Source organism: Taudactylus pleione, unplaced genomic scaffold (assembly GCF_031769625.1).
Source record: "Taudactylus pleione unplaced genomic scaffold, aTauple2 ptg000290l, whole genome shotgun sequence".
NCBI lineage: Eukaryota > Metazoa > Chordata > Amphibia > Anura > Myobatrachidae > Taudactylus > Taudactylus pleione.
The window spans coordinates 3,838,681-3,910,769 of record NW_028284692.1 but is presented as its reverse complement, the minus strand read 5'-3'; the positions used below and the strand labels follow the sequence as shown (position 1 = coordinate 3,910,769).

At 45.8% G+C, this 72,089-nt stretch overlaps 1 protein-coding gene across 1 annotated transcript; it reads right to left on the bottom strand.

The window, feature by feature from the left end:
* Window positions 1–53,753: 53,753 nt before the first annotated feature.
* SUMO2 (small ubiquitin like modifier 2) lies at window positions 53,754–59,375 on the bottom strand. Its single transcript, XM_088482583.1, has 4 exons — window positions 59,245–59,375; window positions 58,507–58,638; window positions 56,564–56,635; window positions 53,754–54,424 (listed from the first exon to the last, which is right to left on the bottom strand). The coding sequence occupies exons 1-4, from the start codon at window positions 59,263–59,265 to the stop codon at window positions 54,362–54,364; spliced, it is 288 nt and encodes a 95-aa protein (XP_088338709.1). The 5' UTR covers window positions 59,266–59,375; the 3' UTR covers window positions 53,754–54,361.
* Between the last annotated feature and the right edge of the window lie 12,714 nt (window positions 59,376–72,089).

Here is a 72,089-nt window from a genome sequence, read left to right as displayed (position 1 = left end):
GTCCACTCCGCCGCGCTTTTCACTGCTTGATAAATAGACCCCAATGTGTGGCATGAGTACTGTTCAGTGAGAGGCGCCACTGGCAGCATGTTTCCCCGGCGGCTGCTTCTCCCTGCAGCCGCCGGTTGTAGTTAGGAGGAGGCACCGATGGAGCCGGTTTCCCCTTCGGCGGCATGTCCCTGCAGACGCCAAGTTCAGTGAAGGGGAGGCGCCGCTGACAGCCTGTACCCCCGGCGGCTGTTTCTCTCTGCAGTCGCTTGGTGAGGGGTGCCATCGGGCTGCTGATCAGCAGTGATCGGCACCAGCCGGAGCAGGTGCAGACTGGAGGTGGCGGGAGGTCCCTGTAAAATAGGCGGCTGCTGGAAAATTAGCTTCCATCAGCCGACCCACTCTGCGTTTCTGACTGGTCACATCAGATGGGACCATGTCAGGGAAAGCCTAGCCTGGTGTGGTCGCATCTGATGCAACCACGCCAGCCAAGTGGTTAAGATGGCCTTCAGGCAGGGACGGACTGGGACTGCTCAGCAGCCCTGGCAGTCCCCCTAAAGTGTGCGCCCGCAAAAGGGGCATGGCCTCACAGCAAAGGGACATGTCCATGCCTCACGGGGTGTGTCGTAAGTCATGGGTGCGTGGGCTCGCTGGACGCCCCCGTCTTTCAGTGTCTCGGCTGAGCAGAACGCCGGGAGGCGGAGCTGCACGACCGAGATTTGCAGCTCGACCGGCCCATCTGGCCATCGGCCCTTCTGGCATTTGCCAGAAGTGCAAGATGGGCAGTCCGGCCCTGACAATGATTCGCAGTCTCCTTTTCTAATGATCCCGAATCCATATGCAACTGTGACTGCTATCATGCAGTTAGGTTCCCGGTGTGCAGTATGGGTTTTGTGGACTTTTTGTGCATGCGTAGTAGCCAGAAATCTTTCCACTGCGCAAACATCGAACACTGCCACCACCTCTGAATCAGGCCCAGAGTGACCAGACAAGATAGAGATCATAGTGATGTGCATGCCAGTATTTGTTTGGAAGCTGTTTCAAAGCACTTTGCACATACTTACCTACCCTCTCGGAACGGTCGGAGGCTCACAAAAATTAGGTGGTACTTCCAGCCGCCCGCAAGTTAAGGGCAAGTCTCCCGGACCAGCCACCATATGCGCACCCCCCCCCCATTATCCTGGGAGGTCCCCCACATTGTATAGCAGAGGGTGGGCCACTATGGTGCAATCATGCACCACACTGCCCCTGCCACAACCTCCTGCTGTGCCAACCTGGCTGTCAGTATGTCATTGCAACTGTAAAGTGATTTCGCATGGACAAGTATTTTTTGCATTGGCTTTGAAAAATCAACGATACATTCCGGTGAAAACATTTCCCACACTTCGGAAAATGATGATGTCATGTGGCAGGTATTTTTAAAATTAACTTTGCAAAAGATGACACATTGGCCCCTTTATGTGGTGACTAGGCTTTCATAACAGGGTGACAAACCTCATCTGTTTCCTATGGAAATGATCAGGCCCCCTCAAGCTAGGTACACACTAAGCGATATATATTGGACGATATATATTGCTCCGATGAGGATCTGAACGATGTATCGGCCACATCGCTCAGTGTGCACTGGTGATTGCGCGCTCCCGTGCGTCATTCATCGCATCTTCTGATCTGCTGTGCATACACAGCAGATCAGAAGATATGGCGATCGACAGCATGCTTCTGGATGCGGCGGGGGAATGATATATCATGCCATCGCATTTGCCGTCGCTGGGTGCATACATCGTCTAGTTTGTACCCAGATTTACACTATGCTAGCTACTGCAAAATGGAAGGAACCTTACAATTCTTAATTAAAGGTTATTTATTATGACATGTCCACAAAAACTGAACTCAATATTATTTTTACTATACTGCTTGTTGGCTTTTCCTGTAGTCTACCACCTACACAGTCCACTGTTCCAAGTTGGACTCATTCATGTTTATTCAGGGTAATTTTCTCACATATTTGTCTATAGTTATCTGTTGCACTATGTTTGTTTGCAGTTGCTGTTTTTCTGTTTGTGCCACCTGTTATTTTCTTTTGACTACAGAGAAACACATGGGTGCATTATGTGCCGTATCCTAAGCGTCAGCTCATGGTAATAGCTTCTCTGTGTATAAGGGCCTTTTATGTCTTAAAAAAGTAAATCTAAACATCGTCTAAAACTCTTAGGTCATAATGCCAACAAGTTAAATACAAACCACAAGAGTAAATTAGCTGCCCAGGAATACCATATTGGGAGATTTACAGTTTGCAAGGACATCAACCCAAATTTTGGCAAGAAACTTTTTCTAAATGTATTATTCCAAATGGAGTATCTACTATTTGGCACAAATACTTATAGGTAGATTACACAGTCCAGTGACATAGGTTTCATCAGAGCTGTAATTAGACATTTTACTTCCCTGGATGAGAGAGCACTCTCCACCCCTCTATTGACATTATGGTATTCAATTAGGTGCGAATGAGTGTCGAATGTGTTATTTTCGAAATTTTCGCCATTGAATACCGTTTCGCCAAATTCAATTTAACTTGCGAATATTGTGAAAATCTACAGTTCGCCTAAAATACTAATCTATCCACTTTTGAATTGTGAAAGTCGAACGTTGCTATTCAATTACAAATATGCATATATCATTCGCCAAAATAAAAGCGAATTTTGCCGTGAATTCGCAAAAAACTGTCCGCACCTCTTGGGTGTGAGAGTTTTAAATCAAATGGTTTAAAATTACATATTTTTCAGGTAAAATAAGTGTGTAACAGCAAATATGCTTTCCCAAGCATTATTTGTTTTAAATGGTGTTGATTATATATTTTTAAAATGATCTATTGGCTTGTTACAATAATGGTTCAGTCCATTACAGTTGGTTCATTCCAAAGTTAGCAATAGACCAGGTATTTTTTAATCACCCTTTCCAGCATCAGCAGCAGCAGCAGCAGGTGGAGGAGCTGGAGAGAGAATATTATTACCTGTCAAGGTACTACGCACCTGAATCTGGAGAAGAAGGAAGACACCTGACACAGATAATAGTATCCTTATAATTTGATTGATTATTATCATATAGAAATTTACTTTTTTTTAAATGGAGCGCTTTCCGGCTCAAGTGTGGGAATTCATGTTTGCAGCATGTGTTCAAGCGAGTAGGCTGCAGTTTAGGGCGCAGATGAGTATTGCAGCCACTCCTGATGAATCAGCTGTGAATGTGGGTATTTCCGCAGGTGCACCTGAAAGTACTCCATCTTCCTCGGGTGTTGCGAGAATCCCAAGGCCACGTCTATATAGACAAAGACGGTTGTTGGATGGGATTCGAGAGGATGAGGTGATAAAATGTTATCACCTCTCCTCTGCTGCCATTTACCAGCTGTATGATCTGCTGGAGAAGGATCTTGAACCGCGTGTTCCTACGAACAGAGCAGTTCCAGGCTAGGCAAAACTGCTAGCCACACTCCATTTTTTGGCATCGGGAACATTCCAACCGACTCTGGCGATAATTGCTGGCTTTTCACAAGCCACTTTTTCTCGCTGTTTGTCACAGGTCCTTCTGGCAATGCGGAAACATGTTTCTGAGTTTGTACATTTACCTCAGACCGAACATGAATGGAATGCTGTGAAGGCGGGTTTTTTTGCCGTGGGACGAATCCCCGATGTTTTGGGTGCAATAGATTGCACCCATATTGCTCTCATGGCCCCCCGCCAAATGGAAGAGATTTTTCGGAATCGAAAATCTTTCCATTCTCTAAATGTACAAATGATTTGTGATTCAAAAATGCATTTCATGCAGGTGTTTGCTGGCATGCCAGGGGCTTCTCATGATTCCTTTATTTTGCAGCAATCTAGCCTATTTGAGATGTTTCAACAACAACAGATGCCTCATGGATGGCTGATTGGTAAGTAAATAATTTATTAAACTTTTAATATTTTTTATTATTCTTTTCAAAGTTAAAAATATATATATTTTTTATTTTAGGCGATCAAGGATATGGAAGTTTTCCCTGGCTGCTAACTCCACTGGCTAATCCTGACACCCCTGCAGAACACAGGTTTCAGGCAGCTCACATTAGGACTAGGGGAGTGATAGAACGCTCCTTTGGTCTGCTTAAAAGCCGCTTTCGCTGTCTTGACAGGTCAAGGGGTGTGTTGCTGTATTCGCCAACAAAGGTTTGCAATATAATTATTGCTTGTACAATTTTACATAATATTTGTATTGCAAACCGTTTGGAGGCCGAGATTGATCCATTGATCAGTCTCGATTCTGACCTGTCTCCTGCAGTGGTTGATGATGCTGGCCTTGGGCAAAGCACTCGCCGTGATCTGATAGCATCATTTTTTCAATGTAAGTTTTTAGAACAATTAATCGATGTTAAACCCATTTCCCAGATTTGTTTTTCATGTTTTTTTTATTTTCCTTTCAATAGAACATCAACCTTGAATCACCAATAGTTGAAGTTTTGGCCTCTACTGGAACAGTTTAAGTATTCCTAAAGTTTAAACACCATTTTAGATAAGTGTTACATGTGTTACAAGTGTTGTGGTCAAGTTGGATCAGTTTTTCATTGTTATATGTTTGTTTTTTATAGTATTAGTTGTCTAGTTTTTATTTTTCAGTGTAAACATTAGTAATTGTTCCTGCATAAGCAAATCCCTTAACCTCCGGGATCTCCAATGGACAGCTGAGCAGCGGGGCGATGTGCTAGCCATCCCCAGAAAAGCATGTAAGTATCAACAAACCTCATTGCTGGTGTCATGTAAACTGTGTCTTTCCCTCCCCTCCTGAGTATAAACTTTTCCCTGGAGCAGAGCTGACTGCTTGAAAACCTGCTCATGCTAATCACCTTTCTTCTTCTCTCCCTCTTAGGGAAGTTGACCGGACCTTTTTTGGACACCCAGGATGCAGATCAGCCCCATCCTCCGGGATCTCCAATGGACAGCTGAGCAGTGGGGCGATGTGCTAGCCATCCCCAAAAAAGCATGTAAGTATCAACAAACCTCATTGCTGGTGTCATGTAAACTGTGTCTTTCCCTCCCCTCCTGAGTATAAACTTTTCCCTGGAGCAGAGCTGACTGCTTGAAAACCTGCTCATGCTAATCACCTTTCTTCTTCTCTCCCTCTTAGGGAAGTTGACCGGACCTTTTTTGGACACCCAGGATGCAGATCAGCCCCATCCTCCGGGATCTCCAATGGACAGCTGAGCAGTGGGGTGATGTGCTAGCCATCCCCAGAAAAGCATTTAAGAATATTTTAAAAAATAAATTTTTAAATGTTTTAAAATAAAACCAATGTCAGAACATTTAAAAAATTTTATTTTTTCAACAATCTGATTTAAACAGAAATCTTTTAATACCGGTAATGTTTTGTTACCAATAATTTCTTGCATATTTATATAATCATTTTTTTTTGGTTTCATTTTTTATTTTTAAACATGTAAAACTTTTTACGTTGTGTTTTCTTGCATTCAAAAAAACAACTTTCCCATCTTCTTTTTAACTGGAACATTTGAAACCTATAAGACAATGGAAAAATTTATAATTTTAAAACAATTCATTTTGCCAACCTCACAAACACTAATTTTACTCCTATTAACATTATTTCACTGTTGAAGTAGTAAATGATTAGAATTAACTTGCATAAATGTTAAGAAAATATCATATATACATGTTTGGCAAACAGCTGAACGAAAGTGGCGGAGTGGGGTCCTTAGCAATTATGCGTGAGCCAATAACAAATCCAGCCTCATAGGTCTCAGGCTGATACCCCACTAGGCTGTCATGTAAAAAAACTCCATTAGGCTGTGCCCCCTGGCTGAATTACTGTCCCTATGTAGTGGCCCCAGGCTGTCCCCTTATGCAGTGCCCCCAGGCTTTAATAGTGCTCATTAGACAGTGCCCCCAGCCCAACACTTACTTTTACTTGCTCGACACTCGTGATCCTACTGCCACTGCCTTGCTCTGACTGGATCTAACTAGGTCCAGCAAGCGTGCGTGGCAGGCTCCTGATGTCACGGTGACTTTCCTTGTGCAGTGCCTCACTGGGAACGCTTGCCTCTGCAATGATCAGAGGCTTCTTTAGCCTCTGGTCACTTCAGAGGCCAAGCTTCTACAGCGGTGGTCGGCGGGGGAAAGTGGCAGGTGGTAGGCTGTTTCTGCCGGGCGAGGCATCCGCAGAAAACAACCCGAGGAGAACACTGCCTCGCCAGGATTAGACGGTTGGGAAGGCGGCGTTTGGGATTCCCTCTGTCGGCTACCCTACTGCATCCCCATATGTTCTATGTCCCATATGTCCAATAATTAAGATAATCTGTTATTTAAATAAATATAAATGAAAACAGTAATTTGTTTTCTAAACATGGATTTTTAACTGCATAATTAACGCTAATAAATTGTTTTTTTAATATATACCTTACATCCAAATTAGGCAAAAGGCATCGTAGCAGGTATTACTTCGGATTCAACAATCGATTCATTTTCCGGGAGAAGACGTCTCCGTGTTATGGAAGTTGACTCATCCAGCCCAGGAGTTTTCAACAATGAACCTGTTTGGATTTGATTTGGAAGATTGGTTAGGATTTGACCTGGGTTGAGAATATTCGGTGGACCAACAACATGGTCAAATCTGTTGGATGGAAATAATTCAGATTGATTTTGCGAAAAATAATCCTGCCTCATGACTGGTGTTCTCAATAATGAGCTTGAAAAATCCGGAACATAACTACTAATTGGTGTGTTTCGACGGACAATCTGCTCCTCCATTAAGAATTTAATTCCAGATGACATAACTAATAAAGCAGAAGACAGAACCTCTTGTTGTTCTGAAATTTTCTCAAAGGTCTTTGACATTTTTGAAAGTTCACTATTAATTGCACTTGCTACTTGTAGGGATTCTCTATGATGCTGATCTATTTGTGTACGTGAAGTATGGATTTCTTCATAATGTACTCGACTAATGCTTTTCAAAGCGTCTTTAACCTGGATTAATGCTTCAGTTATAACTTGTAAATCACCCTCAACTCGGAGACGATGATCTTCTTGTTGATCATTCATAGACTTGGCAAAATCTGTGATTGCATCAAATGGAGTCTCAACCTGTGTTTTTTCACCCGATGCTTGTGGTCTATCTGCAGGGGTAGACCTTACCATTAGATTTCTAAAAGCTTTTGCCAGAATTTTAAAAGCAAGAATAGACCCTAGAAAAAGTAAACTATATTGAATGAAAAATTATCTACATTTTCAAAATTTGCCTAACAAACAAAAATAACTAACTACCTGGAGTAACAGAAGCTGGTGAAAATGTCAAGGATCCCACTTCAGTATCCGAATCTTTATAGAAATATAAATAAAAAATTTTATTGTAAAACACATTTATTAGCATAGTGCATTTTTCAACATTCAACCTTCACATACCAGGTGAAATATCTCCAACATCTCCAATGTCAGGAATAATTGGAGTTATAGGTCTTTGTTCATCCCTTTGCATAATCATATTTTTTGAACCTGTTGAAATTAAAAAATTTTTACATTAACAATATTTCAATGAACTCAAATTTTACCCAAAAACAAATTAGCAGAAAAAATACATACTTTCTTGTGCTCTATTATTGGCTTCGCATATCTCAGATTCAGTATTCTCCAGATCTATAATGTTTAAATTTTATTATGACAAATCTTATAATAGTATCAAATATATATTTTAAAAAAAATAAATTAATACACTTACATGGTGAAGAAATTGTAAAACGGTCAAAAAGATTTTCAGGGAAGTCAACTTCAATTTGCAATTCCTGACCTATGAAAATTGATTTGGTTCAAAATAACGTATACCTGACCTAAGCAAACCCATAAAAATTTTATACATAGGTTGTCTTTTTGAATTATTTGATTCAGTGGAGGAATTTATATTTTCTCCAGATTGTATGACTTCAGGTGTTGAAATGGGTAAAGATGAAATAGCCGTTTGGGGCAAAGATTCATTTGTTAATGTCACTACAGGATTATCGTTTAAAACCCTTTTCAATCCTTTGTCAGATGAAATTTTTCCAGCTGGAGTTCTTTCTTTTCGGGAGGCTTGAGAATTTGGTTTTTTACCTTTTTACAAATGAAAATAAAAAATATAATCTGTTTTTTGACAATACACATTTTAATTATACTGTCCAAAATACATACCTGCTATCACTCTTTTAGGACCTCCAGAAACAATCCCTGTAGATGTGGTGGCTGGTTGTGCATCATCTTGCATCTGGATCTGTGTTTTTTTACGTAATGTTTGGACAACTGGCCCACCAAAAAATAAATAAAATAACATTTACATACATATCTTTAAAAAATAAAGTGATATAAATATATATACACAAGCTTCAATACCTTCCAATGGAATGGATGATTGGTTTGTCGTATCAATACTTCCAAGTACTCCCTCAACCAGGACCGGAGAAAGATGTTTCCTTAATTTCTCTTCCCAAACATTAAAGATTAAATTTAATGGTGGCCCACCACCAGTTCCACGTTGGTGATTTGAAAGTTTGGCCATTTTTTTCTTTGCACTACGTTTGCAGTCATGAAATCGCTTTTTACAATGCTTTATCGTGCGTGGTTGCACAGCAATAGAACTAATTTGGTCTGCTATATTTTGCCATATTGCAGTTTTATGTCTTCCTGGGGTACTTTGTGCTCTTTTACCAAAGAGACTGTGGTATGATTCTAGTACCATCGTAACAAGTAAATCACTCTCTTTAAAACTGAACTGGATATTCCTAGGAAGAGACCCATCTTCTCCATCCACATAATTGCCATCATCATCTTTGTCTTCTTGTATTTTGGTTTTCTTTTGTCTGGAACCATTAAAAATAAATTTGAAATTAATACATTTGTATTTATTTAATTATATATGAATATACATGTATATATATATATATATATATATATATCTATTTCGTTCTATATATATATATATATATATATTTATCCAATGATCAACACACACATCTGATACTTTGCTGCCACATAATTGGGGTGCACACCAGCTGTGTCTCCTGGGTCCAGGGTTCAAAGCGAAGATACGTGTTTAGAAAAGATGGCACTCACCAGTAGAATTGCAGCTTATTTTATTCCATTAGACAGACAGTAGGCTAACGTACAGGCATTGACGTTTTGGTCCCCTGACGGACCTTTTTCAAGCAGTCAAGCCTTAAGTTTCAAAGTGATAACCAGAAACAGTTCCCCATGGAATGAACTGTATCTGGTTCTCACTCTGAAACTTAAGGCTTGCCTGCTTGAAAAAGGTCCATTAGGGGACCAAAATGTCAATGCCTGTACGTTAGCCTACTGTCTGTCTAATGGAATAAAATAACCTGCAATTCTACTGGTGAGTGCCATCTTTTGTATACACGTATAGATATATATATTAATATATTCCTCTTACAAAGTGCTATATTCAATGATGCCACAGGGCGACGTTTCGAGGTGTAACCCACTTTTTCAAGCTACCAGCATAGCCACAAAGACAGATCTGTCTTTGTGGCAATGCTGGTGGCTTGAAAAAGAGGGTTATATTGTACATAGCACAGTAGTGTGACTGAATTTAACTTATATGGCCGATGGGGGAAACTCCCCAAATCCTTTGTGGAGACCTAAACCATCATCCACCACTGACGGCTCCACCACCAGCCCCTTGCCAGGCCGCATGATGCCACACCAGCCTGGCAGCTGCATATGTATATATATATATGGATATACAACAAACATATATGTTATATATATGTAATATATATATTAAATAACACACACAAATGATGAGATATATATATATATATATATATATCATCTATTCCTCAACACAGCTTCTACTCTGGCTGCTTATGTGTGTGTCTGTAAACTCCATGATTGAAAATGGTTGCAAGAAAATATTAAAACATTTTCAGATTAGTCTGACACTACTTCATTTGATGACTTCTCGTTCAATTATATTGATGACAATCATGGGCATATAAATATATATCCATATAAAAAAAAAATATATATATAAATATATATATATATATATACATACATATATTCAAAGAAAAAATTTCATATTTTTAATCCACATTTCAAAAACAGAAAGCAACACTATTTTTGGAATATTAGTTTAAAAAAAAAATCCATTGACAAAATCATTCATGTACCTACGGTTTTTGTTAACATACAATGGGAATAATATATATTTACCCAGCCCCAAAGGCACCTCGACCTCGTGCTAAATTTGAACCGTAAAAAATTCCCACACAAACTTATAAATCATTCTAGACAGTTCAATATTGCGTGAGGAAACTTCCTTTCAAAATCCTTTAGCATTCTTTAAGCTGTTTATATCGTTCCCCCATATGCAGTGCCCACAATAGTAGTCTGCATATGCATTGCCCCCAGTAGTAGTCCCCAGTAGTGGTCCCCACTATGCATTGCCCCCAGTAGTAGTCCCCAGTAGTGGTCCCCACTATGCAGTGCCCACAGTAGGAGTCCCTCCTATGCATTGCCTCCTGCAGTAGTCCCCACAGTAGTGCACCCGTTTAGGTCTGGAGGCACTGCATAAGGCACTGCATAAGGGGCAAGACTTATAATGGGGCCAGTCTAGGGACACTGCATAATCGGGCCAGTGTGGGCGGACTGCATAGGGTCAAAACAAAACTACAGGAGGCAATGCAAAAAAGGGAAAACTACTGGGAGCACTGCATATGGGCATAACTATAGGGGACACTGCATAATCATGTCAGGTTTTAAAACATTTTTTAATTTTGAAGGCCTCACCTGGCTACTTCTTCATACCACACGGCTGCCAAAATTTTCTGGGGAGAACACTGGTAATGAAGCACTAGGATCAACCGTCTGACCATATGTGGCCTTTCCAACGAGGCTGTTTCTGCCTGCTGCCACGCCCTGCCCTATTTTGAAAGGGCAGAAAGCACATTTCCATAGTGTGGCACCCCACTCCTTCATCCACAATGTCATACACACCATACAGCACGAGGATCAGCCATTTGACTTTATAAACAGTGCTACATTAGAATACAATAATAGGAAAAAACATTTCCTGTGCAGCATAATACAGGACTAGGATCAGCCCTATTACACCACTGGTATATCTATCTAGCTAACTAACACACATCACACATGTGGCTCCCAGCAAAACAGACAGACAAGATAACCTAAAACAAAACAAAAATACACTTTTGGATTCCCATTGCAAAAATAAACAAACAAAATAAAGCAGGATGAACACAACCTTAAACATGCTAGACACACAAGTCATATATTGCATTACACCAGCAATTAAAATCAGTAACAATCCACTCACCTGTACCTAGAAACTGCTGTTTCTTCCTCTTCTCTTGGTCAGGAGGAGGAGGATGGTAATCCTCATCTTCATCGGATGTCGGAGAGCTGGATTGCTGCTGAGTTGCCATCTCCTACTGCAGAGACTGACGCACCTCGAATTCGCTTAAATACTGGCGAAGAGAGCGCCAAATTCTCCCTGTGGAGAGAAATTATACAATTCCCGCCCTCGCCAAACGTTGTTGATTTCGCATTCGACATAGGCGAATTTATGGGAAATTGAATTAGGCGAATTAAAAAAATAAATTTCGCATTTTTAGGAGGCGAACATGGCAAGTACAATAATTTGTCGAAGCGTACTTGCAATTCGCACCTAATTGAATACCCTTCTATATATATTTATGTAGCACCTCTCCTTGTGTAGCAACACCTATTTCCCTATAGATTGTAAGCTTGCGAGCAGGGCCCTCTTACCCTTATGTATGTATGTATGTATGTATGTCATGTATGTATGTCTTTTACAACCCAGTATGTTAATGTTGATTCAAGTTGTAAAGTGCAACGGAATTTGCTGCGCTATATAAGAAACTATTAATAAATAAATAATAATAAATATTTAAACAATATCTATGAGAGTCGGACTTCCCCTCCTCTCTCTGTGATAGGTTGGCAAATAAATGAATGGTCTTTCCACTACGCGTTGAGACAGTTTGGGTGTTGTGTTTGTTCTTGAAAGGTGAACTTCAATATGGGGGTGCATAGAAGGATATATACTCTGTGTGGGGAAAGAAAATTCCTATAATCCATGCTAATGCTCCACTGTCAACCTTACTAGGACAATGGGCCTAATTCACTTGAGTTGTACGCTATTGCTGCCGCAGCTGCGATTAAATTTAGGTGAGGATGTGTGAAAATATGCTAATGAAACAGCCGCCAGAACTTGTATTGAGATGCCCACCGGAGCCATCCCAGCTGTACCCAACTGCGTAGACATAAGCAGCATCAGACGCAGATCCAGCAAAATTCGACTCCTGGAGTGAGTCTATGGTCACTCAGAATGGCTGACGTAATTGAGATGCCGGAGCCATGTTTCGTGCATATGGGTTTGCAGATGCAGGATTTGATACGCCCCTGAAACGGTCAAGACACGCCTGCGTTTTTGTCCGACACTCCCCGTTGCCTCCCCCAAACGTTCCCTGCCTATCAATCACACTGCAGATACAGACTCGAAGTGTGTGACTTGTAACTTGACGCATGCGCTGTAACTTGACGATTTGCGAAAACATTAGCATTGCGTACAACTTCAAATTAGGCCCAATATTACAATATGGGGCATAGTATAAAGTGATTATGCTTATAAAGGGGCTTGTGGAGGCTTCTGATAGTACATAAGGGGCATGTGGAAGGGACTGATGGCACACAACAGCCATTAGTAGTGTTCTGTTGGCACATATGGGGCATTAGGGGGGGGACTGATGGTCACAAAAGGGACATATGTAGGAGGCTGATGACAAACACGAAGTATGTGGAGGAGACTGATGGCACATAACGGGCATCTGGAAGGGATTGATGGTACATAAGTGGAATGTGTAAGGGACTAATGGCACATAAGGGGCATGTGAAGGGAACTGATTGCACATACTGTAAGGGGCATCTGGAAGGGACTGTTGACACATAACAAGTTGTTGGAGGAGACTGATGGCACATAAGGGTCATGTGGGGAGGCTTGAAGGGCATGTAAGGGGCATGACATGTAGATAAGTAAATTCTGTTGGAAGCTAGAAAAAGTAATATTTTTCAGTCATATTTTATTGAAATGTCAGCGATAAGGAGGCATGCCTGTGACTAGGGTTTCTAGATTATGCCAAACGGTCAACTGGACCTGCTTTTTAATAGAATGTTTAACCATCAGTGTGAGAGTCAGTATATACAGTATATGGGAGGCGGGAGCCAGATCATAAAGAATTTCTCTGCCCTATCTTCTTAAGCAACAGACATTTCAGTCCAGTCCATTTGTAATAGGTGGGCACGTCTCAGTAACATTAGAGATGTCAGGCACCACTTGAGCCACCTTAGCCAAAAATAACTAGGTTGCAGGAGTTAAATTGTGAGTAGAAGTGGCAGTAGCAAGATGCCATAGGCCCATTCATAAGAAATGGCAAAAGGTATGCCAAGGTCTCGCGTTATATAGTTATGAACAAGCATTCAAACTCTTCATACTTTTAGTGGCAAATGCAGGATTTTGAAAGGGGGGTTTACAAATAATTGGTTACAGACCCAATAACAAAAACGTCTAACCAGAATAAGCCTGCAACATACACTTTATTGTGTACTTCCAGTGTTTTAATATTAATAACAATAAACAATATAAATAACAAGGCATCTGGGCATAAAGCTTGCTTCACCACCGCCCCTGCAAATACATGGAGCAGTCGAAGTGGAATGGTATCATTTAATTTTACATATTATTATATCAATACATATTATCCCCTGTCTGCCCATCGCGACCATCGGGGCTTGCGACGAGACCCTTGTGGTAGCAGTAGAAACAGTGTCCAAGTCCACAGTCTACAGGAAAGTGGGTATATAAATGAGGTAGAGAAGGGTCACAAGGGGCCATGAAGCAATGCAACATCTAATTCACGTTTAATGAGTATCATTTCCAGAGTAGTTTACATATTTAACAGCAACTGATTCCAAATGCAAATGTCACACCTAGAATCAACTCCAGACCATTTACCTGCTTAATTGATAATGAAATAATGAGGGAATAGCCCATACCTGTCCATGAAATAGCTTTTGAGTTGATAGTCCCATTACTTTTGGCCCCTTAAAAAGTGGGAGGCACATATAGAAACCGTTGTAATTCCTACACCGTTCACCTGATTTGGATGTAATTACCCTCAAATTAAATGTGAAAGTCTGCAGTTAAAGCACATCTTGTTTGTTTCATTTCAAAGCCATTGGGGTGGTGAATAGAGGCCAAAATATGAAAATTCTGTCAATGTCCCAATATTTATGCACCTGACTGTATATATATATATGGGAGTAGGAGCCTCCAGCAGGTGTAATAACTGTGGCTTCATTTGGGTACAGCAAGATGGCTGTCGTTTGCGGGCGGTAGCGGGGACCAGGTCCGGGGGGAAGAAGCTGGCGTTAGCTGCAGCTGGAGCCAGCGGAAAGGCACGGGGGTAGCGGGCGTCAGATGCAGCTAGAACCCGGGGACAGGGGGCTTCAGTGTTGGCAGTGCAGACGGCAGTGGTGCAGGCACTAGGACCCGGGGGAGGTAGCAGCACACAGAATGCAGGCTCGGATCTGGTAGATCCATGATACCTGCTTCTGTGTTTAATAAAAAAAAAATGGGGTGGCCCCGCCCCCCAGAAAACAACCAGTTTCGGGCTTTGGAGCCCCAGTACTGGTTGTGCTAAATACAGGGGACAAATGACATAGGGGTCCCCCATATTAAGCACAACCAGCACCAGGCTTTTCAGAACCTGTCCTGGTTGCCAAAATGAGGGGGACAAATGATGTAGGGTTCCCCCGTATTTAGCGCAACCAGCACAGGGCTCTGAGCCGGTCCTGGTTCTGGAAATGCAGGGGGAAAAAAATGCATAGGGCTCCCCCTGTATTTCCCAGAACCAGCACCGGACTCCGTCTAGCGGGGGGATGATGCCATAGCCAGGGAAGCCCTTTCACCAGGCCCCCCCAGCCGCAGCATCAACCCAGGCCGGGGATCCCTGGGAAGTTGGGGACCCCCCCAATAAAGAGGTCCCCCTCCACAGGGCACCCCAGGCCCAAGCTGATAGCCCGGGGCTATCCCCAGTAGCCCTGGGCAGTGGGTGCCAGGTTGATTATGTAAAGTGTGGTGCATATGAAAATATAAATATTAGCTTTTGCTGTGAAACTACAGTTCCCAGCAAGCCTCCCCCGCATGCTGGTACTTGGAGATTCACAAGTATCAGCATGCAGGGCATTACGGGCTTGTTGGTACTTTTAGTTCCACAGCAAAAGCAATATTAAAAAAACACAACACACTGTAGAAAAGTATAATTTTATTAAAACATACATGCACACACACATATACTCACACATGCATACACACTATCTCACATACTCACCTAGTATCCCTGAAGCCATTCTGTCCTCTTCTCCAGTAGACAATCCAATGGATTACCTGTAAAACAATTCATACTCACCTCCTCCTATGCGTGGATCAGGTCTTCTGTACACAATCCAGGGTCTTGGCAAAAAAAAAAAAACGAGATACCCGGACCCACGAACTTTAGTAGTGTTCTATATACCCGAATGACAGCTCCGCCTGGGATTTCAGTACAGAAATCCCGGTGCGGAGCACTCATTGGCTGAGAGAGGCGAGCCTTCCGCTTCTCAGCCAATGAGCGGTTCTCACCATTGAATGGTGAGAACCGAGTGTGCCCTTTTCAAAAATGGCCACCATGATCCAATCACGGCTCGCGATGTCATCGCCCCGCCCCCTCGGCTGGCTTAAACACAGCCAGCGCGAGCCCCGTCCATTCAGTCAATGACCAGGGAGCTAGAGAGACCAGCTGAAGCATGAAGACGCCGAGAAGCCCTGGATGGGCGGCGGCCGCCAAAAGAGCTTAATGGCCGCCACGCTCCAGGTAAAGACGCCGTAGAAGTCCTGGGGGAGCGGCAGCCTTGTAAAAGAGCTTAAAGGCTGCCGCCCCCTTGGTGAAGATGCAGCATAATAAAATACTTTTAAAAACGGTGTGTTTGTTTTATTTTAATATTTATTTTGCAGGACTGCTATAGGTGTCAGCAGGCCCTTAATGCCCCGCCTGCTGGTACTTGTGGTTCTCCAAGTACCAGTATGTGGGGATGCCTGCTGGGACCTGTAGTACTACTGCAAAAGACAATATTTATATTTTCTTATGCACCACACTTTACATAATCAACCTGCCACCCAGGGATAGCCCGGGGCTATCAGCCTGGGGTGCCCTGAGGAGGGGGACCCCTTTATTGGGGGGGTCCCCAACTCCCCAGGGATCCCTGGCCTGGGCTGACTAGCGGTCAGGGGTGATGGTGCAGCTGGGGGGCCCAGTGAAAGGGCTCCCTGGCTGTGGCATCACTCCCCCACTAGACGGAGTCCGCTGCTGGTTCTGGGAAATACAAGGGGACCTTATACATTTTTTCCCCCTGTATTTCCAGAACGAGGAGCAGCTCAGAGCCCTGTGCTGGTTGCGCCAAACATGGGTGACCCTTACATTATTTGTCCCCCGTATTTTGGCAATCAGGACAGGTTCTGAAAAGCCTGGTGCTTTATACGGGGGACCCCTACGTTGTTTGTCCCCTGTATTTAGCACAACCAGTACTGGGGCTCCAAAGCCCGGTGCTGGTTGTTTTCTGGGCGGCTTCGCTTTTATTTATTTTTTTACACATTCAATTTTTAACATAGATGCGTAGATCTCACTGCTGCATTCCTCCATCTGTGACTTATTGATTTGATTTTCTCAGGTGCATACGCACTACCAGTGAGCCCTCTGCACCACTGCTCCTGCCACTACCCCACACGCCTACAGCCATCTCGCACTCTGCACCTCCCAAACCAACCTCCTGTGTGCTGTCCCCTCTTCCACCTGCGTTAGTGTACCATTATGTTGCCCTTCTCCCCTGCAGGTGGCCCGGTTTGCTCATCTAAACCCTGATAGTTAATAAATTTTAAAAATCTATGAAATTCCATAGACAAAAACCTTACGGTTTCACATGTCCCACTAAGGCTGCTTAGACATGATCTGAAAATTCACAAAAGCTATTGATTTTCTGCCACTCAAACTTCAAAAAGCAATGAAATTAAGATCATTAAGGCTGACGCCTTAATGGATGTGTTCCTTGTGCAATACAGATATGGTATGCCTGTGGTTAACAGCAGATTCAGCACTCTCACAGAATGAGATTGCTGTCACTCACAAAATGGTGGAGCTGCTAATTCATAGAATTGTGTGCTCATTGGAATACACACATGCAGTCTATGCGACTGAGGTTTGAGCAGTTATGTGGCTCCCACATCCCACTCAGTGCCCATAATCTTCCCATTTGATCACCAAAACAATCTCATTGGCTTCCAACATCCTTCTCACTGCATACATTTATTTAATTTAGAATACACGTTCAGATCCCTTATTTTTAAAAGTATCATACTCTGTCTATACATGTACACGATCTTCCCCTATATGCCTCCATGCTGCTATATATTCCCCAATCCCTACTGCTGTGTGGTCTCCCAACTGTGATAGTCTGTGTTCCCTCATGCGCAACAATGTTTTTCCCCAGCCGCACCGCCCTGCATCCGTGCCTTCTCCACAGTCACGTTGCTATCTTTCTCTCATCTGTGGCACTCTTTCTTCCTCCATCTGCACTACTCTGGTCCCCCAACTGTGCAACTCTGTCTCCCCCCACCACCGGCACCACTCTGTTTTCCTCCCCATCCACACCAATCTGTCTTCCCCAATTCCTATTGCTGTTTGGTCTCCGAAGTATGGTAGTCTGTGTTCTCTCATCCGCACCAATCTGGCTTTCTCCGTCTGCACCCGTGCTACTCTGTTTCCTTCTGCACCACTGCCTTCCCCTAAGCCACACCGCTGTCTTCCTTTCCTCTGTGGCACTCTTTCTTCCTCCATCTGCACCACTTTGTCCCCCCCCAACTGTGCAACTCTGTCTCCTCCCCCTACCTGCACTACTCTGTCTTCCTACCCATCCACACTAATCTGTCTTCCCCAATCCCTACTGTTGTGTGTTCTCCTATTTGTGCTAGTCTGTATTCCCTTATCCGAACCAATCTGTCTTTGCCCATCTGCACTGGTCTGTCTTCCCATGTCCATGCCACTCTCTTCCCCAATTCATGTCGCTGTCCCCCCAAACCATGCCACTCTGTTTCGCCCCATCCGCACCACTGTTTTCCACCCATCTGCATTACTTTGGCTACCCCCCCCCCCCCCTCTGTACTGCTTAAACTTCCCTCCTCTACACGCCTTTGTGTCTCACCTATCCACGCTGCTGTCTCCTCCCCCCATCCACACCACTTTTATCCCATTTGCACAGCTCTATTTTCTGCTTTGACCTCAGTCGCATAGACTGCATGTGTGTATTCCAATGTGCACACAATTCTGTGAATTAGCAGCTCCACCATTTTGTGAGTGACAGCAATCTCATTCTGTGTATCCAAAGTCCGGCTCTCCCTTCAGTACATGTAATCACGCCGGGTGCCCGCATATATGCACAAACACAGTATAGTATACTTCACCAATGGATGCAGCACTCCTGGCTCAAGAAAGAATCAGCGCTTAGTCGGCATATAGGTCAACATTTCCGTGTCTATTTATTTTTACATGTGGCACTTTTAAGTGCCACATGTAAAAATAAATAGGCACTGAAACGTTGACCTATATGCCGGCTAAGCGCTGATTATTTCTTGAGCCAGGAGTGCTGCATTCATTGGTGAAGTGTATATATATATATATATATATATTTATATATATATACAAGGGTGAGTCAAATATTTTCCACACTCTGGCTGTTGATTATTTTAATCAGCTTCCAGAAAAGACAAATACATTATTTTTCAACATAATCTCCCTGCTTTTCAATACACTTTGTCCATCTGTCAACTAGCTTTTATATTCCCTCATTAAAAAATGTTTTAGGCTGAGCTGCGAGCCACAAATGCACCGCTGTCTTCAAACCCAAGTCTGTTGTGGATTATTGCATAGGCAGAGCCATGGCTGATTTGCAAATGATTTGCATCAAAATCCACAGTCGTTCATCTATCCAAGGGAATCAGTTCACGTGCACGCTCAATGTTCTCATCAGTTGTGGCCGTGGATAGGCGTCCAGCTCTTTCTTCATGGCTGACACCTGTGCAACCTTCTTTGAACTTCTCTATCCATTCATACACACTTCTTTGCGACAAAACACTTTCTCCATACTGTGAACAGAGGCCTTCATTCAGAGCCGGACACTCTGACAGAGCGCTCGCTCTGAATCAGGGCCGTCCGTCTGAATTTTAGAGCGGCCTCCTGGCCGCTCGTTTAGCTGTGGGTGACCACCCACAGCTATAGCGAGCGGCCAGGAAGATGGTCGCGATGGTCAAGATCATCGTGACCATCGGGCTTGCGACGAGACCCTTGTGGTAGGGTCTCGTTGCCGCAAGCCCTGGAGTGCTTTCGGCTCTATCAGAGCCGAGAGCACTCCCACTGACATCACTTGTGATGCCAGTGGGGCTTGCACCAGACGGTAGGCGTTCCCATGGGAATGCCTCCGTCTGGGCAGCCACGCCCCTGACACGCCCACCAAAGGGGGCGTGCTGTCACTCACCATCGACAGCACGCCCCCTTTGTAGCGAGACCCATAGCGACGACTTGGCCACAGCTATGGAGGCAGATTTTTTTTTTTTTTTTAAATCTGCCCTGATTCAGAGCGAGCACTCGCAAATAGTGAACGCATTTGAATTAGGACCTTAGTACAATTTTATAACCATAGAATTGTATTTTATGAAGTGAGCTGGATTAATTAGTGAGACTTCAAAATACTGCTGGAAAGATTATACAGTGCCCCACTTATATATTGTATTTTGCATCTACATATACATATATATATTTATACACTCCCCGAACTCCAGATGGCAGCCTTGTACAGCTGATTCCCATGTTTTAAATAGGTGATAATGGGCTCTATTTATTAACATTATTTTTACTAAAATAAAGTGAAAAGGGGTGTTTTCACACCCATTTCACATTATTTTAGTATCACCTAAAGTTACTAAAGGGCCTATTCATGATGTTAATTATTGGGGTCCAAACAGACCCCGATAATTGACATTCTAATTCGCCGCGGCCACCGGAGCAATTCAGCATTGCTTCGGCGCGGTGGCAGCTGATGTGAAATCAGCTGCCCCTGCGAGCGGCTTCACTGTTCACTGCTCCTACAGGTCACGTATGCGCACAAGAACCCTGACGTCTGGCGGAAGGAGCCGGACAGGGGCTGATGGATCCGAAGAGATCCCTTCTCACAACCCGGAAGAGCGAACCCGAAGCGGGGGTATTCGCCATCTGAAGATGGCGAATGCCCCCGCAGTCAAGCTCCAAAAATATAATATTTTCGGAGCTTGATGAATTCTGTCCCCTTACTAGAGTATGGGGACAGCGGGCCATTCTGCAAACAGAAGGTAAGTAGGAGATATCTGTGATATCTCCTGCCTCACCTTCTTAATGAACGGCCCGAATACTTTAATGTCACAATTGCAGGTGAAAATGCCCTAAAGGGCAATTGGAGTAGAATTCATAAGATTATCACTTATTTTTAGTAAGCAGATCGCATTTCCCATAATTGTAATGGGAAATGTGATCTGGCAAAAGTTACTAAAAATAAATTGTGAAAAAATGCCGGTGAAAGCCCTGTGATAATAACGCCACCTGGAGGGCACTTGTCACTGTATTTTATTTTAAAATACAGTGATAAAGCTGCGGAGGGGATTCGCAGGGACAGAGCATTATCGCAAGCTCTGAACCTGCAAGGGATTTTTAGTAAATCCCTGTGATATTGCCTGAATTCGCAATGCGAATTCAGTCGGTAATATCACACTACAATCTGCATTCAAAATGCGGATTGTAGTAAATAGAGCCCAGTATCTGTAAAAATAAAGGTAAAAAGTGCCTCCTAGTGTATTAAATAAATGAGACTTGTGTTAGTTAAATATTTATCAAATGCATACCTACCATATATAAAACCCAAAATAAGTTATTTGGGTAATATTCGCTTGTGATGTGTGAACAACATCTATGAAGAATCCCAAAATCCAGATCCTTCTTATGAGCTCCAATCCATATAAAGAGAAAGGGGTTGGGTATGGGTTGCCGGCATTTGGGATCCAGCAGTCAGAATCCTGACGCCGGGATTCCAGCAGATTTAACATACCGACACTTGTTGGTCAGTATGCTAACCCTCCCCCTCTCCCTACCCTAACCCTCCCTTTCTGGTGCCTAACCCTAACCTCCCACCCTAGTTCCTGAACCTTACCCCCTGCAGCCTAAACCTAACCCTCCCCCCTTAGTGCCTAACCCTAACCCTCCCCCTAGTGCCTAACCCTAACCCCGCACCCTAACACTCGCCCTAACCCCCAATACTTACCTTCGGGTGCAGACGGTCTGCATTCTGGAGCCGGGATCCCAACTGCTGTTGGGATTTCGGCGCCATTATTTAGACCATTGGCATCCCATCAGCCGGGATGCTGACTACATTCCAAGAAAAAGTAATATAGTGATACATTTAAAACATATTTATTAATCAAATAAACAACATATATTAAGCGTGCATTAAAATGGTACGCAATAGATTAATACAAACAAAGCTTATCTGAGTGTCAGGAGACACAGCCAAATAGATGGAAAGATCCCAAACAGGAGAAATGCCCCAACACGTTTTGTCCATGTGAGGTTATCTGGACTTCTTCAGGAGGGTACTTCCTGATGTAGAGATATTAGTGTACTGGGTCCCAGGATTTCTGTTGCCAGCCCTGCTTGAGTATGTTATAATTGACCTGGCCCATTGAAATGGAAAAGTATTTTGCCATCCATTTCGGGCTTCAATACTAAATGCTAGAGCATTAGTTTTGGAGCTATTAATCAAGAAACACGAGAGTGGAAATCCTTTAAAATACAAAGTAATTCCAGAGTAGCTGTATATGGGTTAGGAAAATAAAGCTCATGTGAGTCAATTGTAATACAGTACAGCCGAAGGCCTACTGTCAGAATAAACTATAATGTTGATAGTTGGCAACTCTGTCGAGTGATTTGCGCAAATGTGAAGATAGCAGTATTCAGCCCATTCACTGGCAAGAAAGATGTGAGGCTTTTATACAAAATCTGGTATTTTCTAAAAAAAGTCAGTTCCAAAACTTTGCAGTTGCAACACGCCAAGAATGTGTGACCACAAAACCCGCACAAAGGCCTTGACATCATTGCAGCATACTTGTCTACTTTTGAAAAAGCATTTCAGGGAGATTGTGAAAGTAGCACCTATGAGCGTGCGTTAAAATGGGCGTATACACCTACATCTGAGAGGCGCGTCATAAAACTGACTTACATCAAATGTAAATGAGTGCCAAAGCACTATTTGTTGACGAAAACACACTAATACTTTCCAGAAAAATAATGTAGCCATAGGAATCATTGGAGATAAAATGGAAGCTGTTGTGTGCTGTGAGGGGATACTAATGTGATAGACTGATTCTACTACAAATGACTCCTGTATGCTTGGGATCATTGAGGATTTGCCCACAAGGAATTACTGAGAGTAGGTGCTGGATTACTGTTGAGGATCAAGTGGGAACTGGCAGACTGGAGGATACCGCCTAAGTCTTACAGACAAAACCCAGCTCGGCAGACTAGATGGGCCAAGTGGTTCTTATCTGCCGTCAAATTCTATGTTTCTATGCTTCACACACTGCCACCAGATATCAGCAGGACTCATATGAAGACAGATAAGTTCATGGTTTATTTTGCCTTATACTTGTTAAAAGAGAATCAAGTGAGAACTCAAGCTGCAGCCATTTCAAGTACATGTGAATAGCTCTGATCTGGACACTACAATTGTTATTGGGTGGTCATTGTGCTGTTTGACAAGAAATGTCTAGTCAAGTCAAGTCCTGTGGAGTTAAAGTTTACCTTAAGGCTGACACAGTGTGCTGGGTCCATAAAAAGGCTATCATTTGCCACAAGAGTCTATGCTATTTAGCATGACAAGTGATTCCTCTGTGGATTGTTTGAAACATCTGCTAAGCAAAATATTGCAAGTTGCCCAACCCTACATTTGCTGAGGGAGATCTGTTTGTTTCATTGAAGGAATGCTGATTAGAGATTGTGGCATACCCTCCAACATTGCTCAGTTGAAAATCGGTACAGGGGCGTGTCCACAGATAAAGGGGGCGTGCTCATATATAAAGGGGCGTGTCCACGGAAGAGTGGAGGCAGCTAGCACTGGTTGGTACACTGCCTTGCCCTTCTGTACGTTGACGCTGGCGAGATGACGTCATTATGTCAGCGTCAGTGCAGACTGCCGAGAACCACGGAGGACGGAGCCACCTGTCACGTCAGCGTCAGTGCAGACTGCCGAGAACCACAGAGGACGGAGCCACCTGTGTCCCAGCAGCACTGCTAAAGAAATTGGGAGATTGTACTCACCTGGTACAAAATGGTACAGCCCCTGTTTGTCGGTACAGACCATTAAAAAATGGTACTGTACCGGCTTTAACGGTATAGTTGGAGGGTATGTTGTGGGTCTGATTCAGGTTGGTTCGCAAGGCGGCGTTCGCACGCACCCCGCTCGCTGCGAAAATATGCTAATGAATGCAATCGCACTATATACCAAGACGCCCATCACTGTATAAAGCCGCCCACTTCCCATGACATGTATCTGCAAGTTAGCAAAAACATCGGTAACATCGAGTAACATCGGAACCATCCACACAGTTTTGGTTGACCTGTACCCACTGCAGAAACTGCTAAACTTCCTGTCGCCATCTAGACTTCTGTAAGCGTATGCAGGGCCTTAATTATGCACGCCCCTGTAACAGCGTTTAAACGCCCAGGCACACCTGTATTTCTCTGACCACCCCCTGTCAACACCCTCAAATGGTCACTTTCTGTCAATCACTTTTTGAGGACTCTGCGTGCTCACTGCGATCGCTTCCCGTTCACAGTGGCCGGCTCGCGCACGCGCACTTTCGCCCGTATTCAATTTGAGGCGAAAAGTCCAAGGTCGGACTTCTCATCGTCATCGCAGGTTTTCCTGGGTATAAAGTATCGAGGGCGTGCCTGCGTATCCCCGTATTCAATTAGGAATCGTCGACAACGGGACCCGGCAAAAAGGTAAGTATCGAAAAGTCCTGTTACTTTGGGGAAATCAGCCTGTTACCCCCTAAAAGATGGTCTGACATGGGGGATCACTATGGGTACCCTCGAATTGGCCTGCTAAAGGTATTTTGAGGTTTTAAACAGCAGTGACAGGTGCTTTAATGAGTCTTTAAAGAAGTGGTGAAGAATAGCATTTAGCTTCATTTTTATAAATAACTAGTCCCATCAAATTTGGGGTACATAAAAATGGGTGTAAACATATTTTTAAGTCCCTAAAGTGATTTTTAAAAAAAACATAAAAAATCCACCTGCCGCAACCAAGAGCATTCTAAAAAACACCTGCAGCATACTTGGGGACCCCCCCCCCCCCTGAGTCTATTTCGATAGTTTTTTAGTTTGTTCCCCAACTTTTTTTTTCACCCCCAAAACAAAACCACTTTTATTGGGGGTGTCCTATTGAACTTTTTAAAAAAAAAATCGACAGATTACTTTTAGGGGACATTCCAAGGGGTGCAGGGTACTTTTTTTTTAAGTCTGCAACCCAAAACCCCAATTCTGCACTTTTTCACCACCTATTCAGTGGTGAAAACTTTTCCCCGGTTTTTGAAAAAGACTTTTTGCACTTGCGAAAAGTCTTTGAAATTGAATATGGGGATAAGTAATAATGGTGAAAAATGACGTCATCAGTGATAAATGATTGCCGATAACTCGTTTTCGCAGCCTAATTGAATACGGCCCTTTGTCTTATACGCATGCGCAGAATACAAACATCAGATGGCTGCGTGCGAACGCAGCCTTGCGATCCAACCTGAATCAGGCCCTGTGTTCACTATACTGAATGAAAGTCATTTTCTGTACAAATGATTAATGTGATGTTTTGCCTTCAATACTGGAATAATAAAGTCAGAGGAGGAATCAAATGCGGGACAACAATTTGTAGTACTTGGCACTGAAGCCATCAGGACTAAGGGGCATATTTAATTCAATCTGCATCTCAGATGCGGATTGGCTGTGATAAATTCGCCCAATATTGCAGTGCAATATTTGTATCAATATCGCATGCAGGGACAGAGCTTGAGATACAGCTCTGTCCCTGCGAATCCAATTCACACACTTTTCACTGTATCTTTTGCAAAAAATTAAGTGGGAAGGTATCCCCTCACATGCACCTCCGTCTCACCAACCCATCCCTCCCCCCTAGCTTATACTTACCTGCCCAGTGATCGATGCTCCAGTTAGGTCCTCTGGTCCTAACTGGGGGGCTCTGGTCAGCTGGTCTCTGGGCTCCTGCACTGTGACCCCGGGCAGCTGCTAGCCCAGAGACCATCTGCTCGAAGCACAAGAGGACCTCACCGGAGCACCGATCACCAGTCCCTGGATGCAGGTAAGTATTTAGGGTTTTTTAACTGATCACAGGGGCCGGCTCCTAGCTCTGATCTCCCTGTCAGAGCAGAGCAGGATTTGGAGAACTGGGGAAAGCCCTGTCACAGGGTTTTCCCCTATATTATTTAGGGATATGCAGGCTCGGATTAGTTCAGTTTTGCACGCCAGGTTCGGATTTTTTTCCCTCCAAAAAACGGGACTCAGAAAGAGGCAAAACATCATCTTTCATGGACAAACATCATCATTCCTGGACTTTTGTCCAGGAATGATGATGTTTGTCCATGAAAGATGACATTACAAGCATGGGAAATGTGATATGCTTACTAAAAATAAGTGAATTGAAGGGCTTGGAGTAGTTTTTCATGAAAACTGCTCCCAAATCTCTTTAATACATTTATGTGATACTAAAATAATAACACCTTTTTTCAAATTTTTTTATAGTAATAATAATATTGATAAGTAGCCCCCCAAGTGTCTTAACTCCTAGGGATAAATTTAATAAAGGTCGATTTACATTTGTTTCAAATAAATCTAAAATGCTCAACATCGACGGGCCTTCCGTACACAAAGTCTGCATTATGAATACCCCTAAATCGCTAGAGAGAAATAATTGCTTTCCAGACTTTGATTGTGGTTCCAAAGCTCAAAGTTCTTATTGCATTAATAAGTAAGTTACACGCTTTGATCTATTACAATTAGCGCAAAGACAATTAAATACAAAAGGTACAGCTTGATACATATGCATGCGCACCAGTCCCAGTATACAGTCGTCAATCCTGAGGTCTGTGGTCATTCAAGAGAATGGCTACTGACTGGGACCGGTGCGCAGGTTACAGTATATACCGTACAGATCATGGTAACAACAATGTAGACAAACATAATGCCATTGGTTCTTGCTCGTGGTCTTTGTAGTACGCTGTAGTTCATAGGACAGTTCATATGTTGTCACTAGGGGTATGTCTCCAATTCAAAAAGTAACAATAATTGGAAAAACCAATCATCAGTATAGTGATTCCTTTGTGGGGCACTCTTTTGTACATAAATGATTTGTTAATATAATTAAAAATTATCTTTTAATATATTTCCAATAAAAGAATAGGGATTTGTTGTGCTCATTTATAAAATATCTAATTGAGCTCCCTTAGCAATTAATCTCATGAACTTATAAAACTATATCTATTATAAGAATTAGCATAAAGTATGTGGTGACTATGCTTGTTTGAATTCATATGCTCATATAGCTCCTGATGGGTACATAATATATTATAATAGGAGGGTCAGGTACAGTTCGTATGACATATAAAAATTGTAAATAATAATTGTAAATAACTCATAAATTAGAACTGTATGTAATGATAATCACTCGGTCATTTGAGATGAATCTATACATTGAGTGTGATAATAGCGTGTCTGCTGAGTATCATCCCAAATTCATATACCATGTGTGGCCAAACACAAACACATATGCAAATGATCCCCGGCTTGCAACAAATTATTTAATCCTATTGCCGAGTTGGGTACTACCTCAATGTAACCAAAAATATATATATATATATACACATGAAATGCTAGCAGAGTACTCTGAAAAAAGGGGAGAGCAAAGACCACCCTGTAGGCGTAAATATCCCAGATGACCTGATACTGATTTATATCAGGATAACAATCCCAGATGACATACTTAAATATTAAAAACTACTATAGGCAGATAATATCATGTTGTGTCACATAACCCTATAGAAATCAAATAGTAAGTACGGAGTACAAGTACCTGATCCCCTCTGCTGTCCAGGGTCTTCTATGAGCGGACACCTGGATGAGAGGAATAACTCCGATAGAAAATAAAGGGAGAGGTGGGGGACACCGATCCGTATGTGGTGTTAGGCAGTGTCTGTTGCTGAAAGCATTGCAGAAATCTGAATGCGCCACCGGACCAGGTCACGACCCACACGAAGAAGAGTACCTGAGTTAAAATGAACAAAGGATTGTGCCTGACACCCTGCTGCTCCCTCCTGCAGTGGGGAGTGACTGACTGGACATGTGTTTCACCACAATGGGCTTGTTCACCATACAGCCTGTATGTCCCAATTCTCCAACAATGTCTTGAGATGCCATTGTCTTTCTTTAACTGGTTTAAGACACTACATACAGAGTATACATTCTCTAGGGATGTGCAGGCTCGGTTCTACTCGGTTCAAAACTCCAAAACTCGTGACAGCTGAAACCCAATAAGATTCGGGAAAAAAAAACGAACGGAACCGAGTAGAACCGAGCCTGCACATCCCTCTAACCAATAATTTCCTATAATCCATAACCATTGAACGCAAGATACGACACCCTCACTGATAGATTCGAATATCTGGAAATAAACAGGGTGTCAGTATAGTACCAAACATGCCATGTCTACCATGTTGTATACCTTAAATATCATATATGCACACTTTATACCATAATGATTGTCTAATAAAACCTTTTCTATATGTGCTTGCATATGTAATACTGAGATATTTACATAAATATATAAGTATGCATTGTGCATCTGAGCACAATGCAAATGTTGCGGTGCGTGTATGTATTGTGCACAACGCAATTATGCCCTGTGTGTTTGTGCATTTTATCTTACATACGCTGATGTGCGTTGTGCGTCTTCATATTAAAATAGTTACAGGGTATGTTCGTGCGTAAGCATAAGAGCGTCTATGTGTTCGCATTGTGGATACACATTAGATTGTCTATGTGTATGCATGTGTGTGCAAATGTGCGTTAGTGTTTGTGTCATGGATTAACATTATATATATATATATTAAAATATATATATATATAGCTTTATCCAGGAACTGGTATTTTTGATATTATATCCATCTGAATCTAATTACAAAAGGTCATATAAAATGAAGTTTGTCCTGCTCACAGGTGGGGCAAGCCTTGGCCATAGTCAAGAAGTCTGATAACTTTAACAAAGGCTTTCTTATGCTTATGTAAAATACAATTGTCAGTACTTCTTAACTACATCAGCATTGGACACAAGACATACAATTGCTAATGATAATCAAACTTCTGACAATTGTTTCTAACTCTACATCCAGAACACTTCCTCTGAGCATATCAGTGTCTGTGTTACACTTCAATTGCCACATACATACTGCATCTGTATGTGGAGCTTCTCAATATATATGCAAACACTCACAGTATCTTTGTGTATTTTTAATTACTTGTCACAGACATACTCCTGCTTCTCACACACTTGACTAAACCATGAATGACATATATACGAATTTGTGTGCATCGGCTTGCTTCCGACGCAGAGTAGCGTCCTATTTACTCTTTATCAGCCCATAAACAACTAGATCGTCAAATAATAATTATAAACGATCATAACCAATTATTTGACTTCGACAGCATATTTATCATCCGTACGGTGTCAACTTCAATAGATAGATATGCACATTTTGTGTTCGGAAATCTCATTAATGTTGATCAATTTTAAATCGTTCTAAATCGACCTTTAATAAATGAACCCCTTGGAGAGGGAATTAATTACACCACATATTTCTATTTCCGTAACGGGGGCTGGTAACATAGACTTATCCAGCAGCATGGGATGGAAACAAACTTGCTGGCTGCCGGGTGTAGCCATCTTGGTTCTCCCTGTGTGACTTCCTAGTCCTATCCCTGCACTCAAGCTCACATGACTCTTACAGCTTATGGGCTTCCACAAATACCTATTTACCAGTGCAATGCCTTCCTTCTGGGATAGTGCCTGGTCCCCAGGCTTGAGTCATTCTTCTCCTGTTCCTGGACTTCTTCACCTGCCAGCCTTACCTGTGCTCAGTCCCTGCAACCATCGGTTCACCTGCCAGCCTTATCTGTGCTGAGTACAGCAAGCATTGGTACATCTGCCAGCGTCACCTGTGCACAGTTTCAGCTAGCATCGGTACATCTCCCAGCCTCACCAGTGTCCTACACAGTGGGCTTCTGCACAACTGTCAGCACCCGCTGGCTTCTATCTACTGCGGTTATCTCCAAGAGTATATCTCTGGCATCTAGTGCTTATCTGGACAATAATTACTCTACCACTCAAGCTATCCACCATAGGCTATTACCGTGGCTGGTTTCTCCTGTTCTGAATGTTTATACTGGGACTGTTCCTCAGTTTCAAAGGTCTGGTTTCAGGGCTGATGTCAAGAATCAGGGTCTTAGCATCCTTTACAAGCTCAGACATTCATTTATTTCTGTATTCAAGACAATTCAGGGACGCCTCCAAAGTCTCCCAGTTTCACCCACACTCCTACTTCAGCTGGCTCCAAAACGGATCTCAAACAATCAGTTCCCATGACAAAGAGGTCGCATCAACGGCTATTTGGCAAATACGAGTCTGGGCCGAGCGGGCTCTAATAATTTTCCAGGTTTGTTTCCCCATCTAAAATATCTTTTCTTCCTGTTATTCATATTAAGTTGCACCTTTTCATGTGCAAATCATCATACAATCTTTTAGCATCCATGTATGACTGTCAGGTGTCTGTGTTATTATCAGATAACAGCAGCACATACTTGCCTACTTTTGAAAAAGCATTTCTGGGAGATTGTAAAAGCAACACCTATGAGCGTGGTGGTAAAGTGGGCGTGTACCGCTGCATCTGAGAGGCGTGTCATATAGTGGACTTATATCTAAATGTAAATGAGCCCCAAAGCATTTAGTAAGATCTACAGTATTTGTTAATAAAAATTAGGGATGTGCAGGCTCGGATAGGTTCGAGTTTGCACGCCGAGTTCGGATTTTTCCCTCCAAAAAACGGAACTCAGAAAGAGGCAAAACGTCATCATGCATGGACAAACATCATCATTCCTGGACGTTTTGCCTCTTTCTGAGTTCCGTTTTTTGGAGGGAAAAATCCGAACTCGGCGTGCAAACTCGAACCTATCCGAGCCTGCACATTCCTAATAAAAATACACTGATACTTTTCAGAAAATGCATGTAGACATAGGGATCATTGTGCCTTATAATCAAGGCATGAAAATGATACTAATGATCCAATTTGAATGTATAGATATGTTTTTTTTAAATATACTAGCTTCATAATGGGGGAAAGGTGCAATCAGGGAGATTGCTAGACTCTTCAGTGAGACAAGGAGATTACAACTATTTCAGGAAGTTGGCAAGTATGCAGCAGGATAGGCAGAGGGTATGTATTCATTATGTCGACATTCAGAATGGCGACATGGTCATTATGTCGACATTGTAAATGTTGACAGTCACAATGTTGACAGTTCAGGTTTAAGGTTAGGTTTAAAGTTAGGCTGTGGTTAGAATTAAGCTGCGATTAGGGTTAGAGTTCTAACACTAGAAAAATGCTATGCCGACATACCGACTGTCAACATGCACAATTTCGACATTCTGGTGATGACATTCTGAATGTTGACATAACATACCACACCCAGGCGGAGGACAGTTTTTCACTAAGTACTTTGAAGCGATCCTACAAGGCCTTATGTTTATGCGTGATATATGCAATAATATGTCCCCTCAAGATAGGTTAATAAATAAATATCTTGAGAGTGTTCAATATTGTCATCTACATAATTGAAGAACTGACTTTCTATATATGATTTAAAGTCAGTGAAATTCCCCAGATAAGATGGAAAACTCCAATTGAAGGAAGAACAGAAATGTGTGTGAAGATCTAAAGAAATCCATGTAGGTATGTGGTCGGCAGTGGCATAACTAGGGTATTTGGAGCCCAGGCCAAATTGAAAAATGGAGCCCCCCCACTATGTGTGTGCGCCGAAATATCGGCGTGCTCAAAAGGGGGCGTGGTCACTTAAAATGGGGCGTGTCAACATGACACACACCCCTTTCTCGTCACTCGGAACATTCCTTTTCATTCCATATGCACCTTAACGCAGTGATCTTTATACAGTCCCCCCTATGCATTGCCCCCAGTAATGCCCCTTATACAGTACCCCCAGTAGTGGTCCCCCTTATGCAGCCCCCCATTAGTTCCCCTTATACAGTGTCCCCAGTAGTGGCCCCCCTTATGCAAGCCCCCAGTAGTGCCCCTTATACAGTGCCCCCATTAGTGGTCCGGCTTATGTAGGCCCCCAGTAGTGATCCCTCCTATCCAGTGTCCCTTATACAGTGCCCCCTGTAGTGGTCCTTCCTATTTAGTGCCCCCAGTAATGATCCCCTCAGTGCAGTGCCCCTTGTGCCCCCAGTAGTAAGCCCCTTATATAGTGCCCCCAGTAGTAGTCCCCCCTATGCAGTGTCTAGTATATAGTGCCCCCAGTAGTAGTCCCCCCTATGCAGTGTCCAGTATATAGTGCCCCCAGTAGTAGTCCCCCCTATGCAGTGCCCCCAGTAATGATCCCCCGATGCAGTGCTACAGTAGTAGTCCCCCCCTAGTAGAGGTCCCCGGCCAGAAGTGGTCCGCCCCACCAATGCAGTGCCCTTAGTATTAGCCCCCCTCATTAGAGGCCCCCTTCCCGATGCAGTGCCCCCAGTAGTAGTCTCCCCCCCCCCAGTAAGTAGTCCCCTGTAGTGGACCCCCCCTGGATGCAGTGCCCCCAATAGTGCAGACAAGGACACACAAGTTAAAAAGAATAAAAAAAACCCCACTTACCTGAAACTCCGCTCCTCCCGCCGCTGTCCGCACCTCAGTCCTCCCGGGCTGGCACGCTCTGCATTATGGGAGAGACGTCATGACATCTCTCCCAGCACCCACTGCAGGCGCCAAAAGGCGGAGCTCATGAGTGAGCTCCAGCCCGGCTCTTGCAGTGGGCACAGCAGCAGCCAATGAGAGTCTGTCTGACTCTCATTGGCTGCTGAAACACACACATTGCTGCCACGCTGGTGGCAATGTGTGTAAAAATGTGTAGTGCGACCGCAGTTTTCGGGGGTTTTACCGCATTTCCCATATGTACTAAGCACAAAGTCCAGGAATGATGATGTTCGTCCATGCAAGACGACGTTTTGCCTCTTTCTGAGTTCCGTTTTTTTTGAGGGAAAAATCCGAACTCAACGTGCAAACTCGAACCTATCCGAGCCTGCACATCCCTAACCAGAATGCTTCGTCCCGGTGGCCATCTTCTGGTGGCGTTATCCAATAGAAGCCTATGGACTTCTTTTCGAGATGCTACTCCTCAGAGGGATCCGATCGGATCCCTTCCAGCTCCCCCCCCCCCCCGAGCACATAATGTGATTTAAAGGCACAGTGCTGCATTTCAGGTGAATTGGGGTCACATTGCGACATATAATCTGAATTGGGGGCATAGTGCTGCATATAATGTGATTTAGAGGTACAGTGCTGCACATAATGTGATTTAGAGGCACAGTGCTGCACATAATGTGATTTAGAGGTACAGTGCTGCACATAATGTGATTTAGAGGTACAGTGCTACATATAATGTGATTTAGAGGCACAGTGCTGCACATAATGTGATTTAGAGGCACAGTGCTGCACATAATGTGAGTTAGAGGCACAGTGCTGCATATAATGTGATTTAGAGGCACAGTGCTGCATATAATGTGATTTAGAGGTACAGTGCTACATAAAATGTGATTTAGAGGCACAGTGTTGCATATAATGTGATTTAGAGGCACAGTGCTGCACAAAATGTGATTTAGAGGCATAGTGCTGCACATAATGTGATTTAGAGGTACAGTGCTGCACATAGTGTGATTTAGAGGCATAGTGCTGCACATAATGTGATTTAGAGGTACAGTGCTGCACATAATGTGATTTAGAGGCACAATGCTGCATTTCAGGTGAATTGGGGTCACATTGTGACATATAACCTGAATTGGGGGCATAGTGTGGCATATAATGTGATTTAGAGGTACAGTGCTGCACATAATGTGATTTAGAGGTACAGTGCTGCATATAATGTGATTTAGAGGTACAGTGCTGCACATAATGTGATTTAGAGGTACAGTGCTGCATATGTTATTTAGAGGTACAGTGCTGCACATAATGTGATTTAGAGGCACAATGCTGCATTTCAGGTGAATTGGGGTCACATTGTGACATATAATCTGAATTGGGGGCACAATGTGGCATATAACGTGATTTAGAGGTACAGTGCTGCATTCAGGGGTGTATCTACCCATTGGCCAGGATGGCACTCACCAGGGGCGCCAGCCAAAGGAGGGGCGCCGTCCGGCAGTGCCACCCCAGGGGCTTGAACTAGCCCCACTAGTCCCCCGGGTCCCCCAAGTGTAAGGCAGACCTCAGTGAAAGTGGTCTGTGCTACACAGTAGCAAACACACTGCGGCCAGCGGCGGCTGTGTGTTTGTTATAGCAGCCAGCCAATGAGAGTCAGATAGACTCTCATTGGCTGCTGCATCATCCACGGAGGGAGCCGGCTGGAGCTCATTCATGAGCTCCACCTTCCGGTCTCCCCCAGCAGCGGATGGGCGAGACGTCATGACGTATCTCCCATCCCATAGTGCAGAGCGAGAGTGGGCCCGGAGGAGCATACAGCGGCAGTCGTCGGCAGGAGTGGGGATCAGGTAAGTTGCTTTTCTATTTTTCTGTGGTTTTTTTTTCTGGCACAGCACAGGGGGCTACTAGGGGGCACTGTATAGGGGCTGTACACTACTGGGGGCACTTTATGGGGGGTGGCCGCTCCTGGGGGCAATGTATGGGGGGGGCGCTCCTGGGGGCACGTTATGGGGGGGATGGCCACTACTGGGGGCACATTCTGGGGGGGGGTCACTACTGGGGGCACTGTATAGGAGGGACTACTACTGGGGGCTCTGCATAAGGGGGATTACTACTGGGGGCACTACATAGGGTGGACCACTACTGGGTGCACTGCATAGATGGGACTACTACTAGGGGCACTTCCTGAAATTATGGGGGAGGGGGGCGCCAGTCCATTACCTTGCCAGGGGAGCTCGGATCCCTAGATACACCCCTGGCTGCATTTCATGTGAATTGGGGTCACATTGCGACATATAATCTGAATTGGGGGCATAGTGTGGCATATAATGTGATTTAGGGGCACAGTGCGGCATATAAAGGGATATAGGGGCACACTGCGGCATATAGTATGATTTAGGAGCACATTGCTGCAATTCATGTAAATTGCAGGCACAGTGCAGCATATTATCTGAATGGGTTGTAGTTAGAATACCGACGTGCGGAAAGCCGTCTGACGGAATCCCATTGTCGAAAGATAGGCATCTAAATACCGACACCTATCTTTAGCCCGATGACGGAATCCCGACAGACGGCTTCCCGAACTAAGGTAAGCGGGGAGGGTTAGCTGTTAGCCGCGTGAAGGGGAGGGTTAGGTTTAGGCATCCCCCAGGAGGACTTGAGGATAGGCACCCTCCGGGGATTAGGCTAGAGGAATGGGGGGTTAGGGTTAGGCACACCCCCGGGAGGATTGGGTTTATGGTGCGAGAAGGTTTAGGGGGACTTAGGGTTAGGCACCACCCCGGGAGTTTTAGGGTTAGGCACCACCCCGGGAGGGTTAGGGGGGGGAAGGGTAGGGTTAGTATACTTACCTTCCCCGTCTGGATTCTGGTATTTCAGGCTTCCAGCCGCCAGGATTTCATAGCCAACCCATCTGAATTGGGGGCACAGTACGGCATATAATGTGATTTAGGGGCACAGTGCGGCTTATAATGCCTATCTTTATTTTATCTGGAGCAGACTCATACCCATGGTAAGGGCTGCCATGGAGTATGAAGGAGAAACACTGTTCTTTCCTTAGTCCAGCACATAAAGCTTATGCATAGAAAACAATTGGTCAGAAATACAGAGCACTCATTTACATGCTTTAGTTGCAAATCACAGTCAGATTCTTAACCAACCCTGGGCTATTAGTTAAATAATATTGTTCTCTACAGGTGGACAACAGGTCCTAGCAAGGCTGCCCGGGCATGATGGCACTTGTCAAGCCACAAATGACAGCATGCCAGGACATCAAGTGCCTGGCACCTTTAATCAACCTATAAAAAAATATTAGACAGGAGACACACACCGACTATTGTATTATTTTAATAAATAAAAACATTCTAACATAGCCCTTGCTGCCCCATTTATTGCTCACACAATGTAGGGGTTCAAAGCCCCATCAAGAGTGAGTGGTCGCTCACTGACTGGTCAGTTAGCGACAGTGCCCACAGAATGACGCCCCAAAAAATCAAAACCAACCTTTAGTAAATAAACCCCTGGAAAACACTTTCAGTGCCCAGAGGTTTATGAAAACAGATGAATCCATGTCTACTTAAGTTGCATCCCCAGATAGTTTGCTATATTTACATAAAGCAGGCAATTACTGTACTCAACTAATGCTTACCAACCCGCCATTCTGCCTCTCCAAGTATAAGGGGTCACATGTTGGTGTACATGCACAGCCCGGAGATGTTTTCCACTACAGCACAAAATGAAATTATACTGAACTCTAATGGTACATACACACGGTCAGATTTTTCTTCAGATCTGAACGATAACGATTTAAAAAATCATTCATATCTGAAGGAAAATCTGACATATCTGACATGTTTGAATGATGAGCGTTCCCGATGGTCAGATAACGATATCTGACATCTCGTGTGTTTGCAGTCAGTTTTGGACGATTTCAGTCACTTTAATGCAGTAAAAAATCGTTCGTAGTTCAAATCGTTTGCAAAATCGTTCAAATCGTTGATCTGACCGTGTGTATGCTCCACAAGAGCTGTATTCAATATGGGAGCGAAAAGTCCGTGCTGGGCTTTTCGCTCCACATCGGAGATTTTCCTGGGATAAAGTATTAGGGGTGAAATAATTGTAGCATCCCCCTAAAGATGTCCAGACATGGGGGATAACTATGGGTACCCCTGTATTTGCCTGCAAATGAAAGTCAGGGTTTTAAATAGCCGTGACAGGTGTTTTTTTTCCCGACATTGAAGAAGTGATGCAGAAGAGCACTTAGGTTTTTTTTTTTTCCGTTTTTCTTAAGTGGTCCCATCAATTTTGGGGTACATGAAAATGGGTGCTAGCATATTTTTAAGTCCCTAAAGTCATTTGTTTAAAATTCTGCAAAAATGCACCTGCCACTAATAGCCTATTCTAGAAAACACCTGCCGCATACTTACAGAATAACCCTGCAGCTATTTCCCTATTTTTAAACACTGTTTCCACTATTTTTTTTTTTTCACCCCAAATTTTTAATTCAATTTTTTGGGGTGTCCCTATTTTTTTTTTTTTACTTTTTTTGACACAGTTTATTTTCAAATGACATTCCCAGGGGTGCAGGCTATTTTTTTTAAGCCTGCACCCCTAATCCCCAATTCTGCACTTTTATTCGCCATGTAAAACATGGTGAAGACTTATCCCAGTTTTTTTGTTCAAAGACTTTTGGAACCTGCGAAAAGTCTTTGAAACTGAATACGGGGATAATTGAAACAAATGAAAATGAGGTCATCGGCAATAATCTATCGCCGATTTCGACTTTTCGCAGCCCAATTGAATACCCCCCTAAATCAGTTGCTTAGTGCACTGGTTCCCAAACTCCACCATTACAGTCCAACGATATCCATGCGTGACCACAAGTGACTTAATTAGTGCCTCAGTCTAATTGATTTAACCATCTGGCCTCAAACATGGATATCCTTAAAACCTGCACTGTGGCGGAGTTTGGGAGCCTATGGCTTTGTATGTAAACTGTATTATGTTCAGAAAACTGAGGGGTATTGTGATCGATATCAAAATCTTGCAAATGAACACGACACTTCTTATAAAGCTTTCATAACCACTGGGCATGAAATTATTTTTCAGTCTCTAACTCTCTGCTGTCAATAAGGTTTTACTCTGAATTTCTTGGGAAAATTATTGAAGTCCTATAATGAGGCTTGCCCTTTTCCCAAGCTTGCACCAACATGATTTCCCGACTCCTGAGAGTAACTTTAGAGACAATGGCCACAGAGAAACAATGGTATTGCACTCTGCGCCTGATTCAGAGATGGACGCAGTCGTGTCTTTATGCTAATGCCGCATAAGATTTTCAAACAACGGAGACTCCCACGTGCAGTGTCTTAAGTCAGTGCATTTCCATCACTCTGTAGACACTCCATCCCTATGGCTGGTGCAGTTGTTCTTCCTGGGTGAGCAGCTGTACATCTATGAATGCAGCGGCATGCCTGCGTCAGCTTCGCCACCCCCGTTACCTCCCAGGAACGCCCACTAAAATTCAGACCACGCACCCAAATCTGTGCTGCATGCACTGTACAACTCAGCCACACAAAGTATACATGTATTACTGCATCTTGATCTTAAAATTGGATGCTTCAAGCTTCTGAGATCTTAATCAACCACTCATACAGTACTGTTTGCCTTTTCAATGTGACATTTTGTTTACATAAACCATTAGCAAATGCATACATTTTAAAGATACCACTTAGTCTGTCTCCTCAATGATTGTTACTTTTTCTCCTTAAATAAAAAGTATGTTGTAGCGCTCAACCTTCTCGTTCCGTCCAATAATATATGAATGGCTAATTGTCAAATGAATGACTAATTATCATTAAATTGAAACAAATAGATACTGATGGTGTAAATTGAGTATCATGTACCAAGTTATAGTCAATGAAAATGATAAGATAATGATAACTCATTAGTATGAAAATATGAGATATGGTAAGAACTTACCCTTGTTATCTCTATTTCTACGAAGTCCATAGGGTTCCACAGGATACCTTGGGGTATAGGTGTGACGTCAGTCGCAGGGCACCAAAGAGTTAAGCTTTCAGCCTCCCAGGATGCACTAGGTCCCCCTCCTATACCCCACCCCCGAGCCAAGGCACCTCAGTTAGTTACCAAGCCATAGGCCGGAGGAGGAGAAGGAAGAGAGAGAACAAAGATCTGGACACATACAAGAATCACATTCTCACCAGAGGGAGACGGAAAACCGGTGACCAGAGCAAAGCCAATCTGCAGCACAGGTGCGACAGGGCGGGAGTCCTGTGGACCCCTATGGACTTCGTAGAAATAGAGATAACAAGGGTAAGTTCTTACCATATCTCATATTTTCTACTTCAGGGTCCATAGGGTATCCACAGGATACCTTGGGGATGTCCCAAAGCAGTATCCTTTAAGGGTGGGGACGCTCCTGTGCAGAAAGGAGAATCCGCCGCCCGAAGGAAGCATCCTGAGAGGCGAAGGTGTCAAACCTGTAATACCTCACGAAGGTATGGACAGAGGACCACGTAGCAGCCTTGCAGATCTGGACTGCAGAGGCACCACGTCGAGCTGCCCACGAAGGACCCACAGACCTAGTGGAATGAGCCTTCAGAGAAGGAGGAACCGGTAGGCCTTCATGAAGATAAGCTTCAGAAATAGCAATACGGATCCAGGCTGCCAAAGTTTGCTTTGAAGCAGGCCAACCCTTTTTACGGAAGCCATAGAGGACAAACAAAGCGTCCGACTTCCTAAACGAAGAAGTGCGGTCAACATAAGTCCTTAAGGCCCACACAACATCCAAAGAGGCCTCACCCACGGAAAGACCCGGTGAGTTAAAGGCCGGAACAACGATTTCCTCGTTAACATGAAACTGGGAAACAACTTTGGGAAGAAACTCGGGCCGAGTGCGGAGTACTGCCCTGTTCCCATGAAAAACCAAGAAAGGGGGTCTACAAGAAAGAGCCCCTAACTCAGAAACACGTCTAGCCGAAGCAATAGCCAGAAGGAAAACAGTCTTAGCTGTTAGCCATTTAAGATCCACTGATCCCAGTGGTTCAAACGGCGGTCCTTGGAGAGCCCTCAGGACCACAGCCAAATCCCAAGGCGCCACAGGTGGAACAAAGGACGGCTGAATGCGGACAACACCTTGCATAAAGGTGCGCACATCCGGGATTGTAGCAATCCTATGGTGAAACCAGACAGACAGGGCCGAAACCTGTACCTTCAAAGAAGCAAGGCGAAGCCCATGATCTAGTCCCGCTTGCAGGAAGGCGAGAATCCGAGACAGACGAAACTCCCGCGGTGCATAACCTCTCGGTCGACACCACTGGAAGAACGTATGCCACACGCGATGGTATATCCTCGCGGAAGACGGTTTCCGAGCTCGCAACATGGTACGCACCACAGAGCTGGAAAACCCCCGGGACCTCAGCATGGCCGTCTCAACAGCCACGCCGTCAAAGACAGCCGAGTCAGGTCCGGGTGACGACAAGGACCCTGAGACAGGAGGTCCGGTCGTAGCGGCAACCGCAGAGGACTGTCCACGGACAGACCCTGAAGGTCTGAGAACCAGTGCCGTCTGGGCCACGCGGGAGCTATCAACAGGAGCGTCCCTCCTTCCTGTTTGAATTTCCGGATTACCCGTGGAAGAAGGGAGACCGGAGGGAACAGGTATGCGAACCGGAACGTCCACTGGACGGACAGAGCATCCACCAGAGACGCCCCTTCGTCTCTTGTGCGAGACCCGTACACCGGCAACTTGTTGTTGTGCCGGGACGCCATGAGGTCGATCTCTGGAAGACCCCATCTGTCCACCAGTAGTTGAAAAAAATCCGGGTGCAGGGATCATTCCCCCGGATGAACGTCCTGGCGACTTAGAAAGTCCGCCTCCCAATTGAGCACTCCCGGGATTAAGACCGCTGATATGGCCGGAAGATTGCGCTCCGCCCAAACCAGGATCTGAGACACCTCTACGAGAGCCGCCCGGCTTCGGGTTCCTCCTTGCCTGTTTATGTAGGCCACGGTGGTAGCGTTGTCCGACTGGACCTGTACCGGGTGACCCTGGAGAAACCGATGTGCCTGCTGGAGAGCATTGAAGACCGCACGGAGTTCCAAGATATTGATTGGAAGCTCCGCTTCTGTCAGCGTCCACCTGCCCTGGAACAGATGTGGACCCGAAACTGCTCCCCAGCCCCGAAGACTGGCGTCCGTTGTCAACAGGACCCAATTTGGAACCCAGAACGTACGTCACTCGCTGAGGTGGGTCGTCTGTAACCACCAAGCAAGGGACAGGCGAACCTCCGTGGTGAACACAATCGTCTGGGACTTCAGAGACTGAGGCAGCCCGTTCCACTTTGACAGGATCAGGTGCTGCAGAGGTCTGGAGTGAAACTGGGCATATTCCACCATGTCGAACACCGACACCATAGAGCCCAGTAACCTCATCGCCGAGTGTAGAGACACCCGGCGGCTGTGCAGACAACTGCGCACCCTTGACTGTAAAGCAGAGATCTTTTCCTCCGTCACGAAGATCTTTTGCTCTCCCGAGTCCAATAAGGCTCCAAGATGCAGAATCCTCCGAGACGGGATTAGAGTGGACTTCTGCCAGTTGATTAGCCAGCCGTGCTGTTGCAGCAGGGCAATGGTCAGGTTCAAGTGGCGTAACAGGAGCTCTGGAGATCCCGCCACCAATAACAGGTCGTCCAAGTACGGCAACATGCGGACTCCCTGCAGCCGCAGATAAGCCGCCATGACCGCCATCACCTTGGTGAAAACACGTGGTGCTGTCGCCAGGCCAAAAGGTAACGCCCGAAACTGGAAGTGGTCGCTGCGGATTGCAAACCTGAGGAACTGTTGATGGCGCAAAAGAATAGGGACATGCAGGTAAGCGTCCTGTATGTCCAATGACACCATATAGTCCCCAGGTTCCAGTGCCAGAATGATGGACCGTAGGGTCTCCATCTGAAACTTCGGTACCCGCAAAGACTTGTTGAGTGCTTTGAGGTTGAGAATCGGACGATACGACCCATTGGGTTTCTGTACCAAAAAAAGATTTGAATAGAAACCCTGGCCCCTCTGGGAGAATGGAACAGGCACTATAACTCCAGCCTGGAGCATAGTGTGCAATACCTCCCGCAGCTCCGTAGCCTTGTTCCGGTCTGATGGTAGACCCGTGGTGAAGAATCAAGCCGGGGGTCTGTGCCGGAAGGAGAGGGCGTACCCGTGGGAGACCACCTCCAGAACCCAAGTGTCTGTCGTAGTGACCGACCAACACTGGGCGAACTGCAGCAGGCGGCCTCCCACCCTGGGATCCCCCAAAGGGAGGCCCGGACCGTCAGGCCGCAGGCTTGTCATCTGGCTTGGGGGCCGGACGTCTGGTACTCCATGCCTGCTTCCGGGGCTTGACCGATTTCCTAGGGCCAGCCTGACGAGGAAACGACTGTGGTTTGGGCTTGCCCTGGGCCCTAGATGACCGAAAGGACGATGGTCCAGAACCAGAAGGAGCAGCGGCCGACGGGAGACAAGCCGATTTGGCTGCCGCCAGCGTGGCCACAATCTTATCCAGATCCGGACCGAAGAGAACTTCTCCGGTAAACGGCAACACTTCCAGACCCTTCTTGGAATCTGCGTCCGCCTTCCAGGATCACAGCCACAAGGTGCGACGAGCAGCTACCGCTGCTGAAGAAATTCTAGACACCAGAGTACTAATGTCTAGAGCCGCCTCGTTGATGTAGGTGGCCGAATCACGGAGATTGCCAATCAACTCCGCCTGTTCGGCCGGACAGTCGGAATCAAAAGAAGCCTCTAATGAATCCGCCCAGCGCTCCATCGCTCTGGCAACCCAGCAAATGGCCATAGCCGGCCGTGCTGCCCCCCCTGCAAGGGAATAAGCGGACTTTAGGCAGATTTCCACCTTGCGGTCCGTAGCATCCTTAAGGGAGGACATGGATGGCATCGGCAATGTGGCACTACGGACAAGACGGGTCACGTGAGAATCCACCTGTGGAGGGGATTCCAACTTAGCAAAATAATTATCCGCGAACGGATAAGCCACCGCCAGGCGTCGCTGCGGCTGGTATCTTTTGCCAAGCTGTTTCCACGCCTCCTCTAAATGGTCCACCAACTGACCCGAAAGAGGAAAGACTGTGGCATCGCCCTTCACGTCTTTGAAAAAGGCATACTTAGACTTAGCCGCTGGGGGAACTTCGTCCTCAATCACCAAGGCTGTGCGGACCGCCCGAATAAGTCCAGGAATATATACTTTGGACTTAGCATCAGCGTCCTTAGTATGGAGAGGTTCCTGATCGTAAGGATCCAGAATCTCACCATCATCAGACGTCCCTTCGTCATCCTCATAAGGAGCGGACAGAGACGCCACCGGCCGTTTATGAGGCCGCATCACAGACTCCCCTTGCAACACATCCGACAAGTGCTGTACAGAACTCGTCAGGGAGTTAACCCACGCTGGCTCCTGAGAAACCGGGAGCGGGGAAATAGGGAGACTGTGGGGTACCACCAATTGTCGTGGGAAACCCTGCATGGGTGACGACACCACAGACTGCTGGGACAAACCCATCGGAGTAAACGCGGGCTGCGGAGCTAACTGGCCCACTAAAGCTGTTAGCGCCTGAGCGAAACAAGCCCAGGGCGGCTCCTGTACCGATGCTGTAACCGTAAGAGGCCGTGCCATGGACAAACACTGCCGGCAAAGGCCCTCCGCGCTACCCTCCCCCTCCGCTAACGGTACTTCACACGTGGTACACTGTAGCCGGAGGGGAAAATCACTTTCAGACATGATGGCACCACGTATGTGACCCCTCTCACCAATTATATATTAAATAGGCGAGAGACCACCCTGCAGCACCGCACCGCAAGGGCTTAGCAGAAAGAACAGGGACAGTAATAAAGCTGACAGTCTTGAGAAGAAAAGTTACAGGCAGCAGCACTAGCACAGTCACATACAATGCAAAGAAAATCAATTCCTGCACTAACAGCGCTGATCACTCAACTACACAGACACAGGGCCTGGTAGGACACAGCGCTGCATACACAGACCTGACCACAGCGGAGGAGAGGTATGCGGGGGGACCCAGACCACGATGCTTCCAATGCAGGCTTCCAGCAGCGTTCACCATGCTTCTGAAAAGATGGCCGCCGAGGAGCAGAGAGAAGGCTGGCCTGGGGGAGGAGCGCTGACACAGGGCCAGTCAGCACAGTGCAGAGAGGGCTGTGTGCAGCGGGGGAGGCGCCGGCTGTGAGACAGGGAAGGCGCGCTCCCCTGGCATGCATTTAACCCCTGGGACGCCGCAGCGCTACCGCTCTGCTGCGGTCCGCTGTCCCAGGGGGTAGTGGAAGCGCAGGTTGGTCGCCTGGCTCCACGCTGCAGCCAGTCCCCAGGGAGCCCCCTGCCTGGGGACTTAGGACCATGTGATCAGCGGGGACCCACCGCGGGACCACGCTGCTTACCTCTGTCCCCCTTGAATCCGGCCATGGTCCGGAACATCTGGGGTCACCGCTAGCTGTGACCCCAGATGCCCACCAGCATCCCCGGATCAGTACCGGCGGGGTGTAGGGAAGACAGCATGGACGTCAGGACTGACTGTCCATGCTGTTCATCCAGATGTGCAGCCACAGCTGCATGAAGAAAAAGCTTCAGGGGCTCTTCTAGCCCCCACTCCAACAGGTGCACCCGACTCCGGCCGGGCACCAAACTAAACTGAGGTGCCTTGGCTCGGGGGCGGGGTATAGGAGGGGGACCTAGTGCATCCTGGGAGGCTGAAAGCTTAACTCTTTGGTGCCCTGCGACTGACGTCACACCTATACCCCAAGGTATCCTGTGGATACCCTATGGACCCTGAAGTAGAAAATCCCATTAGGTAGGAATGTACAATGTAACAGAATGGTAACCAGTACGCGTGTGTATCAAAGTATCACAAAAATATTTATTCACTAAACCAAGGATAGTTAAAACTGGTGCACAAATATAAGATGGTCTCTGTATCTTTCAATCATGTAAGAGGAGTGGTAAATCGGAAATCTAATGGTTAAATAGTTCCTGTCCAATGTCACTGCATAATCAAAACAGATCTGCGGCGTCCCGCTAATAAAGAAAAAATGGTGATGGTTGATGAACTACGGTGCCCGGGATGATGTTCCTGGGGTCAGGGAGTACGGTGTGGCCTTGATGGGGAGAGGTTAGTTCTCTACAGTGCGTGTAGCTACTTGGCATCAATGTCGGAGGGTGCCCGATATGTCACGCCACCTCCGACATACAACGCCACAGCGTGCGCTGAGGTCGGGGGCCGGGACACCATGGTCACACCGCTCGTGAGAGTAATGTGCCGTGTGTCTCCCTTTGCCGACCTGGGACTCACCTCTCTACCCTGAAGGGCACCGCTCCTAGCCCTGCCAACTCCGGCTTCCACACTTCTGCGGCGCTGTCTTCCTGGGTTGGTCACGTGACTACGACGGTGTTGTACGTTGATGTGTCTTGGAAACAATAGCTGTTGAAGAAAGGTTCCGGATCATCTATGAAGTGCACCTTGGTCTTACGTCCTTGGTATAGGCAAAAAAGCAGATAACTTTGGAATCTTTAGCGTGTAGTGTACTCCAACGCGTTTCAGCCTCTAGGGCCTTTTTCAAGGAGATGCAGGGCTAGGAGCGGTGCCCTTCAGGGTAGAGAGGTGAGTCCCAGGTCGGCAAAGGGAGACACACGGCACATTACTCTCAAGAGCGGTGTGACCGTGGTGTCCCGGCCCCCGACCTCAGCGCACGCTGTGGCGGTGTATGTCGGAGGTGGCGTGACATATCGGGCACCCTCCGACATTGATGCCAAGTAGCTACACGCACTGTAGAGAACTAACCTCTCCCCATCAAGGCCACACCGTACTCCCTGACCCCAGGAACATCATCCCGGGCACCGTAGTTCATCAACCATCACCATTTTTTCTTTATTAGCGGGACGCCGCAGATCTGTTTTGATTATGCAGTGACATTGGACAGGAATTATTTAACCATTAGATTTCCGATTTACCACTCCTCTTACATGATTGAAAGATACAGAGACCATCTTATATTTGTGCACCAGTTTTAACTATCCTTGGTTTAGTGAATAAATATTTTTGTGATACTTTGATACACACGCGTACTGGTTACCATTCTGTTACATTGTACATTCCTACCTAATGGGATTTTCATACTAATGAGATATCATTATCTTATCTTTTTCATTGACTATAACTTGGTACATGGTACTCAATTTACACCATCAGAATCTATTTGTTTCAATTTAATGATAATTAGTAATTCATTTGACAATTAGCCATTCATATATCATTGGACGGAACGAGAAGGTTGAGCGCTACAACATACTTTTTATTCATGTTTAATATATATAGGTGGGGATACCTATAAGTTGTTAGCAGCTTACCTCCTTTAAAGAGCTCAGTGCGCAGGATCATTTTGTTTCTCTTTTTCTCCTTAAAGTCTACTAAGCTCACTCATTTAATTTAGAAAGGAAAAATTTTACTCATTATAGAAAACATCCTGAGGGCCAAGCTGGGGGTAGAAATTACAGGGCGTCTTACTCACTATTGGCCCCAAAGTTTTTCCTTATAACTTTTAAATTGACAATTTAGTGAAATGTGAGACATACCTTGGCCTATGAGAAACGAGGAAGTCATAGCAAGTGCTTAAAGTGTTCACCATTAGCATTCAGGCAAACTTGAAGGAGTGGCTCGATGTTATCTCTGTGCCATGAGAGTCCGTGGCTTGTTGTGGTACAATTTCCCTTTTAACACACCCCATAGGAAGAAATCCAGTGGCATAAGGTCAGACGACTTTCTACTTCAGGGTCCATAGGGGTCCACAGGGTGACCTTGGGGTATAGCTGGATCCTGGATCCTCGGGCACCACGGAGTTAAAGCTTTTAGCTGCTCCCAGGATGCACTTGGGTCCAACCTCCCCTATACCCCGCCCCCGAGCCACAGGCACCTCAGTTTAAGATGGTGCCCGGCCGGAGTCGGGTCACCCTGCGGGGGGGGTCTGCAGGAGCAGCCCCCTAAAGCTTTTTTTAACTTAGTTAAATTTATTTATTTTTTGACTACAGTTTTTTCTTTTTCTCCAGAGCGGCAGCGATGGGCTGTCTGTACAGACGCCCACGCTGCCGCTCCTTCTCCCTGCTGGCGCCGCGACGCCAGCACTGAACTGGGGATCGCGGCGGGGGAAGCCAGAGTCTGTACTAGCCGGACTCTGGCTTCCCCCGGGACTGCTGCCGGAAGACGCCGGGGAGATCAGGTAAGCCGCGCACCGCTAATTAGCGGCGGTGCGCGGGTAATGCCTTTCATATGCAGTCCCATGCCCCCGGTCTAGGGGACAGACCGGGGGCGCTAGCGGTGGCGGCGGGCCCCCCCTCCATCGGAGGCATACCCCGCCAGACCACTAGACCACCAGGGTAATTAAGCGGGAAGCGGGATGCCGCAACCTTGGGGGTTAAATATGCTAGCCAGGGGAGGAAGCCTTCCCTGTCAGCGGCTCCTCCCCTCAGCTCAGCGCGCCTTTCAGCTCGGAGTCTGGCGTTGCTGAGCTGCAGCTACTCGGGCCACTCCTCCTCGGAGGTCTCCAGCGGCCATTTTCTTACTGGTAGCGTGGATACTCTCAGGGAGCACGCGGACCGGTCCCCCTGTGTACCTCTCCCCCGACAAGGACAGTGTACACAGCGCTATAGCCCTCCCAGACACTGAATCTGGGAGGTTGATTGTAGTGGAAAGGTGCAGTGAGTATATCTTCCTGCATGGTATGTGACTTTTGCTAGTGCTGCCTGTCTGTGTCTTTTTTCTACTTACTGTCAGCCTGTACCTATCCCTTTCCTTCTCCTACAAGCCCTACAGGTGTGCGGGGGAAGGGTGTTTCTACTGACCTCACCTATATAGATCACGTATTTGTGAGGTCCGTCACATACAGTTGTGTGCTACACGGTGCCATATTGTGGGCTGTTGTTCAGCACACTGGTGAGTGCGCACGTTTTCTTCCTAAGTCATGTCTGAGGAGGAGATTGAGCACTCCGGGGCTCCAGCATTGTTCTCCTGCAGGCGCTGTCCTGCAGGAGTGGATAGGGAGGATTTGTCACAGGACGGCCTGTGCGGACGGTGCCAGGCGGTCCCTGGTACGTCTAAACCTCCCATTTTGCAGGAGCCACCATGGGCAATGTTTTCCCAGGTGCTGGTGTCCATCGCGGACCGTCTGTTGGTCCCGACTGCCGCCCCTACTAGGGCGTTGCCCCAGCCTGCCATCCCCCATTCCCCGGGTGTCCCACAATTATTGCAGACTCCCCCGGGGTCTCAGCCTGTTGGTCCCTATGCGGGGTTGCCAATGTATATTCAGTCCACCCCTGTGGCACAGCCGGCTGTGGTGCCGTTTCAGGCTCCTGTGACAGCTCCTCCACCCTGGGTGGATGCGCTTTCCCACACTGTCCAAGATTTGGCGGCAGCATCTTCGGCTTTTCAGTCGATGTTGCGCAGTGACGTGCCCTCCAGGGCGTCTAAACGCTCAGTCATGGCACAGGCTGCGCATCTTTCGGATTCTGAGGGGTTCTCGGATGATGGTGAGGTACAGGATGACTCAGCCTCAGATGCCTCAGTCCAGGAGGTAGACACTAAGTCTTCCATCAATGTGCGGGCTCTGGTTAAGGCGGTGCGGGCTATTCTTCTGATTGAGGATGAGGCACCCGCTCCCAAGTCAAGGTATCCTAGTTTTAAAAAAGCTAAGGTTACTTCTACAGCGTTCCCCTTGTCTGATCAGTTGACTGATCACATGGCGGTGGCCTGGCAGACGCCCAGTAAGCGTTTCCTGCCACAGAAACGCTTGGCGTCCAATTATCCATTCCCGGAAGCGCATTGTAAGAAATGGGAAACTCCGCCTGCAGTCGATTCCCATGTAACACGCCTCATCAGGAGTGCTACTTTGCCATTGCCGTCTATATCCTCGCTGAAGGATCCTACGGACAGGAAGGTGGAGACTTGTCTAAAGTCTATTTATTCTCTCTCAGGGGCTGTAGCCCGGCCGTCCATGGCCATCTCCTGGGTGGCCAAGGCCATTGAGGGGTGGGCCAACGCCTTGGAGGACACGTTTACGGATGAATCTCCGGACGTCCAGAGGGCGTTGTTAGGACAGATGAGAGATGCCGCCTCCTACATTGGAGAAGCATCTTTGGATGCTAGCCTGTTGACCTCTAGGGTTTCGGCGGCAGCAGTGTCTGCTCGTAGATCCTTGTGGTTGCGGTCTTGGAGAGCAGACGCGGATTCAAAGAAAGGCTTGGAGGCCTTACCTTTTAATGGGGAATTACTATTTGGTCCGGACCTGGACAAAATAGTAGATACCCTGGCAAAATCCAAGTCAGCCTTCCTCCCTTCAGCTACTACACCTGCTAAGGTCCGGAGCTCGGCGTTTCGTTCCTTTCGGGTTCAGGGCAAGGCAAAGGGTCAGTCCTTCCCGAGGCAGTCCGCACCCAAGACCGCCTCAAAGCCAAAGAAGCAAGCCTGGAGTGCTAGGCGCCCTTCTTCCAAGCCAGAAGATAAGCCTTCTGCGTGATGGGACGGGCCTCCCTCTGGGGGACCCCAGAGTGGGAGGCCGACTTCTTCAATTCGCCCAGTGCTGGCACAATACCACCACGGATGCCTGGGTGCGAGAAGTGGTCTCCCAGGGGTACGCCCTGTCTTTTCGGCACAGGCCGCCTTGCCAGTTTTTTTGCACAAGTCCTTCTCAGGACAAAACCAAGGCCTTGCAGGTTCAGGAAGCCATAGAGGCCTTGCTGACGGCGGGGGTCATTATACCCGTACCACAGTCTCAACGTGGGATGGGGTATTACTCTACGCTGTTTCTGGTGCAGACACACAATGGCTCTCATCGCCCCATCCTCAATTTGAAGTCCCTGAACAGGTTTCTCAGGGTTCCCAAATTCAGGATGGAAACTTTGCGTTCCATCATACTGGCGATGGAACCGGGGGATTATATGGTCTCCCTGGATATCCAGGATGCCTACCTCCATGTGCCTATAGCAACATCGCACCAACGGTTTCTGCGGTTTGCTATTCTCCACAACCACTACCAATTCAGGGCTCTACCCTTTGGTCTCTCCACGGCACCAAGGGTATTTACCAAGGTGATGGCGGTCATGGCGGCTCACCTTCGGAGCCAGGGGATACGGTTGCTACCGTATCTAGACGACCTCCTCTTGCTGGCAAGCTCCCCGGAGGTACTGATCCAGCATCTCCACCTGACGGTCGCTTGTCTACAGGCGCACGGCTGGTTGATCAACTGGAAGAAATCCTCCCTCATCCCATCACAACGGATGGTTCATTTGGGGGCCCTGCTGGACTCTCGTCAGCAACGGATTTTTCTGACTCCAGAGAAGGTCTCCTCCTTACAGCTGCGGATTCACAGTTGTCTGAGCAGTGGCAGAGTGTCGGTGCACTCAGCGATGAGAGTTTTGGGGTCCATGGTGTCGGCATTCGACATGGTGGAGTTTGCCCAGTTCCATTCCAGGCCCCTGCAGGGGCTGATTCTTTCAGAATGGAACGGATTGCCACACAGGATCCGCTCTCAGATGCTGGTGTTGTCCTCGGAGGTGCGTCTGTCCCTAGCCTGGTGGCTGCAGACAGCGCATCTCCTGGAGGGGCGCCCCTTTTGGATGCCGGAATGGGTTCTGCTCACGACAGATGCCAGTCTCCGGGGTTGGGGGGCGGTGACAGGCTCCTTGTCACTTCAGGGTCGTTGGTCGGCGGAGGAAGCGATTCTTCCCATCAACATCCTGGAACTGCGGGCAGTATACAGAGCCCTGCAGTCGTCCGGCACCGCTCTTCACGGAAGGGCCGTTCAGGTGCAGTCAGACAACGCCACCACGGTGGCGTACATCAATCACCAGGGAGGGACTCGCAGTCGAGCTGCGATGTCGGAGGTGTCCCGCGTCCTGGCTTGGGCGGAGCGCTATCTTCCAGCTCTCTCGGCAGTTTTCATCCCAGGAGTCCTCAATTGGGAGGCAGACTTCCTCAGCCGTTACGATGTGCATCCCGGGGAATGGTCGCTTCATCCAGAGGTATTCCAACTACTCGTGGACAAGTGGGGGCTGCCAGAGCTGGACCTGATGGCGTCCCGTTACAATCACAAGCTGCCTGTGTACGGGTCAAGGACAAGGGACGCAGGCGCAAGTCTGATAGACGCGCTGTCGGTGAAATGGCTGTTTCAACTGGCTTACTTGTTCCCTCCGATATCTCTGCTGCCTCGGGTCCTGCGCAAGTTCAAACAGGACGGAGGCACACTGATCCTGGTGGCCCCAGCGTGGCCCAGAAGGCCGTGGTACTCCGATCTGCGGAGCCTGTCCATCGACGCTCCGTACCTCCTACCTCAACGGCGGGACCTGTTGTCTCAGGGGCCCTGTCTTCACCCGGATCTGGGTCGACTATCTTTGACGGCGTGGCTCTTGAGACAGCCGTCCTGAGGTCTCGGGGCTTTTCTAGCTCCGTTATTACCACCATGCTGAGGGCGCGCAAGCCTGCTTCCGCGAGGATCTATCACAGAGTGTGGCACACTTACTTTCAGTGGTGCGAGGCCAGAAACTATGATCCCCAGGTGTTCCGAGTTTCGCGTATTCTGGCTTTCCTTCAGTCCGGTTTGGACTTAGGATTACGTCTTTCTTCACTGAAGGTACACGTGTCTGGTCTGTCGGTGTGGTTCCAGCGCAGGATCGCTGCTATGCCGGACGTACACACCTTTTTCCAGGGTGTTTTGAGAATCCAGCCTCCCTTTGTGCCACCTGTGGCCCTGTGGGATTTGGTGGTGGTTCTTAGGGCCTTACAGGGTCCTCCTTTTGAGCCCTTGGAGTCAGTGGAGCTCAAGTGGCTAACTTTTAAAACTGTTTTCCTCTTGGCAATTGCTTCTGCCAGGAGGGTTTCAGATTTGGGGGCGCTTTCTTGTCGTCCCCCTTTTCTGATTTTTCATCAGGACAGAGCGGTGCTTCGCACTCATCCTGATTTCCTGCCTAAGGTGGTTTCCAGGTTCCACATTAATCAGGAAATTGTTGTACCAGCCTTTCAGTCACCTGATCTTTCGGCTGGGGAGACTTCCTTAGACGTTGTAAGGGCACTCCAGGTTTATGTGGACCGGACTAGTTCTGTGAGGAAGTCGGATTCTTTGTTTATCCTCTTTGGTTTTCACAAGAGGGGTTGGCCTGCCAACAGACTCTAGCCCGTTGGCTTCGTTCTGTTATTATTGAGGCTTATATGCAGGAGGGTTTACCTGTTCCAGCCTCTGTTAAGGCTCATTCCACTCGGTCCGTGGGCCCTTCTTGGGCTGCTAGCCGTGGCGCCTCTGCTGTTCAGCTCTGTAAGGCGGCCACCTGGTCTTCAATTCAGACCTTTTTGAGGTTCTATGCGTTTGACACCTTTGCCTCTCAGGATGCATCCTTTGGGCGCCGGGTTCTCCTATCAGCACAGGAGCGTCCCCGCCCTTAGTTGGACTGCTTTGGGACATCCCCAAGGTCACCCTGTGGACCCCTATGGACCCTGAAGTAGAAAACAAGAAATATGGTAAGAACTTACCTTTGTTATGTTTCTACGAAGTCCATAGGGTCCACAGGGCACCCGCGCTGACGCACCTGGCTTCATATGGGCTCTGTGACTGGTCACCGGTTTTCCGTCTCCCATTTCTGTGAGTATGGTTCTTGTGTGTTCCAGTCTTCCTTCTCTCTGTTTTGTCTCCTCCTCCGGCCTGGGCTGCTTACCAACTGAGGTGCCTGTGGCTCGGGGGCGGGGTATAGGGGAGGTTGGACCCAAGTGCATCCTGGGAGCAGCTAAAAGCTTTAACTCCGTGGTGCCCGAGGATCCAGGATCCAGCTATAGCCCAGGGTCACCCTGTGGACCCTATGGACTTCGTAGAAACAGAGATAACAAAAGGTAAGTTCTTACCATATCTCTTGTTTTACCATCCTCACTTGTAGCAGTGTGGCACCCCTATTTGAAAGGCTGCGCTGCTGACTAGTGTGGTGACCAGCTGAGCTTTAATTCGCGCATGCATGACAGGCTGGCCTGGATGCTAATGTCAAACACTTGCTATGTCCTCATGTTTCTCATAGACCAAAGGTATGTGTGTCACATTTCACTAAATAACTTTTTTAAAGTAAAGGAAAACTTTGGGGCCAATAGCAAGTGAAACACCCTGTAGTTATGCCATGTTTGTGTATACGTCAATTTTAGGTATATTAATCCCTTCATTTTTCACGTGCATCTTAAAATGGCACTTCAAGCAGTTTAGCTACAGCAGGTGCAGTGTTATGAAAACCTAACAGTAAAAACTTGTTTTGCAAAAGAGTAGAGTAATTGTAGAACACAAATGTATCCTGTGACGTTACAAAATAGAAAAGTGTGTTTAAAACAAATAAGTCCCGATGTGTGTTTATTTGTAAATTCTCAATTTATAGGATTTTATTTAGCCAACATATCCATTTGTGTTTGTAAACTATTGAGTTTGAGCATTTCCAGACACAGGGTGAAGTATTGTCTTTGAAAAAGTGCAAACAGTTAACTCAATGTATATTAAGATCAAATTTTGACAGGCATAATCTTTTTTGGTGTCCATCAAACCCAGAATATACCACTCTAGTGGTCCTGTTACCCTACATCAGATCTATACATGGTCAAAAATCTGCAGATTATAAACTGAATTGGCCAAACCAAACTGATTTAATCAATTTGTGTGAACAATCGTATGTGTCCGTTTTCCAATGTTTGAGAGCAAATGGTCGATTGATATTTGCTCCCATAGTTTACCAGATTTTTGCTCCAACCAGTCAACTAGTTAGATGGTTCGATAATCTTAAGGTATTTGGCCATCTTAACACACGACCTGGACAGAGGAAAAATTTTATGTACAAACAAGTTATGCATAATGCAGTACTTCTGAAGCTCAAGTTTTCCCGGCAGGTCATGTTTTGAGGATTTCTATCGGTGGAAACAAATGAGATAATTACTGACCCAACAAAATAGATTAACTCACCTATTCAAGATTAAAGAAATCCACAAAACATGATCTGTTGGCGGCAGAGACTATTTGGTGCTCTGTGCCAGAGAGAATTGGCAGTCCACCCCACCCCATTTTTTAAATAGATATACAATATAGCGCACCTGAAAAAGGGCACTGGCCTCATGCAAAGGGCCAGGGAAGAGATAGGAGAGGCCAGGAAATGCTGGGGATAAAATAAGGTTGCACCACCTTAGTTACGGCCCTGGTTGGCGGTACCTGAGGACTGGATTTGAGAACATCTGTGTAGTGAAAGTTAGCTTATGGACACCTCTCAATGATGTAGTCACAGTACCCCTACCAAACAAGGTAGCCAATAGAAGCATTTGTTTCAAAGCATCAGTCACCGGTCATCAATGCTCTGGATAATTGTATAATAGTCTTTATCCAATTCCACATTGGCTGTTCATAAAGAAGCAAAAACTTAATTTATTTTAAACAAGATTTATTTAAACAACGACATGTCGGAAAGGGAATTTCTACCTAAAATGTGGATTCTTTTTTTTTTTACATCATTCCTAGTTATGCACCCAGCTACATGTAACAGCTACATACAAAAAGATATAAAATTGTTAACAGTTGATAAAAAAAAAAAAAAATTATACCCCAATTGTAAGGAGGGTTTGCTCCCATACATATGATAACCCATTAGCTGCTGGAGGTGCCTGTAAATTGCAGTGTTGGGATTACCCAGCCAGTATAAATTAGGTCTCTGGATTTTACAGCACTGGGTGGGTTTGTAAAAGAACAGAGCAAAATAATTTACTGGAATAAAAGTTGAACAAAATAGATCAAAATACAGATTAAGGTGGGGGACTGTGCAAAGCACCCACCATCTTAGAATAACTTGGTCCAAAATCATAATAAATGTAAAACAAAAAACCCAAGAGAACAAAACAAGCAAGAATTAACCCCTAGAATAACATACACACATCCACCCTATGTTTATGTACAATACGGGAAGGGGGATGGAGGAGAACATAGTCAGGAAATATAACAGTGGAGCCTGTGGGTGAGGTTGGGCAATAAACATGTTCTAGAAGTTTCCTCCCGTCTGCTGCTGGAAAACATCAATTGTATCTTCGTCCTCCATTTCCAACTAAGGAAATCAAAAATAAATTTAGGAAGTGTAATTTTTCTATATATTTAAAGCCACCTTCACATTACATTGAGTATTTACTAAAACTACTAAACAGCACTATGAAAGCATATGTCCAAGCTTCTTGCAAATTTGAGCTAGACTGAAAAGCCAACTGCTGATTGCGTGCTATGATTTTATTGCATATTCTATCAGGCAACATTAGCTAGAAAAAAAAATAAACAACCTTAAATACTTCTTGACGAATAACCAGGGGCCCAAATGGTACTTACATGAGGGCATGATGCACAATGGTATAGCATTAAACACACCATGCCCCCACTGACCATTTGTAGTTATATTGACAGTTTAACCACTTGCCTGGCACGGTCGCATCAGATGCAACCACACCAGGCTGGGTTTTCCCTGACATGGTCGCATCTGATGATACCAGTCATAAAAGCCCACTGGGCAGGTGCTGAAACAGCAGCCGCCAATATTAGAGGGGCTGCACCTCCAGATCCTTTCCGAAAGCCAGGCACACCCCCTGCCATCCAGCAGCTGCTCCTATGTCTTGGTCTTAAATGTGCCTGACTGTTGCTTTTCATGACTACAGCCGCCAGGTAATCACTGGGTGGCAGAGCTGATCCTGCATGTCCCCGGCGGCTGCAGAGAGAAGAGAGGGATGTGTGTGAAAAGTCCCCTTCCCCCCTTTCCTTAGTGATTACACGGCGGTTTCAGTGAAAAGGAGCCACCGGGGACATGTGTGATCAGCCCCCAGCAGATGCCAGGCAAGTAGTAGGGACGGACAACGACAGCCGATGCTTGCTGACCATCAATGTTTTTCTTGTGATTGTTGCCATCGAAAGGTAAAAAAATAGTACAATCTGATGTTTGCAGCCATCAAATGGTAATCATAGGGCTATTGCGCAAGAAGGGTCTTTTGCACATGCGCCATTAAAATTAGTTTTTTTAATTGAACACTTGATGCGATGGTTACATACCATCACATCAAAAGTTTTGATGTTGGAAGCCCAGCCATCATTTGATAGCGGGCATCCGATGTCCATCCCTATGGAGTAGGGGATGGCCATAAGAGTTTAAAACATTGATGGTACGTCGTGGCTAACTAGTTTTGCCATCGAAGGCAGATAAACAGTGGTTCTCTGCCATCGATGGATGAGTGGGAGACAATATTTTTCTCCCATTGACAGGATGGAGCTTAGCCCCAGCCCCATTTTTGATTGGCCTGTGGCCCAACTTGCCTGTGCAGAGGCATATATTTCATCAAAACCTGGACTGTAATAGTGGAGTTTGGGAACCTCTGCCATATGGGAAAGCACCATAACCTTGCAATCCACAATAGCTGGGGAGTGCAATTTGTTATCAGCCATGATCAAAGTAAGCCTAATATTGCTGTCCAATGACAGCACTTGTTCATGTGATACACACAATTCTGGGCAACTTTGCACTGTCATCCAATAGTTATATTCTAGTAATCTATGTTGGAATAAACAATGGTATCAAGACAGTTACAGAACAGATCCAGTGTCGAGTCTGACAGTCTACAGGTGATGTTGCCATTTAATGTACACCATGCTATCAGCGCTGAGAAACATAGGGGCATATTCAATAATTAGTGATATTCTTGTTATCACTCGTTACTAATCTTAAATGGTGCTCCAATCAGCTCCTGTCATGTGTTTGAAAAAGGAGTTAGGAGCCGACTGGTTGGAGCACCATTTAAGATCAACAAGAATATCACTCATTACAAATATCATGTTAATGGTGCATACACACGATCAGATTTTTTCTTCAGATATGGACGATAACGATTTAAAAATCGTTCAGTCGTTCATATCTGAAGGAAAATCGTTCATATCTGACATGCCTGAACGATGGACGATCAACGATGCGCGTTCCCGTTTGTCAGATAACGATATCTGACATCTGATGGGTTTGCAGTCAGACTTGGACGATTCCATTCATTTTAATGCAGTCAAAAATCGTTCAATCCTTCAAATCTTTCAAAACTTTGGTCAAATCGTCCAAATCGTTCAAATGGTTTAGTCGTTCAGTCGTTCATCTGACAAATCTGACAAATCTGACCGTGTGTACGCTCCTTAAGGGGCATTTTTAATAACTATCCAACATGGTTACCTGTGCTGGTGTGTCCGTCTCATTGATAGGCTGCCCATCAAATCGGAATCTAATTTGCCTCATTGACAACCCCTAGGGAAAATAAATAGATATCAGTTTAGCATTTATATATATAGCGCAACAAATCCACCCCCATAAAAAAACACTACCAATTATAGACTTAAATATAAAAAAAAAAAAAAAAAAAAAAAAAAAAAAAAAAAGGGTAATTCACACTTACGCTGAGGTTTCAAAACTCATTAAATTATTTATACACACTTATTACACAGTGTTTCATACAGAATATTTCACTTACATCAGTCCCTGTCGCAGTGGAGCTTGTAATCTATATTCCTTAGCACAGGCACACTAACACTAGGGATTTTTTTTTAGTCAGAAGCCAATTAACCTAAACCATATGTTTTGGGAGTGTGAGAGGAAACTCACTAACAAGGGGTGAAGATACAAACTCCACACAGTGACTTGTTCAGTAATTAAACTCAAGTATCCACATGCTGTGAGGCAACAATGATAAACATTATGACAATTGTGCAGACATTTCACAGAAAATATATCCTGGGAATTTCAACTCACCTAAACTATCTGGGCAATTAATTTCCTTCAGTGTGTATACAAACAATGGAGCAAGTCATTAGGCTTCTGAAAGTAAGGAAGTCTTGAAAACAAAACTGATCATCTACCACTAGCAATTTAGTATACGAGGTAGTTACTCGAATGCGGGCCATACACGGTGCGATAAAACAGCCGATCCGACGGATTAGCTGCTATACTGCACCGTGTATGGGAATGATGTTGGACCGAGCACGCATCCATGGGGTCATACATCGCACCTCCTATTCTTACTGCAGGTTCAGTCGATCAGGGGATGTGAAGTGCGATCCCACGCAGTGCTATGTGGGTGGGAGCCAGCACGTTGGCGGTCGGCCACCCGATATGTCGATACGGATCCCCTGTCGCGGAGCCTATTGCACAGTGTATGGGCCGCTTTACACTATTAGCTGTAAAAAGTTTGGAAAAATAAATTGATATTGTATGGTCTAAATTTTTTCTGAAAAAGTTCACAATATATGGCCCTATATAAATGTATTTACAAATAAGAGATTTTTTTTTTTTTTTTTTTAACACAAACCCTATATATACTCCATAATGTTAACTGGAGGAAGCAATATTGTTACCTGCATAACATTTAATTTTCACAAAATACACCACTCTGATGCTAACAGGATGCATAGGTGTGTGGTCACACATTCCACCCCATCCAGAAAAAGTGTACTTTATATAGTAGTCTAATGATGCATACACACAGTCCAATTTTAATGAACGATAACCACCACTTTTTTTGCATTCACCAACCTGATATCGACCAACTGTGTTCCCGCATGGACAATAACTATATATTTGGTCTTCCGTACATGCAGTCCAACTTATGCCGCTTATCCACTAGCCGATAACAGAGCAATCATCGCCCGAACATGCTGGTCAACCTGACGATAACTTCAGGTTGAGCATGTTATGGGATGATTGATGTGCCTACCCTGAACATTCAGTGTAGGCACAGCACCAGACTGTGAAACAACTGCACAATTACAATGACGTAATCGTGCAGTCGTTTCTATGTCTGCTAGTGGATCAACACGATTTACATGGTGAGACGACTTCACTGAAATATCTATCATAGATATCCATCAGTGTGTACAACCAAAATAGTTTTTCCTGCACTACAGAAAGTTGAAGGGAAATCTATCAGCGATATCATTGGTTGTGCAGGTTGTACCGTGTGTATGAACCATTAAGTTCAATAGAGAACAATGCAGGAAACCTATCAAATTCTGAATTTACTGATACAGGGGCAATATAGATGGAAATACTTCTCAAAACAGTGTACAGTGTACAGCAAGACTTGGGTATCTGCACCGAGAAGTAGCAGCAATTTAAATACTTGCCTGTCGTTCACAATAAGCCTTCATAAGCTTGTTGAGTGGCGTATGTTTCTTGATTTTGAACTGCACCACTGAGCCATCCTGGCCAGCCACCTTCAGGTTAATGTGATCATTGTTCTCAGTCTTCACACCTTCCTGCAACATGGAAAGAGTTTAGTAGCATCCATCCTACAGTGCAAGAATACCTCAATCCCAAAGGAGAGCAAACAGCACACATACCAAAATAATAAAAAAAAGGCTGTTGACGTGAAAGCTTTGCAGGTATGCACTCATGTATATTAAAATATGAATCCTAAAAATTGAGGCTAATTATTTTCGTATTAGGTGCCCAAGATTTGCCCCATTGGATCTAGTTACACTGAATGTTCATAAGGACATTACATGATACATAGCCCCGGGCCGCACACAGATAGCGTGTAAGCCCCATGTAGCCCAGTCTCTGCACATGGGACCTACAGCACAGAGCACTTGCACATACGTATAGCTCCCCCGTCCACAGCATCACCCGCCAACATCACATCCAAGTCACTGATGGAGCCAGGGAGCTAACCGAGCCGCTGATTTACCCCACACAAGGGTATCATCTTCCCGCACCCCACTCCCCGCCGTGCATTACCCCCCACAAACACACAGGCCTCTGCGCTACTCCCAGCATCGCCATTCCCTCAGGGCCTCCTGGCGGTGAACACAAGCCCGCGGCACCTCCCCGCCAGCCCCATTTACAACCCCCCAAGACAGTACCTTTGGTTTATCGTCCGCCATGCTGGTTCTGACGCCGGTATCCGGTGCTCTCGGTGGTGCCGCCTCCTCCTACTCACAAAGAGCCTGAACCCGCGCGGGTCGTGTGCTGGGAGCGCGCACGCACGATGGTTATGAAGCGCGACGTACGTGCGCGGTCCCGCGTGGACACGCCCCTTGCGCGACGAAGAAGCCCGCTCTGAGGAGCACGTGGCGGCGGGGGCGCGCATGCATTGGGAGGGGGGTAATTAGGTCGTGTATTGTAGCATCCTCATCCAGAAGATTATATAGGGCACATTCACTAGCAGACTTTGAAACGACTGCACGATTACTACGACATTGTAATTGTGCAGTCGTTTCAGTCTGTGCTGTGCCTACACATCAATCGTCCCTTTACATGCTCAACCTGATGTTATCGTCAGGTTGACCAGGATGTTCGGGCGATGATTGATGTCGAAACGACCAATGGGAGCGCGTATTGCTGGTCGTTAGTGACATTAACGTTCAATTGCTCATAGAAAGTGGCAAGTGGATGTGCGCCGTTAAGCAGTGTACACAATTGGCGATTAGGAAAGAGTACGACACCGTAATCGTACAGTCGTTCCTGCTCCCCTGTAGTGCCTACACTGAACGATATGTCGTTCAGTGTAGTCACCCTCCCTCATCCTTAAACATGGCCAATCTGTCCTTATCAGCAGATTGACCTGCATGTTCAGGCGATGATGTCGGAAATGACCAATGGGAGCGCGCATCGCTTGTCATTTCCGACATTACTGTGCACAATTTGTGCATGATTAATGAGTGATTGAACAATTACGATGTTGTAATCGTTAAATCGCTCATTAATATCGCCAAGTGTGTACGCTGCTAGTGGACTGTGGGCCTGAATCAAATATGCACGCTAACCCGATGGTTAGCGCACATCTCCCGATAATGGGAGGACTGAGCATGCACAGGAGGTGTACTGCACATGTGCAACCCTCCATCTGCGAGTTTGCTCGCAGAGCTTCACAGCCACAGCCTGATCGTCAGGCTGCAAGATTTAGTAGGTGGAGCGGTGGTGTTCCTAGGCAGCGTTCCCGGACACGGGGCATGTTGCCCCCGTTTTCCGGGAAGGACTAGGTCAGGGTGCCTCGCAAGCTGCCAGGACCCGGTCAGGCTGTAGTAAGCTTAAGCTACTGCAGTCTGACCGCAGGGACAACAATCGCGAATGATGGTTGCGATTGTACCAATGGTGAACCCGGGCGGTGCTGCGATCACGTAGATGCAGCAAGGAGGTGTCTGACACCTCCTTCTGCATTTGCATTTTAAATGGACGGAATTGCACAGCCGCTTGTGTGCGGCAGTGCAATTCCATCCATCTCTGATTCAGGTCCTGTGTATAGACAATGAGGAGAGTGAGCTGCTGGCAGGGGTAAATGGGGCTATTGTTATTAGTATTTAAATGGTTGTATAAACCACAACACATTACACAACGTACACTCAGGGCCTGATTCAGACCCGCTCGCAAGCGGCGTGCGCGAGCCCCGGAGCGAGTGACAAATTCGCTCCGGGGCTCACTACAAATGGGGCAGCTGACGATGTTGATCGACAGCTCGCCCCGTTTTGTAGGCAGGGAGGGGGGGTGGCTGGTCAAACGGAGGCGTTCAGTGATGTCAGTAGTGAGCTTCCGGCTCTATTAGAGCTGGAAGCCCACTGGGGCTTGCAGCAGACGAGACCCTACCATAAGAGTTTCGTCGCAAGCCCGACGGTCGCAACCATCACCTGGCCGCTCGCAAAAGCTGTGGGTGGTCACCCACAGCTTAGCGAGCGGCCAGAAGGCCGGACTAAAAAAAAAAAACGCCCTTCAGACCAGCGAGCGGGTCTGAATCAGGGCCTCAGTGCACTAGGGATGGCCATCGCTGGGGTGTCCATCAATGGGCCCATCGGTGATTACCATCAATGGCACAAAAACCATCTATGTTGAACCATCAATGATTTGCACCCCCTTCATAGTGACCGCTCCTGGGGGCACGGCGGGCTGCGAGCCAATCAAAAATGGGGGAGGGCTTTACCCCTTTTCCACCAAAATTCCGGGTTTGACCCAGAGTTGGAGCAGGGTTCCTATCCGGATCAGAGCCGGAATTAGCCTGCGCCAACTCGGGAAATTCCCGAGTCGGCGACGTTCACACCGCAGTCGGGTCTGCATAGCCCCGGCTTTTCCGGCGTGAAAGTGGACGCTTGGAGATGACGTCATCTCCAAGCGCCACTGAAGCCGGACCAATCGGCCGGCTTGCGGCGCACTGCAGGTCATCAAGAACCAGAGTGCACCGTACACACAGCAGGGTTTCACGGGCTATGCCCGTGTTAAACCCTGCTATTTACCTGGGTTGGATTGCCGGGTCGAACCGGCGATCCAACCCTCACCCCTTTTACACCAAGGAACTGCCCTGGTTAACCCTGCAATAACCCGGGTTTTAGCTCCGCTGTAAAAGGGGTGTAAGTGTCCACCAGGGGTGTAGCTAAGCTCCGTTCTGTCAAAGAAAAAAAAATTTGGCTCCCACTCATCCATCGATGGCGGATAAACATTGGTTCTCTGCCATCGATGGCAAAACTAGTTATCATTGGGTGGCTACTATCAATGTTTTGAAATCATTGATGGCCAATGGCCATCCCTACAGTACACTAGAATGTTTAGCGTGTGTGCTAACGCTCAGGACACTTCGCCTAACTAAAGCTGTGCATACACTACACGATGTGTACCCAGCACGACATCGCCGGGACCCTGCATGCGGCAAGTGCATACACATGCTGAGTCCGACTGGGGGGAGCTACATGTCATGCTGCATTCTGAAGCCTAGTATTGTTAGCGACATCCCCTGTCAGCCCTGCAGCAGAACAAGTACTAGAAGAAGACCCCGATATGTTGCTTCAATCCGCGGGATCAGACGACATATCGTCAAGTAGTGTTTACCCACAGCTGAAAGTAAAGATGTCCTGTTTGTGAAGTAGCAAAAATGCAACAGCTACCCTGCCTATTTGCCTATTTTATGTTTTTTTCCAGAGGGTAGATGGTAACCCTTGGCCACTTTGAATTGACAAGTGTCAGCTAAATGATTCTATGTCAATCAGTAAATATACTCTGATACTCAGTATTATATAAAGATATAAAAATGCTGTTTATTGGTGCATATAAGTGATGTTACCAAAAACAGCATGCAAGTCAAAAGAATGATAACTGAACAAGAATCAATTATAAGCAAGAATCAATTATAAGTAATAAGAAAATACTCAGCAGTTAAGTGTAAAGATCTTTAAAATATGTCCTTTTATACCTGCAAATCATCTGAGGGGGACTCTTCACACATGTTGCTAAGAAAATTGATGGTCAATCACAATGCAGAAGTACTAAGCACAGATATATGTCATACCACTGTCTTAGCCGAATACCATTACCACAGAGAAGAAGCCCTTCTATATACTATATATTCTGCATACAAAGCTCCCCATGATCTGGTACTAACAAACTGTTATTTAGCCCATGACGGTGTGTGCCCACTCTGTGTTACAGACAACACCATGATTTATTGATTTATCTTCAAGGTATGTTTCTCACTGTGTTACAAGTGTCTGTACAGACTCTTGTTTTGCATGCAGAAATCACCAGTTACAATGTTAACCCTATGGTGACAGATTCAATAGGGCAAGTGCGGGGAGTGTAGCAATGCAATTCACGCCATCATGGCTTCACCCCCTACTGCGCATGCTGCATTATACACTTTTCCTGCACAATTTACTAGAGAAGTGGCTAGAATGGTGCCTTCTTGCCCATATAGAGTCTCCACTTCAGTATTTTGAGATGCACACGTTATAATCATGCAACCATAGCCTATATATGTGTCTGGAGCAAATATGCAACAATCATCATCATCAAACTTACATGCTGTACATCTAGGTGCCAAGTTTATGCATTGTAGCTTATTTGAAGATCTGTGTAAACATACCTCCCAACAGTCCTGATTTAGGCAGCGTAGTTTCATTGTGAGTGGACTGTCCTGCTGAAATATTTTGGGTACAATTGGGAATCGGGCGTATCTAGACTTTTCTTTTAGAGGCGGTAGTTTAAAAAGTAATCCTGATTTCTCCACTCATTCCTCCTCCCACTTCCAGTCCTGGCTCCTCCCATTGTCAGGCAGTGACCTCACATCATAGCTTTGTGTAGCCATTCCTGTCTTCATTATTTACTAATCTTTTTGCGGGATGTAGCTATCAGACCAGCGGACGGCATGCCGACGCTCAAAGTCAAACATGGGAGTTAAGATAGGTATCAAAATACTGACGCCTATCTTAATCCCGACGCCGGAATCTAGAAGGACGCCAGCCCGAACAAGGTAAGTCCAGGGAGCCCTTAGCTGTTAGCCGCGGGGAGGGGGGGGGGAAGGGTTAGGTTTAGGTAGCATAGCAGGGTTAGGTGTCGGGGGAGGTTAGGGTTAGGCACCCCTAAGAAGGATGGGTTAGGCACCACTGGGGGAGGGTTAGGCAAAACTGGGAGAGGGTTAGGTTTAGACACGGAGGGGGGAGTCTTAGGTTCAGGCTCTAACGGAGAGGGTTAGAGGGAGTAGGGTAAGTATATATACCCGACCCCTGTTGGGATACCAACCATCGGGGTGCCGCTGTCTGTATTTTGACAGGAGGCATCCCGACAGCCGGCATTACATACCGATTCCCTTTTTGCTTCTATCCTTTTTTTCCCACTTTCATTTAAAATTTCCTTCTCTTCTCTCTTGACATTATGCCCATTCCCAAGTACTCTGCCTCCCTTCCCTAGCGGCTCCGTTAGCATCTCATCCTCTTACCTCCTGTTCTATTGTATCACCAGGTCACGTGCATCTCCATCTCTGGTGGCACTTTCTTACAGTACACCTCCCACTTGTGCAGCAACCCCTTTACGGGCCACTGGGATTAATCTCCACGGGAAAGTTCATGGGGTTTGCAGTTCCTGACAGCTCCCCACTGAGTGCGCTGATACCGTCAGGTCGAATCGTAAGGTATGTAGCATAGTGCCATATAAAACATATCTGGACACTTTCATGCATCAGTGGTACTATTATACAGCTTATAATGCTTAATTTCTTTTTTCCAAATAGTTTTTATTGAGTATAATCACAATAAATGGGGCTACAGAAGAGAAAAGGGGATGAACAAAACAGGATCGCTAATAAAATAAAGGGGAGGGGGCATAGTCTAGGACTACAATAGATAGCCATAGTATGTACACAAACAACAAAATGAGAAAACACTGGTCAGAAATCAATGAGTTTCAGAATCAGTTGAATGTAAAACATCAAGGTCTATAGCTTTGCTGTAAACAAAGGGACGCCCTTCTCCAAATATTCACTCCATCTAAATCAGGTCTCGACAAATTTTTGTAAAATCTAGGAGCCATCTTAAAAGTTTAGGAGCCAGACCATTGTCCATGACCAAAATATATGAGCTTGTATAGACCACCACACATGCCCATTCAGTGCCCCTCAACCACCCCACATGATATTAAATCACTACACATGCCTCTTCACCATACATATTATACCACACAGTAAGACCAAATACATATTATGCCACACAGTAGGACCAAATATATATTATGCCACATAGTAGGACCAAATACATATTTTGCCACACAGTAGGGACCAAATACACATTATGACACACAGTAGGACCAAATACATATTATGCCACACAGTAGGGACTAAATACAAATTATGCCACAGTAGGGACTAAATACACATTATGCCACACAGTATGGACTAAATACATATTATGCCATACAGTAGGGTCCAAATACACATTATGTCACACAGTAGGACCAAATACATATTATGCCACACAGTAGGACCAAATACATATTATGCCACACAATAAGTACCAAAATACATATTATGCCACACTGTAGGGATCAAATACATATTATGCCACATAGTAGGACCACATACATATTTTGCCACACAGTAGGGACCAAATACATATTATGCCACACAGTAGGGACTAAGGGCCTGATTCAGAGGTGCTCGCAAAAAGCGAGCGCTCGCTCTGATCAGGACGGGCGCTGGTTTTTTTTAGTTGCGGCCTCCTGGCCGCTCGCATAGCTGTGGGTGACCACCCACAGCTATTGCGAGCGGCCAGGATGATGGTCACGATGGTCAAGACCATCGTGACCATCGGGCTTGCGACGAGACCCTTGTGGTAGGGTCTCGTGGCCGCAAGCCCCAGAGAGCTTCTGGCTCTAATAGAGCCGGAACTCTCTCACTGGTGATGTCAGTGGGGCCGCCCACAAACGGCAGGTGTTCGCTTGGGAACGCCTCCGTTTGTGAAGCCACCCCCCGGCCACGCCTACAAAACGGAGCGAGCTGTCGATCAACATTCTATGCTATGCGCCTGTGAGCGGGTCTGAATCAGGCCCTAAATACACATTATGCCACACAGTAGTGACCAAATATGCATTATGCCATACAATAAGGACCAAAATACATATTATGCCACACAGTAGGACCAAATAATATTATGCCACACAGTAGGACCAAATACATATTATGCCACACAGTAGGACCAATACATATTATGCCACACAGTAGGACTAAATACATATTATGCCACATAGTAGAGCTTTCTACAATTGCTATATCAATTTCAGCAGCTAAACGTTATTACCGTGCATCATGACGTTATGATGACCCTCCTCAGCGGCATCCGATCAAGAAGCTTCTTCTGCACCGGTAGTATCCAGCTCCCCCGGGGATCACACTCCTCCTTCATTGTGCTGACAGTGCTGCAGCGAGAAGATCCGGACCCCGGACAGCCACCCACTTTGCTGCATTTTTCAGGCAGAAAAGAGGAGGCAGAGCCACATTGATTAGATGTGGCGGGCATGCACTCCACTATCCTCATGTGACAGACATGCAACGTCCCGCCCACTCAAGGCTGTAATCCCCTCTGAAGGACAGTTTTTTTCCCCCTTTATCAACTAGCTTTATTAGTACCTGATCCTTGGAAAACTTTCTCGTCAGGACTAAAATCTTAGTCGCCATGGCGACCGGAATTTGTCAAGTCCTGATCTAAACCAAATCATATGGAGTGAAGATTTAGATGTAGAATATTTACAGTCATCGGTTTCTAAAACAAAGGGGTATATTTACAAAACTTTGATTTTGTATTCGATGTTATGTTCGATTTAACTCACCTGAAATCAATTCAAATGTAGATATCACTGTCAAAATCCCATATTTATAAAAATTTAATTTTGAGCTCTATTTCAAAATCAAATTCGATGTGATTTGATATTGATCAGTGATTTAATGTTTGGTTTTGGGTGTGCACTTCAAAATCGAACATAAAATCATCTATAAAATCGAACACAAAATCAAACAAATAATAGACCTGCTTTATGCTAGTGATGTTAGCATGCTTCTTGTGTATTTATGTCTATAAAACTGTTGAAAAAAAAAGTACAAACAGCACCGGGCTCTGTGAGCCATCCGGTCCTGGCTGTCAAAATGTGGGGGGCAAAATGAGTAGGGTTCCCCCATATTTTGCACAACCAAAACCGGGCTCTTACTAGCGGGGGTGTAATGCCACAGCCGAGAGACACACTTCATAGGGTCCCCCGACCAAAGCATTAATCACCCCACACTAGTCAGCCCAGTCCAAGGATTCCTGGGGAAATCCCCCCTCTCCAGGTAACCCCTGTTCCGGGGCTATCCTCCGCGTCCCTGGCTGGTGGGTGTAGAGTTGATAGTGGTAAATATATATAAAGTAATATTGTCTTTTACAGGGGGACTATACTGTAGGCCCCACCAACAAGCCTCCCCCGCAAGTACCAGCATCCGAGGCATTAAGAGGCCGCTTCTACCAATAGTCCCCCTATAAAGGAAATATTAAAATACAGTACACACACATCGTAGAAAGTATACATTTATTACATACTCACACTTTACTGACCCGAGTGTTCGTTCCTTTTCTCCAGTAGCAAGTCGGTCCTCTTCTCCAGTAGGTCCCCTGGGCATTAAATATTAAACCGACATCGCGATACAATTCGGACACAAAAGAACTGTATGTGTATACACATACAGCTCTTCTCCACCAGTGACAGGATGCACGAGGGTTCCTGCACTTGTAGGGCCTTAAGCCAATCAGTGGCCCCTACTATAGGAAACAGCCGAAAATTGTCTGTGAGTGGTCTGGCTGTTGATTAGAACCTTGGAGCATTGTCAGAATTATTCTGGTACAATCTGATAGAATATTACAATCACAGACCATAATAGATCTGTGACTGAAACATTTTCTGTACAATTATACCCTTTTCACACCGTGAATCCGGGTCGCACCCAGGTTTTTATACACGGGTCCATCCCGGGTGCGACTCCTTTCAGACTTGCGGCCACCACGTGCTGAGCTGGCGCTTGGAGATGAGATCATCTCCAAGCGCCGGCTCTTGCTATGCTGTAAACAGGACCCGGGTCGAATCGACCTAGGTTACCAGTTCAAACTGCACCGCGACCCAGGTTAAACCCTTATTCAACCATGCTAGTTACACAGGTTGAAATACTGGGTCGCCTGTCCTGGGGTATTATGATATGAAGTATGATATAATAAAGTTTTGTATATTAAAACTGTCGACACTGCTTTAGTGGCTGAGATAGAATCAGTGTAAAAATTAGCTTGGAGCAACGCCATCTTGCAAATGGCAACCAGACTCCATCTTAAAAATAAGAATCTGCACGACGCCATTTTGCGAATGGCCATCCAGCGCCATTTTAGAGAAACTCACACTTAAGTACATACGGCGATGCTATTATTAGCATCATGCGATCGCATATTATTAGCATCGTGCGAACGCATATCTCCCCATATCCACATTAAATACGCACATTAGCGAATGGATAATATCCTGCATGTGAACGCTGTTTATTAGCTGCAAGCGTACACATCTGCCCCAAGTTAAAAGTCCTCACTACATAAATCTAACTAGCATCTTTTCCCAAACCCCTCATACTTATACACTGCACACTCACATAAAAGGTTCCATAGTTTCAAAGTGTAATATTCAAAGTTTATTCAGTTATTACTAATGTTGTGAAATAAAGATTATTTGATAGCTAAGGTTTAGTACATAATAAGCCAACCATGTTTGGTAGTGTACTGATCTACTCTGTCTCAACAGCTTTCCGGTGTCATCGGTGAGAAGATCGCAACATGCATTCTCAACTTATGGACTGTAGAGAGTTAAAACACCAAAATGTACTTTGTAATGTTAGCAGCTTAGATTTGCATGCGGTGGGAAAAAGGAGACAAAAGGCTGTCGGAGACTGACCTGTGTCCCTTTGAATCGACCTGTTAAATGTCCTGTAACAGATGCACCCGCACTGGGAACCAATGGAACCATGCCAAACTTTACTTTTATATTGCTTATCCCTGTAAGGGTATAAATGTGCATACCGACTCCAATCTAGAGTCTTCTTGCTGATGATGGAGGTTTCTTGTTGATGCCGGTAACTGGTCCCAGTGCGCGTGCGTATGTATAACTGTACCTTGGGTCTGTATAATTTCTTTGCGCTAAATTGTCTTTAGATCACAGCGTGTAACCTACTGTTTTTATGTTGAATAATATACTTTGTGCATTGGAAATACATTTCAATGTCTGAAGGCTTTTATTTTACTGCATGACTGCGTACACAAATAGTGTCAATTCTAGAAGATATAGGCAGGTTTAGAAGGTATAGGCAGGAGCGTATAGAGGTTTAAATCCAGTATCCTTAAAACATATAACCTATACACATAAAACACTATTATATATACAAAAAAAGTGTTTTTTATCTTTTGCTTCTTGCCCCTTCTGTTCACTAAAGTCGTCACTGCTCAGTTCCCTTTTGTCATACATTAATGTTTCATACACCTAAACCTTCCTCCACAAATGCTCTATAGAATAGTGAAAACTGCATCAAAATCCGTCCAGTGTTTTTTCAGATTAGCCCGAACTAAAACAAAAACTTAAAATAAGGGAGCCATGCCAACTGCCACCCAAATGCTGACAAACATCGCCGTCCAGGACTCACTGGCAGCTGGTATGGCTCCCCTATATTAATTTTGGACTGTCACACATTTAGGAAGGACTTTCCATACTCTCTCTCTATATATATATATTAGGGATGATCGGGTTCGGATTTAAGAAATCCCTGAGCCGAGCCGGTTCCGAGTCAGATTCGAGTTTTCCCGCCTGACTCGGATCTGAAATCGAGGCAAAAAAATATTATCCCGCTGTCGGATTCTCGCGGGTTTTGGATTCAATAAAAGGTTCCCGTCGTCGGCACCATTTTTCACTCCGGCTGCGGACAGTGAAACAGGAGGGTGGGAGTTGTGCTGCTGTTGTCGTCCATAGGGGCTGTGTCCACTCCAAAGTCCATAGGGGCTGGCTGGGCTGTGTTGTGCAGTGTACCATAAAGGCTGTAGTCCTAAAGGAGTGCTGTAGTGTTGTCCAGGGGGTGCTCTGTCCATCAGGGGTGCTCCCCCAAATGCAAACAAAAAAATATTTTTCTGTTTGTGTGCGCTGTAGCCGAACGTGCATCAAAAAAGTTGCGCCAAGCGTGCGCCTGTGTCATAAGTAAAGTGCCGGCTGATTCGTCTGTTCAAGGGTGGTGTAATCCCAAATTGCCTGAAAAAAAAATAAAAAAGTATTTTTCTGTGTTTGTGACTTGTGTGAGCTGTAGCCGCACGTGCATCAACAAAGTAGCGCCAAGCGTGCGCTTGTGTCATAAGTAAAGGGCCGGCTGGCTCGTCTGTTGAAGGGTGGTGTAACCCCCAAAGTGCCTAAAAGAAAATGTAAAAAATATTTTTCTGTTTGTGTATGCCTTAGCCACACGTGCATCAATATCACATAAATGGAGGACAAAAATTTGTCCGATAAAAATAAAATAGGGAAAGAGCAAGAACCACTTCCTCCTAGTGCTGAAGCTGCTGCCACTAGTCATGACATAGACGATGAAATGCCATCAACGTTGTCTGCCAAGGCCGATGCCCAATGTCATTGTAGAGGGCATATAAAATCCTAAATGACAAAGTTCAGGAAAATTACCTTAAAAAATTAATTTAAATCGTCTGAGGAGAAACGTAAACTTGCCAATATGCCATTTACAACACGGAGTGGCAAGGAACGATTAAGGTTCTCCCCTGTGTTCATGACTAGTGGTTCAGCTTCACTTGACGATGGAAGCCCTCCTCCCACTACAAAAATCAACCGAGTCAAGCTGGCAAAAGCACAGCAAAGAATTGTGCTTTCTAATTCTAAGTAGATACCACAAATCCCCATAGAGAGTCCAAATGTGGCGACGGTTGCGATGCCTGACCTTCCCAACACTGGACGGGAAGAGGTGGCACCTTCCACCATTTGCACGCCCTCTGCAAGTGCTGGAAGGAGCACCCACAGTCCACTTGCTGATATTCAAATTGAAGATGTCACTGTTGAAGTACAACAGGATGAGGATATTGGTGTAACTGGCGGTGAGGAGGAAGTTGACGAGGTGGTTTGTTTAAATCAGGCACCGAAGGAGACAGTTGTCCGTGGGATGAAAAAGCCCATCACGGTCATGCCTTGGCAGAAGACCAAACATTCCACCTATTTGGTCTGGAAATATTTCTATCCAAATCCGAACAACAACTGTCTTGCCATATGTACCATATGTAAAGGTGGAATAAGTAGGGGTAGGGACGTTAACCACCTAGGAACATCCTCCCTTATACGTCACCTGCAGCACGTTCATAAAAAGTTACGTAAGCAGTCCAGGGACACCGAAATCCCTTTTTCCTGTTGTATCCAAGCGCCTGCAAACCACACTGTCAACTCCCTCCTCGTCAATTTCCTCCTCAGTCAGGATCGGAAGTAGTCCCGCAGGCCATGTCACCGCCATGATTGACTCTCCTATCCGGGATTCCTCGGGAGGATCCTGCATTGCTATGCCAACTGCTGCCGCTGCTGATGTTGCTGCTGGGAGGCGTTCATCATCCCAGAGAGGAAGTAGGAACACCACTACTTCTTTTACTAAGCAATTGACCCTCCAACAGTCCTTAGCGAGGAGGATGAAGTACGAAAGCAGTCATCCTGAAGCAAAGCGGATAACTGAGGCCTTGACAGCTATGTTGGTGTTAGACGTGTGTCCGGTATCTGCCATTAGTGCAGTGGGATTTAGACAATTGATGGAGGTAGTGTGTCCCCGGTACCAAATCCCATCTAGATTCCACTTCACTAGGCAGGCGATACCGAGAATGTACAGAGACATCAGAAAAAGTGTCCTAAAAAATGCGTTTGTACCCAATGTCCACTTAACCACGGACATGTGGACAAGCGGAACTGTGTAGACTAAGGACTATATGACTGTGACAGCCCACTGGGTAGATGTATCGCCTTATGCAGCAACAACAGCAGCGTCACCAGTAGCAGCATCTCAGAAACACCAGCTCGTTCCAAGGCAGGATACGCTGTGTATCACCGGTTTCAGTAAGAGGCACACCGCCGACAGCCTCTTAGAGAAACTGAGGGAAATCATCGCCCAATGGCTTACCCCACTTAAGCCGTATTCAATTTGAGCCGAGCCGCGTTAAGTTAACGCGGCCCGGACTTAATGCCGACTTCACCTGTTTTGTAGGTGTTAAAGTATCGCGCGCGTGCACGCTTTACCCCGTATTCAATTTCAAAGTACACATAAAAAGGCACCCAGCAATACTGTAACAAGCGGAAAGTACTGTAATTTTTGGGGAAATCAGCCTGTCACCCCCCAAATGATGCTCTGACATGGGGGATCACTATTTTACCCCCTGATTTG

Excerpts from the sequence above, each read along its gene's own strand:
- SUMO2 (XM_088482583.1), bottom strand. The coding sequence starts at position 59,265 with ATGGCGGACGATAAACCAAAG. Across the intron at positions 56,636-58,506 it reads AGGCTTATTGTGAACGACAG|GGGTTGTCAATGAGGCAAAT; the intron begins GCAAGTATTTAA and ends TATTTTCCCTAG. Across the intron at positions 54,425-56,563 it reads AGACGGACACACCAGCACAG|TTGGAAATGGAGGACGAAGA; the intron begins GTAACCATGTTG and ends TGATTTCCTTAG.